The sequence below is a fragment of the Solanum verrucosum genome, unplaced genomic scaffold, assembly GCF_900185275.1.
Source record: "Solanum verrucosum unplaced genomic scaffold, falcon-dt-bn FXZP01000186.1, whole genome shotgun sequence".
NCBI lineage: Eukaryota > Viridiplantae > Streptophyta > Magnoliopsida > Solanales > Solanaceae > Solanum > Solanum verrucosum.
In genome coordinates this window covers 705,990-778,078 of record NW_026020262.1, presented here as the reverse complement: position 1 = coordinate 778,078, position 72,089 = coordinate 705,990, and the positions used below count along the sequence as shown (strand labels likewise).

At 35.1% G+C, this 72,089-nt stretch overlaps 3 protein-coding genes across 5 annotated transcripts; 1 reads left to right on the top strand and 2 right to left on the bottom strand.

Annotated features, from left to right (window-relative positions):
* Positions 1-25,258: 25,258 nt before the first annotated feature.
* On the bottom strand, positions 25,259-40,938 carry LOC125833503 (double-stranded RNA-binding protein 4-like). Of its 3 annotated transcripts, none has more exons than XM_049512661.1 (5): positions 40,773-40,938; positions 32,424-32,659; positions 31,817-32,033; positions 26,474-26,602; positions 25,259-25,725 (listed from the first exon to the last, which is right to left on the bottom strand). In XM_049512661.1, the coding sequence occupies exons 1-5, from the start codon at positions 40,864-40,866 to the stop codon at positions 25,439-25,441; spliced, it is 963 nt and encodes a 320-aa protein (XP_049368618.1). In that variant the 5' UTR covers positions 40,867-40,938; the 3' UTR covers positions 25,259-25,438. The 3 variants fall into 3 exon arrangements, with proteins under 3 accessions (XP_049368618.1, XP_049368620.1, XP_049368621.1); XM_049512663.1 differs by having other exon boundaries at positions 25,259-25,719; XM_049512664.1 differs by having other exon boundaries at positions 25,259-25,571.
* Positions 40,939-58,233: 17,295 nt separating this feature from the next.
* On the bottom strand, positions 58,234-59,220 carry LOC125833501 (uncharacterized). Its single transcript, XM_049512660.1, has 4 exons — positions 59,131-59,220; positions 58,894-59,054; positions 58,648-58,771; positions 58,234-58,389 (listed from the first exon to the last, which is right to left on the bottom strand). The coding sequence occupies exons 1-4, from the start codon at positions 59,218-59,220 to the stop codon at positions 58,234-58,236; spliced, it is 531 nt and encodes a 176-aa protein (XP_049368617.1).
* Positions 59,221-71,116: 11,896 nt separating this feature from the next.
* LOC125833500 (receptor-like protein kinase ANXUR1) lies at positions 71,117-71,694 on the top strand. The gene is made up of 2 exons (XM_049512659.1): positions 71,117-71,295; positions 71,364-71,694. The coding sequence occupies exons 1-2, from the start codon at positions 71,117-71,119 to the stop codon at positions 71,692-71,694; spliced, it is 510 nt and encodes a 169-aa protein (XP_049368616.1).
* Positions 71,695-72,089: the final 395 nt, after the last annotated feature.

Here is a 72,089-nt window from a genome sequence, read left to right as displayed (position 1 = left end):
GGAACATATCTATCCTTCTCCCTCTCTCTTTCCTTCCAAGTAGCATTACAATCACGCCAATCTCTGCCATGGTCTCTCCATCCCTCATCTCTATTCCAACCTTGGTTTCCACCCAGCCTCTAGTAGTTAGCACGATAACCTCCTCCTTGGTTGGTTAGGAAGTTCACTTCCTCATTGTACAACACTTCAAATTTGGCCTCTTCATGGTTTACACTACTAACAGCGACATCATTCACACTCCTTGTACCAGCACACATGACATTCTTGGCCAAGATGTCCAGTTGGGTTATCATCTTTGCCATGTTTCGGTCTCTCTCTTGATCTTTCTCAATCTGCTCTTTTGCCAATTTATAAGTAAGAGGAGAGACTTGGTCTTCGCGAGTGTACCATGCCCGATTAATTTTGGTCATACAATCAAGGAGGTGGGATGTTATTGCATAGGGTTGTTGCATTAAGCCACCTGGAGAAAGTTGATCATCCACCCCTTTGTTCACCGAATCGAGGCTTCTATAGAAGTATTGCAGTAGTACATTATCGAGCAATCCACGAGTTGGGCATTGCAGCACCATCTTCTTAAACCTTAGCCAACTATGATGGATTGGCTCACCCTCCAAACATTTGAAGCTTTGAATATTGTCCCTAAGTGTCACCATCTTCGAAGGAGGGAAAATCGCACTTGGAATGTGGTAATAAGCTCGTCCCACGAAGTGATAGAATCTCTTGGAAACTCAACCAACCACTTGCATGCTTCACCCACTAGAGAAAATGGGAACAACCTCAGCCGAACCAATTCTTGAGATATGCTCATGGGGATCCTCAACAAAATTTCTGATATGCTCATGGGGATCCTCATGAGCCAGACCTCCGAACAAACCCTTCTGTTGGAGGATCTGAAGCATAGTGCTTGTGATGAGGAAAACATTGTTTCCTTCAGCTGGAGGAAAACGAATGGCCCCAACACCACCCATTTGAGTTGGGTCATTGAGGTTTCCGACATCATCTTGGTGGCCCACTTAGCTACCATTTCTTCTGTTGATGCTCATTTCCTCCTCTATTTTAACAAGCAACACAAAAACCAAAAATAAAAGTAAGCAAATTCAATTATAGCTAAGAAGAACACAAACCAACTTCACCAAAAGACTTTCAAACAACACCACTCCCCAGTAAGAGCACCATTTTGATATAACATTTCAAGCACACCTCATCCAATTCTAGGTGTCAACGATCGTAAATCAGTATAAAACCCAACTAAATGAGTTGGGGTCGAATCCCACAAGGAGCGGTATGTGTTTAGAATTCAATTAAGAAGTATGAATGCGTTCTAATCAGCCGTAGGAATAAACATTATTGGAAAAATACATTACACAAATTAAAGGGGTGACACGAATGTCAAATGGAGGATTTTGGTTGTGATTATCAACTACAAACAATCACAAACTATTTGAAATAACAATAGGGAGATAGATTCTTGGGATGTGATCGATTATATGCAAATATAGGCATATGGGTAATTGCAACTACTAGTAAATAGTTAAATATCAGTGAGTAGGCTAGACTATAAGGGAGGTAGTTTTCTCTCGAACAACTACCCCGAATCAAGTGATTTCTTTCAAATATCAACACGCATGACAATGAAGAACAACTCACACCTTAATCCATTTACTCTCTCAAGCTAAATGTGTGGGATTGGGTTTAGGATTCACTCTCTCGAGATAAACCCAAATCAACACAATACCCACAAATCATCAATCAATAACCTTAGTTCTAAAACCTCTCTCTCGAGCAAGCCAAGAACACAAATATAGAACTGCATTTGAAACTGCAATTCTTAAATTAAACAATAATTAATGATTAAGCTCACTTTTAAATAGAATTTAAACTAGCAATTAGCAATACCCATAAACTAATTCAGCTCATAATCACATGATCACACCCCCAGAATTGGGGTTTTAGCCAAGCATCATAAAAAGGTTAAAACTATTACCGGATCGATTATCCATCAACTGGGTAAGAGAGATTTAGTTTTTACAATGATCAATTTGAAGAAAATCTGAAAACCCACTTCCAACTTCTCCAAATCAAAATTTTCAAATCTTCAAAAGCTAAGGAAAACTATGAAGAAAAGTCTTCTAAAACTCAGTTCCAATGTCTAAAAAAATTATCCAAGATGAAAAATTGATAAAAAGATTAAAGATACCTAACTAAAATGTTCAAAATCTAGTTTATAGTCGCCGAATATAAGCTACGAAAGCCCATTTAGTGAAGTAAGGCGGGCAACCACTCGGTGAGCCACCCTTTGACCTCTTATATCGCCTTTTCACCATGGCATTCAGCATCTTCAAGGCTTTTAATTTTGGGCGATCTACTTTGACTTCGCGAAACTACTCGACGATCTACCGACTGCTCCTTTTCTTTGCCGAGTTGGTTCTTTCCTTCAAGGCTTGGCACACTAGAAATTTAAGTGGTCAGATAGCCACTCGGCGATTCACCAAGTGACCTTGGCGATCAGCAGGCTATCCTTTCTTCATTCTTTCAGTTAGTTTTGTTTCTTTTTGCCCGTTAGTGTCCTTGATTTGTTCCCCCATATATGTACATGAAAATCAAGGATTTAACATCAATTTATGGCATAAATTAAGCATTTTAGAACACTAAATCTATATAAACAAAGCTCTAAATGAGTCCAAATCTCAAACTCATCAGGCACCTTAGACTACATGAGCACAACTACCCCACCCATGACTGGGAGTTGGCGGTGGTAGTTTTTACGCTTAAGATCTAATGGCATTACCTATATGGAGTTTGTTGTGATATATGTAATGATCTAGTTGACTCACCTTGATGTGCCTTTTGAGTGGTCTGAGGAGTGTAAGTTGAGCTTTTGAAAGCTCAAAGAGTTGATGACTACTTCTCCAACATTGACTCTTCCATTTGAGGGAAAGGGCATCACGATCTATTGTGATGCATCCAGGATTGGTTGGGGTTTTGTTTTGATGCAACGTGGTCAAATTATTGCTTATTCATTGAGGCACCTTAGACTACATGAGCACAACTACCCCACCCATGACTAGGAGTTGACGGTGGTTGTTTTTGTGCTTAAGATCTAGTGGCACTACATGTATGTAGTTTGTTTTAATATCTACATTTATCACTAGAGTCATAACTATACTATGACCTAGAGGGACCTTAATTAGAGGCAAGTCATTGGATTGAGTTTTTGAAGGACTATGACCTCTCTATTCTCTACCATCCAGGTAAGCTGAATGTAGTAGTGGAATACTTGAGTCGGAAGGCACTAAGTATGGGTAGTCTAGCCCTCCTACCTACTGTGGAGCAACCTTTAGCTTTGGAATTTTAATCCTTAGATAATCATATGGTTCGATTGGATGTCTTAGATTCAAGGTGTGTTTTAAGCTATCTGGGAGTTCAGTCTTCTCTTCTTAATCAGATCTAAAGCCAACAGTTTGAGGATTAGACCTTGATGGCACTTTGAGATTCGGTTTTAATGAGTGATTTCGGTTAGGTCACCTTAGATTCATATGAGGTTTTGTGGTTTGCAAACCATATCTGTGTTCTGAGAGTTGGTGGTTTGATACAGATGATACTTTGTGAGGCCCATGATTCTAGATATTCTATTCTTCTAGGCATCCCAAAGATGTATCTTGACTTGAGCTAACATTACTGGTGGGGCAGCATGAGGAGAGATAATACAGACTATATGTTCATATTCCTTAGTTGTTAGGAGGTGAAGGTCCAACATTTGAGACCTAGTGGTGAGTTTCAAAGATAACCCATCGCAGAGTGGAACTGGGATCGCATCACCATCAACTTTGTGGAAGGTTTGCCTCGAACTTCTAGAAGTGTTCATAGCATTTGGGTCATCATTGATTGATTGACCAAGTTAGCACACTTCCTCTCTGTATGGTATTTTTTCAACGCCAAGAGGTTAGCCCGTATCTATATTCATGAGGTGGTCGGTCTTCATGATGTTTTAGTCTTTATTATATCAGATCGAGTTTATCAGTTTACTTTTAGCCATTTAAGGGGATTCTAAGATGAGATGGACAATTACGTTGACCTTAGCACAACCTTCCACCTATAGACTGTTTTAGTGTACTTTTCAGTTTCTTGAGAACATGTTGTGTTCTTATGTATTAGAGTATGGATGTCATTGGGACAAGTTCTTTCCTTTTCGGAGTTTGCATACAACAACATCTACCATTCTAGCATTCAGATGGCCCCATTTCAGGCCTTATATGATAGGTGTTTCCACTCTCCAGTTTGTTGGTTTGAGAATACATTGCCTAGACCGTTTGGCAATGACTTTATTTAGGAGGCTTTGGAGCATGTAAGGGTGATTAAGGATAGGCTTTGGAAAGCTTTAAAAAGACACCGAAGTTATGTCGATCGTATGCGCCGACCTTTAAGGTGTTGAGTTAATGATAGAGTTTTTCTCCACTTGTAGCCCATGAAGGGGGTGATGAGATATGGGAATCGGGGCAAGCTTAGCTCTAGGTATATTAGGCTTTCTGAGATCCTCCATATGGTTAGAGAGGTAAGAAATAAGTTAGAATTTCCTATGATATTCTTAGATATCCACCTAGTCTTTCATGTCTCGATGTTGTGCCGATATGTTCCAGATGAGCCTCATGTGCTCCAGTATGATGCAGTAGAGTTGAATGATCGCTTGACCTTTGTGGAGGAGACAGTTGTTATTCTTCCTATAGATGTGTGGCGGTTGCGCTCGAGTGCCAGTCTTATTGTAAAAGTCCCTTGGAGGAATCCTGTAGTTGATAAGGCTACCTAGGAGACCGAGCATGATATGCGGGAGTAGTTTCCTGGCTTGTTTGTGCCTTTAGGTACTACTTGATCTTTACTTTCGCGTATGAAAGTCTTTTTAGTAGAGGATGTTGTAATGACCTCCAGATCATATATGCAGATCATATCTACAGATCATATATGTGTTATGTCTCCTATTCATCATTTAGACCTGTCATGTAGCAACCCCAAGTCATTTAGGACTTGCTATCATTCGTTTAGTTTTTGTGTGAGTTTTAGTGTTTTGGAAGCTTTTGAACCTTGAACGAATATTTTTTATAGGAAGTTCAGCGGTATGACTTCAGAATCCAAATATAGTTATTCCATCAACTCAAGAAGGATCATTTTGGCTAGTAACATAGTCAACAGGCCCAAGGTTTTCAGTGTGAATTTGTGCGATTAGGCATTTTTATCTTTCAAGTTGAAGCCTAAGTTTGACTTTAGTAAACATTCTGGATAAACGAGCTTGGATGAGAATTCCTTATGCACGGTTAAAACTAGAATGTTGAGGTTGGTCTAGAACGAACATTTACTTAGATATCAAGGCCTCTAGGTTAATTTTGAGCCCCCTTGAAGATTTTTGCTTATAATGAAGTTTAGGAATAGGACCAACTTTTTGTTGAGATGACCTTATATGGGACTTTCGACTGCTCCATTGAGTCTGGAATATCAAATTTTTTAGAGTTGCATAGCTCTTTAGCGTAAACATGGTGAATTCAGAGCACCCCATCAAAGATTTGGAACTTGGACAAATAGTTTATAATTGTCACCTGGTTAAGGCAAATTAGTTCTTCACAATCTCGTGCCCCTTCATTGTGTTCGGGAAGATCTAGGCCTTAGTGATTCACAACCATGTGGCCCTATTTCAATGAAGAGATGACCTACCTTGGTCATTGCGACCATGAGTCATGTCTCTGCAATCATGATGGTCAACCTCTAGGTGAGTCGCGATCGTGACCCTCTTCCTCACGACCTCGATGAAGTTATTCACTTGTTTATTGAAATATGACCAGACGTGAAGGCAACTACCATTTCAAGTTTGAAAGTGAGCTTTCTATCTTTTTTTCCTATCAGAAATTGGTTATTCAGAATTCCGCACGTCTATATTTAATAGGGCTGCACGGTATAGAGATCGAATTGAATTAGTGGACCTCCGTTTGAGGTGAATCCTTGTTTTTAGCTGCTTCCCCTCTCTTTGTTTTTGAGTAAATTGCATGTGTTGTTGTGTTGCTATTTCGGGCCTCATATTGCGTTTAATTTTGAAACACAAGTTCAAGGCACAATTTAGGACCTCTTGATAGAGTTAATTTTGGATTTCACGGCATGAATTCTACTATTCCTATTTGAATCTAAAATTGGTCCTTTTACGTTTTATGTGTTTTTTGTGTCCTACCGACCGTACTTAAGTTGTGATCTTATTATTGATAGTGTGGAACCATTCAGAAGCTGTTACGAAAGGAAAAGCTCGTCCTTGTGATTTGGAGTGTGCGTTGTTGGTCTACATGTAAGCTGCAATTTCCTTTTTATTTAGATTGAGCATGAATATGTAAATTCATGATGATAAGTGTGAATAGGGGCGGGTACCTAGTTATTTCTGATTTTCCTCTTAGGAACCATTATTTAGGGTTAATTACTATTGTATCAAGGGTAGCACCATGCCACTAGGGTTGGTTGTGTAACTTGTATGCTATGTGAAAATTACTTGTGTTTTATTTGTTTGTTGATGCATGTTTGACCTTAGCCCAGGGCAGGCAAGTGTTGCCTTATACTCTTGAACCTTGTAGTTTGCTTTGTCCCCTACGTCAATTCGGACTGACTAGGTCCTTATAGGTTGGAATAGTAGACTTTAGTCTGATAGTCTATGCCTTCGCATAGGCGTTATCGTTGCATGTGGACCTTCTATATTCTCTCTCTCACTCCATATTTTTGCGGCTTAGAGGCGTTACTAGAGGTCTGTGCTATCGCAATGTTTGGAGATTGATTTGTGCTTGGCTGGGAGATTTTTGTTGGTACCTGTGGGAGTGGACATCAATCAAGTGTGGCTTGGAGCCTATTTGAGATCCTCTTCAGAGTTGATATGCTCTCAGATCACTCTTGCTAGCTAGGCGGTCTGTTCCTGGGAGTGGACTGGCTGGTTGGGCGGCCTTCTTATCTGAGATATACTATCGAGTCAACACGCCCCTGGGTCACTCTTGCTAACTGGGTAGTTCTTCCTTGATATTGAACTGTTTGGCTGGGTAGCTTGGATTGGTTGTCACTCTTGCTAGTGGGGTTGGGAGTTTATTTATTGGTTGATTGTCACTCTTGCTAGCAGGGCTGGGAGTTTACTGGTTCTTGGATTCTTATTTCTCATAGATATAGCTATTTTGTGTACCTGTCGGGCTTTTAGTGGTCCGTCTGAGTTTTTATTTAACTAGGGCTTGAGTGTACCTTTTAGGCTTATGGGTCCAGTAGGTTAAGTTTATCTATACTTAGATTTACTTCCTATTTACTTTTTTGCCTTCATTCTTTCCTGCTCTAAGTACCTTATTTTGGTACTTATGCAGCATGTTGCATCTTTTTCGGATGCATGTCCTAGTACCACCTACCATCGGTGATCGTTCTTTCAATATTTTGCAACTTGTGGATAGTGGAGACGAGGGTGAGCACTTGGTGTGGTGGACCAACCTGTCTCCTTCTGTCCATATGTTACGTTGTATTTTTCCTTTGAGATGACTTTTTTTTTCACTTTTGGGACTAGCATTTGCTCTTGTTAAATAGCTCTGTACTCGTAACTTCAAGATTCTAGGAGGGTTTCCATTATATGTAGGTTTTGGTTTGCTTTTCATTCCTATCTTTTCTTGTTGTTAGTATTATCTCATGTGTAGTTCTGCCCTTATAACTACTACTCTTCAATGCTATTAACTTCGGTGAAACATATAAATGGATTGGGGATGAATCACCTATGAAAATTTTAAATGATCTCAACTTGTCACATAAAATAGATCCCCAAGAATTTATAAGGAGTGAATGGTTGTGATTTATGACTGAGGAAGCATGAAGGTTGAAATTGTTGTGACTATTCATAGAAAATTAGTCCTTTTTTAATAAATAAAATATGTATGTTAATTAAAATGGTATTAATGTTCAAAAATTATACAAATATTATTGAAATGTGTATGTGATGAAAATCGTAAGAGGAGAATACGAGTGTGAATTGATGAATGATTTGCTTCAATTTGTTCACTAACTCTTTCTTATGTGGTACTTCGAATTTCATTGAATTTCAAACTTAAAAAATTGTTTAACTAACATTTGAGATATTTTAAGAAGAAGAAGAGTAGAATACCTAAAAAATTGTATTTTAAAGTGAGAGGAAACTCCTTTATTAATAGCTAACAAATAGTAGTGTGAATAAGTGTTAATTAATTGTGGCTTATCAAAAAAAAAGTCAGAATTCTTCAAAAAAGGCACTACTTATCAAAAAAGTCATAACTCTTTGAAAAAATCACAATCCTTCAGAAAAGTCACAACTCATCAGAAATGTCACTACCCGTCAAAAAAGCCACGACCCTTTAGAAAAGTCACATCCCTTTGATGTGAAAAGGTATCTACTTTTAATTTAATACAGTAAATTAAATAAAAAATAAAATAAATTGAATATTTTTATTGGGGGTATTATAGTAATTCAATATTTAAGTTTGGGAGTTCATGCTTTTAAGGCAGTACTAGTTTTTTGACACATGTGTTGCACAAGATTACATATTCAGAAAATATATGTTATATTAAACAGTATTTGCTTATTTAAGCGAAAATTTGAATAATAATCTTAGCACAATATAATATTGCAGATTCTTTTGTGAATGTTTAATGTGGATCGTCATATATATCTCTTATTCACGCGAACCGATGAAGATGATCAATGAAAATTGTATTAGTTAAATGCAATAATGTATATATTTATTTCAATTTGATGAGGTTCAATCATTTAATTAGTTGTATATCACTAATATTACCTTATATACGACATTTATTGTGTATTTTTCTTATCATCTAACCAGATGTGCTTTGTACGTGTGTTCCACGTTAAACTGTTTAGATGTCACATGAACATGTGAAGAGAACAACTACATTTTATCTTTTATAACTATTTTTTGTATATTAATTTTTATTTTATAAGTTATCACATAATAGATGATGTTCTTGTTGTTGGCTCTCATATTTGACTTCTTGATTGACTGTGTACATAAATCAAAGATAGTTATTTGACTGTCCATAGTTAACTGAGAAAAGTTTCCTTTTATTTTTACCGGAAAAACTAAAAAGTAAAATTAAAGAATATATTCTATCTGTGAAATCATATATATATAATCACTTATTTTATCTTACACCCAACAAAGATATAGTTCATATACTTGTAAATAATTTTCAATTTATTCTACCAAGCATGATTCCTCAAAGGAAAAATAACAATATTGTGTTATCACATATATAGGGGTGGTATAATAATATGAAAAATGATTGGTCACAAGTTAATATAAGGAAAGATAAAAGATAAAAATAATTAATGTAATAACTATGAAATTCATAATAGTATAACTTAGAATGTAACAAAGACACACTAAGAGTATTTATAATGTTATAACTAAAGAATTAATGTGCAATAACTGAATTTCTAATAAATTTTATACTTACATAAATAAATAGGACATTTAATAAATGTTACTATTTTTTATAAATATTAGATTTTAATTTAGTGTAGGGACAAAATGTAAATGTTTATTCCACATTACTGAATATAGAATTTATATTGTAAATGATAAATTTTAAGTGAATCATATATATTCACATATTTTCACATTCGTTGTGTGTTTTTTTTTAAAAAAAAAACTTGGAATATTTTAAAATAATATATTTTAAAGTTAGAAGATCTTGTTTACTTGACAATAAATTAGTGACATATATAATACTTTAATTTAAATATAAATACTTACCCAAATATAAATATATATTTGCATTAATGAAAATATTTATCTCATAAAAATTAGTTATTAAGTAAATAATAAAAATTAAACTAATAGGAACTTCAACTACCATTATTATAAGTCATATGATCTTTTCTTCGTCTAAAATATAGAAATAGTAAGAAATAGTAAATAAGTAAAATAAAAGGGCAATATTTATATAGTAATAACTATTTTGAAGTAAACTTTATGATAATCTAATCACATAAGTAGCATTGATAAATAAAGTCATTCTTTTATCTTGAGCATCAAAAATACAAATCCTGACAATTCTCTAAATTATGGAAAAAAATATATAGAAGCACATGTTCACTTCATATATTGGAAAATTACATACTAATGTATATATTAAGCAAAAAATCATTATTATATCATTAAAATTATTTTCCTCAAGTACTTGAGGTTATGAAATATACCCTCTTAGGATAGAATGATATACTTCATCAGAATAGTAGTACCTCATATTACGCTAAACTTCAAACTCACTCGACGACAATAAATCACACAAAAAAAAATTAAATGCAAGAAGAAGAAGAGTAGAAGATTAAAAAAATTGTGGTTGAAAAATGAGATGAAGACCCACTATTTGTAGTCAACAAAAAGGGTAGTATGAACAAGTATTTTTTGTGTCTTATCTAAAAAGTCATGACCTTTCCGAGAAGTCACAACCCTTTGGAAAAGTCACAACTAATTGAAAAGTCACAACTTTTTGGAAAAGTCACAACTCATCGAAAAATCACGACCATTTGAAAAAAGACACAACTTATCGGAAAAGTCACAACTTATCGAAAAAGTCACAACCTAAGGTAGGGATATTATAGTAATTTAACATTCAAGCTAGGACTTCATGCTTTTAAGGTAACTAGTTTTTCGACCCGTGTGTTGCACGTGATTATCAATTTAGAAAATTAAGCGAAGATTTGAATAATAAGATTTGCACAAAATAATATTGCAGATTCTTTGTGAATTTCAATGTGGATCATCATATATATCTCTTATTCACACGAAACTACGAAGAGGGTCAATGAAAAATTTTATTAGTTAGATGCAATAATGTATATTTTTATTTCTATTTGATGAGGTTCAATCATGTAATTAGTCGTATCTCACTAATATTACCCTATAGACGATATTTATTGTGTATATTTCTTGTCATCTAACCAGATGTGTCTTGCACGTGTATTCCACTTAATTTATTTAGATATCATATGAACATGTGGAGAACAACTACATTTTATTTTTTAGAACTATTTTTATATATTAATTTTTATTTTATAAGTTATAACATAATAGATGACGTTCTTTTTGTTGGCTCTCATATTTGACTTTTCGATTGACTGTGTAAATCAAAGATAGTTATCTGACTATCCATAGTTAACTGAGAAAGGTTTCCTCTTTTTTTTAACGAAAACTAAAAATTTAAATTAATTAATATATTCTATTCGTAAAATAATTTATATAATCACATGTTTATCTTACACCCAACAAAAATACAGTTCATACACTTGTAAACAATTTTTCATTTATTCAACCAAGCATGATTCGTCCAAGGAAAAATAACAACTCCGTGTTATCATATATATAGGGGTGGTATAATAATATGAAAAATTATTGATCAAAAGTTAATATAAGGAAAGATGAAAGATAAAAATAATTAATGTAATAACTATTAGAATTCATAATATTATCACTAAAGAGTGTAAAAGAGTGTGAATAACATTTGCAATAATTAGTAATAACTAAGAGAATTTATATGTTACAACTAAAGAATTACTATGCTATAGAAGAATTTATGTAATGACCCGAACTGTTGTTAATTAGGAGGAACAAAAATCTGGGAAAATCTGGGCCATTGTCCCACCAGAGCGGGCCAGGTGCCGCTAGGGCGACAGCACCATAGCAGGATAAGTTGGCACTAGGGCGGGATAGGCGAGGCAGAATGTAAATTACGAGAAATCATATTTCCTCCATCTTTCTAAAATATCTAAATAAGTCGTAAAACACCCTAAAAACCTCAGAAAAGCTGCTCTAAGCTTGGGAAGGGAGGAGAATGAGAATTCTAGCGCGACGATGGTGAAATATTGCGGATTCTTGGCCAAATCTACCATCACGAAGCCCAGAAAAACTGGAATCAAAGTCCAAACTCCGTGCAACTGCTTGGCGCCCAGGTAGGCTAGGTTTCATAAATTGAGTAGTCAAAATTTGTGCTCACCGTGTAATATTTGTAAATCAATGGTAGGATCTATGCGTAGACCTTCCTGCACCGAATGATTTATGATTCAAAACCCTAGAAAAAAGCCTTAGACGATGAATTAGGGTTGAGTCTGGTTGAATTAAGGTTTGCATGAGGTGGGTGGATGAATAATCCGTAGGTGATTGGTTGTGATTCTATGATTGTGTGATGTATGATGTTTTTGCTTGATTGTGATACCTATATGTACATGAATAATGCAATATTGATCACACTTGTTTTATATGAGATAGATGAAATATGATTGCCATGAAATCATGACTTTAATGTATGATCTTGAGGATATACTTGTGGTTGTGATTGTGGTGTGATGGATCGGTTGCCACGTTCCAGCATAACTAACTTGGATCGGTTGCCATGTTCCGACATAACTATGGGATCGATTTCCACGTTCCGGCATAATTATGGGATCGGTTTCCACATTTCGGCATAATTTATTGGATCGGATACCACGTTCCGGTATGCTAACTATTTGCATTTGGGTTCCATCAGAGGACCATGGCAAAATTGTATTATGTGATATAAAATGTGAACAATCGTTGTTTGTAAATGTTGATAATGTGGTACATGTTCGATATATGCCTGTGATTATAATGTTGTTTGACTTGCTTATGTTGCACTTAGTGGAATATATTATGACGGTTATATTTGATAGTCCTTGTGTTAAGAGAACTTTTTAGACATGGTGAAAGAGTAAAGTGTTCAAGGGGCGAGTAATGGATAGTGAGGGTGGTTCGTGTGTTGTAATTGCGAGAAGTAGGGATAGCAAGTGTGTTGAAACATGCTTAGGTGGATTTCACTTGGGGGGAAAGAGATTGGGTTTAGTGGGAAGAATGCTTGATTTAATGTACTATGTGACCATGATTGGTTAGTGTGACGAGGAAGTAAGGGTATGACGTGAACGGTTAGTGGGAATGTTGGTGGTTGTGTTGAATTTCTCTATGTGTTAGAATGGTTAGGCTATGATCAAGTACCTGTTAGTAGGTTGATTGAGAACGATGTTAGTGGTCCAAATACTAGTGTATAATAGAAGTATTTCAACGGAGGGTAAAGGTGGAGGAGCGAGTGGTCTATTGTATATTTCTACTAGTTGGCTTCTTATGTTATGTGGTGGGCGTCGGGTTGACCGATGATGTCTACCAGTACGTGTGTTTTGTACTGATACTACTCTTGCTATGTCTTTGACATAGTCTGGATGCAGGATTGGTGACGTTTCACTAAGTGAAAACGAAGAAAATTTCCAGCAGCTTCTATTCTTTCTTCTGCATGGTGGGAGCTGTGTCTTTTATTTATTGTCCAGTTGTACTCTTAGTAGCTCTTGTACCTATTTAGACTAGATCCATGGGAGTTGTTTAAATTACTTTACAAGCTGAACAAAAAATGTGTCTAAAAGTATTATTTATAAAATGATAAGTATTATAATTATTTCTGTTTTATTTAAATTTTTGCATGTTTTTACTATTGGGATATGAGGGTTCTCCTACTTATGTGTTAGAGTGGGTGCCAGCACGATCTGGTGGGTTGGGTCGTGATAATTGGTATCAGAGTCTAGGTTACTGGTCTCCCCGTACAAGAGCAAAATGTGGACTAGACTCATGTGGATTGGTGTGTTGACGTCCATATCTAATCTTCAGGAAGCTAGGAATCATTCTAGGAAATTGTTCCACTCATTCTCTCATTTCGTGCAAAGTGTCGCTTATGGTATGAGTTGAGTCCAATTGGTATCTTAACAAAGTGAACCGAAAGTCGCGGTCACGACTTAAGGAGCACAAGCAACGTAATTGGAATTAGGAAGGTTCCAATTGGTATCTAACCTTAGGGGCTATGAGGAGCATGGATGACCAGTAATGGTCTTCTATGGAACGAACTAACTAAAAATTGAAATTGCATGTGCATTGTATTTTGGAAACTGTGAATGTGTGCTTCTTGTTGCTTGAAATAACTGTGTGTGTGATTCTTGTTGTTTGAATTAACTGCGGATATAAAGTTGTAATTGCTTGAATGTTATGAGGTGAATATGTGTGCTATAAATGTGTGTTTTAAACCTTGATATGGAGTTGTGGAAATTATTAAGTGCAACTACTCGTGTAATGTAAAAATCGTTGAGAAAAAGAAAGTCAGAACTTAGCTGGTGCGAGGGTCTAGTTAATTTACGAGGTGATTCGTAAAATGGAATCTGGACGTGCGTCGCAACCAATTAATAATCGTGTGAATGTCTGGGTGTATCCTGGGGATGTGTGGGTGTAACATTGAATTAATGAGAACTAGTGGGATGTCGTGTCATTAAGTTTGATTTGGATTAGTTAATGGTTTTCCTAGCTTGGAGACTTATACTAGATTGTTTGGTTACGCTAGAAACTTTGGGGAAATTTTAGAAAAGCGAAAAGAACACAAAAATTATTTGCCTGGGTTCTTGTCCCGTCTGAGCCACTGGGGCGGGATTATTCCTGCCATAGCGACACCGCCAGCGATTGATTTTTCCCGCCATAGCGGGATAGGGGGAGGCAGAACCTCAACCCAGCTTCCCCTGTTTGCCCTAACTTTGAAATTTCAACCCAAATGGGATCCGAACAAATCCCTGCAACTCCAAACAGTGTTCAGCAACAACAGAAGTAGAGAGATTATAAAACCTTCAGACTTAATATAAGGCTACATCAGACAGCAAAAACTAGCATCCTCATGCTTACAAAAACTTAGGAAATCATAACATAAATCAAAGTGTCTTAAAAATTTGCAAGCCCAAGAAAGGCGAAGAAAGCAACTCAGGAACCCTGCGACCGAGAGGTGTCGGTGTGGGTGTCAGAATCTAACTCCTCCGGGGGCACCAGGCCAGTCACGGCCTCCTTCAGCTCCGAAAACTAAACGTAATCATCCTTCTCCACTATGGGCATCTCTTGCCCGGGAGCGATACAAGTAAACATGATTTTTACAGCCTTCCAGAGCCAAATCATCAGATGGTCCCTTGCTAAGTTCTTCTTCCTCTCCTGGCGCACCTAGCGACGGAGCATCTCGACTTCTAAGGAAGTGCTGGGTGGAACAGAAGTGAAGTTGGCATAGGCACTCCCCATCTTCTTCCGGACATCCTCCAGATCCTCTTCAACTCGTGCACCTGAAAGCGGGTCCTCGTCATCCGAATCTACAGCCTCATTACTGCTGCTAGCCCTGCCCGTCCTCCTCCTCTTGCTCCTAGAAGTAGAACTTGTCCAAACCAAAAGAGGGTGAAGAGGGGGATCCATGGGAAGTACCTCGTCAGCATCAAATAGAGGCACTCCTGCCCGCTTGCACAGGGCAGTGATAAGGCCAGGGAAAAAGAATGCCTTATTGTTACCCCGATAGAACACCTTCCATTATGAGATGATCTGCGCCCCCACGTTCAGCTGTATACCCTGTATGGCGCAGGCCACCACCAAAGCCAGGGGAAAGGTCACGTCGGTGAGGTTGTCCGACGGGCGGATCCTCCTAGTCACCAAGTGCAGCCACCTCTTAGCATCAGGTGACCAGTCTATGCTAGTAATACCCTCAGCGGTAGCCCAGTGAACCTGATCCCAGCGTGTAGGCTCTACAAGAGTGTCCCTCAGCCACTCCAGATTCATCTCCCTCAGCCTGGTCTCATACTCATGGTTCGGGACCTCTGATACCTCTAGGGCCTCATTGATAGCAGTGGCGTTCAAAGAAATGTCAACTCCCCTGATGCGAATGACGGGGTGAGGTTTGTCCCATCACACAGTATGTAGGATGGCGTAGAACTCCCTCACCCAAGTAGAGCGTGCATCTGTGGGAGCCTCAGTCAGTGAAATCCACCCGAACTCTACCAGACGAGCATAGAAGGCAGGCTCATTCTCCTATAACTTGTGCAACACAAACCCCCTCTTGTAACAGAACCCCGTGTTGCAGTTATCGTGATGTCTCTCCCGACTCGCGGTATCAGAAACCGGATGAAAGGTAAGTGTTCTTCATTATTTCCTGCCATTTAGAAAGCCTGCAATAAGTAGAATATAAGTTAGAATGCAAAATTATAATCGGTGAAAGGCTAAAAACTGAGAATTAAGAAAAGAGAATTTTTGGTATTAAGGGTAAGGCCACTGCCTAGCGCATCCCGCCACAGCGACCATAATCCCGCCTTGGCAGGATTATGAAGGTTTTCATAGCAGGATGAAGGCCACCAGAGCAGCCTTCATCTGGAAAGAACACAGGTGCATCAATGACGCCTTTTCATCCCAAAACCCCCATTTTCGACAGAATTCCAACAGATCAGGGTATATAAACTATCCTAGAACATAAATAAGCAATCATTTGGCAAAATAACTCCTAAAAGAGGCCTAAATTAGAGTTTTACACCAAGAGACCCTTCAACTTCCCCCACCCATTTTTGTACCGATTTACCCATATTTTTTAGACATCCTTACGCCCAGGAGGTTGTGGGAACATTGGGGACGTAAGGGAAGTACCCATGCTACGTTTATTATATCAATTTAACAACCTAGTTAAAATTTAAAATAACTACCCGGAAAACCATCTTTGATTCGATCAGTTAGCAGTATGCAATCGTATTTAAATAATCTACAAAAGTAAAGAGTGTAAGAATGAGAAGCTTACCTTAAAACTCGACGTTCGGAGCGAGGGGTTTGAAAGGTTTTGGGAGAGTTGAGTAAGGGAGAAATAGAGAAATGAGGAAATTCTTTCCTCATTCCCCCTTTACTGTTTACGATCTCCCGCCTCAGTGGGAGATCTCTCACCACAGCGGCCCCTCCTTAGCGAGAGGGATGCTTCCCTAGCGGGCCAGGCTGCGTGAATTTAATACATTCAGTTCTTTTTGTGGGTTTCATTTTTCCCTCTAGTCGATGGGGTATAGTACCCCCTTCCGTGCGTTAATTAAGTGAAAAGTCGACTTTCGTCGTGATCCCGTAGTGGACCAATCCTTTAATTTATTAATGAATCGAAATAGGGCACATGATGTTCGTGCACTAGTCATTCGGGGATGAACGAGGGGTAAATTGGTATCTATTGTAACGACCCGAACCATCGTTAATTAGGTGGGATAAAAATCCAGGAAAAATGTGGGCCATTGTCTCGCCAGAGAAAGCCAGGTGCCGCTAGGGCGGCGGCGCCATAGCAGGGTAAGTTGGCCCCAAGGCAGGACAGGCGAGGCAGAACATAACTTACGAGAAATCCTATTTCCTTCATCTTCCTAAAATACCCAAATAAGTCGTAAAACACCCGAAAAACCTCAAAAAAGTTATTTTAAGCTTGGGAAGAGGGGAGAAGGAGAATTTTAACATGAGCATGGTGAAATCTTGTGGATTATTGGCCAAATCTACAGTCGCGAAGCCCGGAAAAATCGGAATCGAAGTGCAAACTCCGTGCAACTGCTTGGCGCCCAGGTAGGCTAGGTTTCATGAATTGAGTAGTTTAAATCTATGCTCACCGTGTAATATTTGTAAATCAATGGTAGGATCTATGCGTAGACCTTCCTGCACTGAATGATTTATGATTCAAAACCCTAGAATGAAGCCATAGATGATGAATTAGGGTTGAGTCTGGTTGAATTAGGGTTTGCATGAGGTGTATGGATGAATAATTTGTAGGTGATTGGTTGTGATTCTATGATTGTGTGATATATGTTGTTCTTGCTTGATTGTGATACTTATATGTATATGAATGACGCATTATTGATCACACTTGTTGTATATGAGATAGATGAAATATGATTGCCATGAAATCATGACTTAAATGTATGATCTTGAGGATATACTTGTGGTTGTGATTGTGGTGTGATGGATCGGTTGCCACGTTCCAGCATAACTAACTTGGATCGGTTGCCACGTTCCGGCCGGCATAACTATAGGATCGGTTGTCACGTTTCGACATAATTTAATGGATCGGATACCACGTTCTAGTATGCTAACTATTTGGGTTTGGGTTCCATGAGAGGACCAATGATGTGGAAAAATTGTATGATGTGATATAAAATGAGAACAATCGTTGTTCGTAAATGTTGATAATGTGGTACATGTTCGATATATACTTGTGATTATAATGTTGTTTGACTTGCTTATGTTGCACTTTGTGGACATATATTATGGCGGTTATATTTGATAGTCCTCGTGTTAAGTGAACTTGTGATACATGGTGGAAGAGTAAAGTGTTCAAGGGGCGAGTAATGGATAGTAAGGGTGGTTTGTGTTTTGTAATTGTGCGAAGTAGGGGTAGCAGGTGTGATGAAACATGCTTAGGTGGATTTCACTTGGGGGGGAAGAGATTGGGTTTAGTGGGAAGAATGCTTGATTTAATGTACTATGTGACTATGGTTGGTTAGTGTGACGAGGAAGTAAGGGTATGACATGAATGGTTAGTGGGAATGTCAGTGGTTGTGTTTGGGAATTGCTCTATGTGTTAGAATGGTTAGGCTATGATCAAGTACCTTGTAGTAGGTTGATTGAGAAGGATGTTAGTGGTCCAAATACTAGTGTATAATGGAAGTATTTCAAGGGAGGGTAAAGGTGGAGGAGCGAGTGGTCTATTGTATATTTCTACTAGTTGGCTTCTTATGTTATGTGGTGGGCGTCAGGTTGACCGATGATGTCTACCAATACGTGTGTTTTGTACTGATACTACTCTTGCTATGTCTTTGACATAGTCTGGATGCAGGATTGGTGACGTTTCATTAAGTGAAAACGAAGAAAATTTCCAGCAGCTTCTATTCTTTCTTCCGCATGGTGGGAGCTATGTCTTTTATTTATTGTCCAGTTGTACTCTTAGTAGATCGTGTACCTGTTTAGACTAGATTCATGGGAGTTGTTTAAATTACTTTACAAGTTGAACCAAAAGTGTGTCTAAAAGTATTATTTATAAAATGATAAGTATTATAATTATTTCTATTTTCTTTAAATTTCTGCATGTTTTTACTATTGGGATATGAGGATTCTCCTACTTAAGTGTTAGAGTGGGTGCCCGCACGATCCGGTGGGTTGGGTCGTGACAATTTCTAATAACTTTTATACTTACACAAATAAATAGGATTTTTAATTAACGTTACTATTTTTTTTTATAGTTATTAGATTTTAATTTAGTGTAGGACAAAATGAAAATGTTTATTCCATATTATTGAATATAAAATTTATTTTGTTAATGATATATTTTAAATTATTCATATATATTCACATATTTTCACATTTGTTGTGAGGTATTTTGTTTTTTTTTTAAAAAGAACTCTGAAAATTTTAAAATAATATATTTGAAGTTACAAGATCTTGTTAACTTGATAATACATTCGTGACACACACACACTCTTTTGTCTTGAGCATAAAAAAAAGGCAATGTTTAAATAGTAACAACTATTTTGAAGAAAACTTCCTAACAATCTAAATCACATAAGTAGCATTGATAAATAAAGTCATTCTTTTATCTTGAGCATCAAAAACCAAATTGTGACAATTCTCTAACTCTTGAGAAGTTTAATATTTTGTAAAAAGATATTCAGAAACATATATATCTACATCACAAGAGAAATTTTTAATAAAAACAAATGAATTTATACAACAATAATAATTAAACTAATACAAACTTCAACTAGCATTATTACAAGTCATATGAACTTTTATTCGTTGAAAATACTGAAAATGTTAAGAAATAATAAATCAGTAAAACAAAAGAGCAATGTTTACATAATAATAACTATTTTGAAGCAAACTTCATATCAATTTAAATCACATAAGTAGCATTGATAAATAAAGTCATTCTCTTGTCTTGGGCATTAGAAAAATAAATCGTGATAATTATCTAACTTTTGAGAAGTTAAATAATTTTGGAAAAAGATATTCAAAAGCATATATCTACATTACAAGAGAAATTGTTAATAAAAGAAAATAAATTTAGAATATAATAAAAATTAAACTAATACAAACTTCAACTGGCGTTATTACAAATCATATAAACTTTTCTTTATCGAAAATACTTAAATACTAGGAAATAGTAAATCAATAAAACAAAAGGGCAATGTTTATATAGTAATAATTATTTCGAAGCAAACAACCTGACAATCTAAATCACATAAGTAACATTTATAAATAAAGGCATTCTTTTGTCTTGAGCATCAAAAAATAAATCGTGACAATTCTCTAACTCTTGAGAAGTTTAATAATTTTTAAAAAAGATATTCAGAAGCATATATCTACATAACAAGAGAAATTGTTATAAAAATAAATGAATTTAGACTACATCATGTTAACTTCATATATTGGAACATTACATACTATTGTATATATTAAGCAAAAAAATAATTATTATATCATCAAAATTATTTTCCTCAAGTACTCGAGGTTAAGGAATATACCCTCTTACAATAGAACAATTTACTTCATCAGAATAGTGGTACCTCATATTCCGCTTAACTTTGAACTAACTCAACGACAATAAATCACACAAAAAATTTTATAATGCAAGACGAAGAAGAAGAGTAGAAGATTAAAAAAATTGTGGTTGAAAATGAGAGGAAATCCCTCTATTTATAGTCAACAAAGGATAGTATGAGCAAGTGTTTTTTGTGTCTTATATGAAAAGTCATGACCTTTCCAAGAAGTCACAACCCTTTGAAAAAGTCACAACTATTTGGAAAAGTCATAACTCTTTGGAAAAGCCACAACTTATCGAAAAATCACAACCCTTTGAAAAAAGTCATAACTTATCAGAAAAGTCACAACTCATCGAAAAAGTCACAACCTAAGTTAGGGATATATGAATTTATACTACAATAAAAATTAAACTAATAAAAACTTCAACTGGCGTTATTATAAGTCTTATGAACTTTTATTCATTGGAAATACTGAAATATTAAGAAATAGTAAATCAGTAAAATAAAAAAGCAATGTTTATCTAGTAAGAGCTATTTTGAAACAAACTTCTTGACAATATAAATCTCATAAGTAGCATTGATAAATAAAGTCATTCTCTAGTCTTGGGCATCAGAAAAACAAATCGTGGCAATTCTCTAACTCTTGAGAAGTTGAATAATTTTGGAAAAGGATATTCAGAAGCATATATTTACATCACAAGAGAAATTGTAAGCAAAAGCAAATGAATTTAGACTACAATAAAAATTAAACTAATACAAACTTCAACTGGTATTATTACAACTCATATAAACTTTTCTTTGTCGAAAATACTTAAATATTAAGAAATAGTAAATCAATAAAATAAAAAGGGCAATGATTATATAGTAATAATTGTTTTGAAGCAAACAACCTGACAATCTAAATCACATAAGTAGCATTGATAAATAAAGACATTATTTTGTCTTGAGCATCAAAAAAAATCGTGACAATTCTCTTAATCTTGAGAAGTTTAATAATTTTTAAAAAAGATCTTCAGAAGCATATATCTACAGCACAAGAGAAATTGTTAACAAAAACAAATGAATTTAGGCTACATCATGTTAACTTCATATTTTGGAACATTACATACTAAGAAAAAATATTACATCATCAGAATTATTTTCCTCAAGTACCCGAGGTTAAGGAATATACCCTCTTACGATAGAACAATTTACTTTATCAAAATAGTGGTACCTCATATTCCGCTAAACTTCGAACTCACTCAACAACAATAAATCACACTAAATTTTTTAAAATGCAAGAAGAAGAGTAGAAGATTAAAAAAAATTGTGGTTGAAAAATGAGAGGAAACTCCTCTATTTATAGTCAACAAAGGGTAGTATGAGCAAGTGTTTTTTGTGTCTTATCTGAAAATTCATGGCCTTTTCAAGAAGTCACAACTCTTTGGAAAAGTCACAGCTTATTAAAAAAGGTCACAACTTTTTGAAAAAGTCACAACTCTTTGGAAAAGTCACAACTCATCGAAAAATCACAACCCTTTGAAAAAAGTCACAAATTATCATAAAAGTCACAACTCATCGAAAAAGTCACAACCTAAGTTAGGAATATTATAGTAATTTAACATTCAAGTTAAGAGTTCATACTTTTAAGGTAATATAGATAGAATAGAAGATATAGATAGATAGATATAAAAGATTAGCTATTTTCACCATATTGTTTCTTGTCATTAGCTTCACCAATTGATGCTTTCAAATAATCAAAAAAATTAAGGGAAGATTTGCACTCTATTATTTCAATTAAGATAACACGTATTTTATAAATTATTCCAAACTTATTGATCTTAAGTAGTTCTCTTTAGATAATATGTTAGGTATATGTCAATTAAATTTCAGGCTTTTGAAACTGAAATTTTGTTTGATTTGTCAAATGATTTATCTTGCTAGTGTGCAAGGGGCATAGGTTGTTTAGGTGAAGAATTAATTGAAGAAAAAAATATAAATATATATAGACGGTGAGTTCCTCCATCTTTTCTCTTTATCACTCATTTTCTTGTAACTCTCTTCCTTACTTTTGTTGAATAAATATTTGTAATAATTATAAATGCATAGAAACAAGTTAATTTTGAGCAAGTTTGATTTGTATTCATTTTTGCTTCCTCTCACCATGCATAATATTCTCATCACAATATTATATTTTTATTTTTCTTTATTTCCTCCGCTCATTATATTTGTGTGTTTGTGAGTTGTTTGTGGGCGTACGTATACAATAAATAGATTAAACTCCTATTTATTTCAAGCTTGTATTTTTAAAAAATTGTGTTATTCATCACACATTTTGTTATTAGTTGTGTTATTTTTAAAAGTTAATATTGAATAATATGGGAGTCACACGTGCCCATATATATATATATATATATACTAGTTTTTTGACACGTACGTTGTCTGTGATTATCAATTCAGAAAATATATATTATAGTAAATAGTATTGCTTATTTAGGGGAAGATTTGAATACTAAGCTTTGTACAAAATCATATTGCAGATTCTTTTATGAATAATCAATGTGGATCATCATTTATATCTCTTATTCACGCGAACCTATGAAGATCGTCAATGAAAAATTTTATTAGTTAAATGCAATAATGTATATATTTATTTCAATTTGATGAAGTTCAATCATTTAATTAGTCGTATCTCACTAATATTACCTTATAGACTATATTTGTTGTGTATTTTTCTTGTCATCTAACAAGATATACTTTGCACGTGTATTCCACGTTAAACTGTTTAGATGTCATATGAACATGTGAAGAGAACAACTACATTTTATCTTTTAGACTATTTTTTATATTAATTTTTATTTTATAAGTTATAACATAATAAATGACGTTCTTGTTGTTGGCTTTCATACTTGACTTCTCGATTGACTGTGTACATAAATGAAAGATAGTTATCTGACTGTCCATAGTTAACTGAGAAAGGTTTTCTTTTTTATTTCCGGAGAAAACTTAAAATTAAATTAAAGAATATATGTTATGTGTGAAATCATATATATAATCACTTGTTCATCTTACACCCAACAATGATATAATTCATATACTTTGAAATTATTTCAATTTATTCAACCAAGTATGATTCATCAAATTAAAAATAACAACACCATGTTAACATATATATATGGGCGATTTAATAATATGAACAATTATTGGTCAAAAGTTAATATAAGGAAAGATGAAAGATAGAATTATAATTAATGTAATAACTATTAAATTCTTAATATTATACCTAAGAATGTAAAAGAGTATGAATAACGTTTACAATAATTAGTAATAACTAAGAGAATTTATAATGTTATAGCTGAAGAATTAATGTGCAATAGCTGAATTTCTAATAAATTTTATATGTACATAAATAAATAGGACTTTTAATTAATGTTACTATTTTTTTTAGTTATTAGATTTTAATTTAGTGTAGGGACTAAAGGTAAATGTTTATTTCATATTAGTGAATATAAAATTTATTTTGTAAATGATAAGTTTTAAATGATTCATATATATTCACATATTTTCACATTTGTTGTGAGTGTTTTTTTTTTAAAGAAAATAACTCGAAATATTTTAAAATAATATATTTTGAAGTTAGAAGATCATGTTAACTTGATAATACATTTATGAAATATATAATACTTTAATTTAAATAAAAAAATACCTACCAAAATATAAATATATATATTTGCATTAATGAAAATATTTATCTCATAAAAATTAGCTATTAAATAAATAATAAAAATTAAATTAATACAAACTTCAACTTGCGTTATTACAAGTCATATGAACTTCTCTTCGTCTAAAATACTTAAATATCAAGAAATAGTAAATAAGTAAAACAAAAGGGCAATGTTTATATAGTAATAACTATTTTGAAGCAAACTTCCTAACAATCTAAATCACATAAGTAGCATTGATATATAAAGTCGTTCTTTTGTCTTGAGCATTAAAAAAAACACATCATGACAATTCTCTTAATTTGGAAAAAGATATTAAGCATATATCTACATCACAAGATAAATTGTTAACAAAAACAAATGAAATTAGACTACATCATGTTAACTTCATATATTGGAACACAACATACTAATGTACATATTAAGCAAAAAAAATATATATTTTATAATTAAAATTATTTTCCTCAAGTACTCGAAGTTATGGATTATACCCTCTTAGGATAGAACGATTAACTTCATCAGATTAGTGCCCCATATTTCGCTAAACTTCGAACTCACTCAACGACAATAAATCACACACAAAAAATTTAAAATGCAAGAAGAAGAGTAGAAGATTTTTAAAAAAATTGTGATCGAAAAATGAGAGGAATCTGAATCCCCTCTATTTATAGTCAACAAAGGGTAATATGAACACGTGTTTTTTTGTGTCTTATCTAAAATGTCATGTCCTTTCCAAGAAGTCACAACCATTTGGAAATGTCACAACTTATTGAAAAAGTCACAACTCATCGAAAAATTACAACTTATCGGAAAAGTCACAACTCATCGAAAAAGTCACAACCTTAATTAAGAATATTACAGTAAATTAACATTCAAGTTAGGAGTTTATGCTTTTAAAGTAATATATATATATATATATATATATGTGTGTGTGTGTGTGTGTCAATTATGTGCATGATACCCAAAATTGATCTAGCACATGATAGATTCAAAAGCAACAATTTGAACCCGTAGCAAATGATACATTGGGCATTAGGGCTAAAGAGATTTAACAAAAGATATTCCAGTTGTGTCCTTGTTTTTCCTGCTTTGTACACCAACAGTAGACTTCCTTTTCATAATTACCACGGAAGGTTAATTTTCTTAATAAGCATAACCTAGTACTTACTCAAAAAATATAGCATAGATTAATTTTTTGTATCTATAGGTCACATATGTCTTTTACACATATTGTAGTACCAGTACAAAATTATCAGAATTGAACTTTATCATCAAGATAAGATTCATCAAACAGCATTACAAAGTTGGGTTTCAGCAGTTAGTGATTTCGATTCAACTCTAAGCTAGCAGCAACCCATTTTTCGTTGCTGCAAGGCAAAACAGAAGCACCACTTGGAAGGTCCATGTTTGCTTTCCGGGGGAAAATGAAAATCTTCTCACTTGGCAAAATACTGGTTCCAGCATACGTACCAGAATCAACAGACTCAACAACTGCATCAGTTGAATCTGAAGCAACAAATGGGGCATCAGGACGATGATCCCTGATAAGGGAATATGTGTTGGGTGCATTCGAACATCTGTGTCTTTTTGCATTTGTGTTTGCCTCTGAAAATAAGTGGTCAAATAATGAGTAACACATTATATAATACCAATAGACAACTGATGCTAGTGTAAATTGGAAGAAACACAAAGTCGATAATATGCTTATATGACCATGTTGTTTAAGTTGTAAAGACTAAAGCCGGAACCAATCTGCATCACTTTAAGACAAGAGGAGATTTGAGTTGGAAGAAACGCAACTCTTTAGTTCTAAAGGATTAATGTTATTTCAACTTGATGAAACTAACTAAACTGGTTGGTCCATACATAGAAATTCCACTATCTTGACCTCAATGATATGAAACCTACTAAAGAACGCCTCATGCAACCACACTAAGTTATTGTGCAAAAGAGATTTTGGTCCAAAAGATGTAGAGTCACATTGCAATTCCCAACTTGATAGTGTGACACATCATTTATCAAACCTATTAGCTATTACTTTAGAAAACAGTGTTTGGCTTTGTCCACTGAACTGTTCTGAAAACTGTTCTCTGTGACTACTTTTGCGGTAATGCATTAATAAATTATATTGTTCCTTAAAGAAGTACTTAAACATCAGCGATACTCAATTTAGTTCTATCAGCAATCTCAACAATGTCTTCTCCTTTTTAATACATGACAGTGGCACAGCTGAACCTGTGACACCTATATATTTAGTTCAATTAAGAGCCTCCACATAAAGAAAGATATCACAAAAAAAGCAGAAAACAAGTAAAAAAAATGATATCAAGGGGTTGCAGACTTCAGAAAGCACCTTCATTTTGCAAACTTAGTTCTTCAATTATCAATTTGGTCTTCTGCTGAACAACTAGTTGTGAAACATCAGCAACAACACATTCTGAACTGACTGGAAGGACATGAAGAGGTTCATCTAGTTGACCACCTGTAACACAAAAGTATGAAATTGTACACGTGACTTGGAACTTGCCAATGAACCCAACCCTTCAAGGTTAATAATGTTGGTTTCGAACAGAAACATAAGATATTTTCTTTAGGTTGAAGTGGTTTCATCAAAAAAACTTAAAAGACTGAATAATTCATCTGATATTTGAGCATAAATATTTGAAAAATGTCGTATAACTGAATTGTGAAGTGGGAAAATATACCTTTTATGTGATAAGCCAAAGATGTTCCAATGAAATGATAAGTTGATTAGAAGGAAATCACCTCAGAAACATCGGTTTCTATACTTATGGATTACTTCTAAAATAAAATTGATTCACCAACTCTCTAATGCTCCTACTTGTATGGAAAAAAAAAAAGATGGATAGTAGCCATATTTCTCCCGATACAAATGGCCAGCACTGAGGTTGTTTATACTTTCATAGTCAACTTAGTATCTTTTTGCTGTTGTTCTCTTTTCCCGAACTTCCTAGTAATGCTTTTACTTGAGCCCAGGGTTAATCCGAAATAGCCTCCTTTTCTCCCAAGATAGGGGTAAGGTCTGCATTTACATAACACACCCTTCCCAGACCACTTGTGGAATTACACAGGGTATGTTGCTGTAGACAACTAGTAATTTTTTGAGAAGTACTATAAACATAGCATTCTACAACTTTAGTCTCTCCAGAACCACAAAATATAAATAACAATGGTATTTCAATATTTGCTGATTAAACTAGGACAATGTGTGGTCATTCTCAACAAAAAATTCTTGGATTTGAAGAGAGAAAATATTTTGCTTATTGAAAAAATGAGCTTTAACTAATACAACAACATTCCCAGTGAAATCCCACAAAGTGGGGTTTGGATAAGCTTTAAGTAATAATTAAAGAAATATCTCTTAATAGTTATCAATCATCTAGGTAAGTGTTTTTCTTTTCTTTTATCGTATCTCAAAGCTACTCCGAGTAAGAGTTACGTGATGCAACTACTCCCTCCGTCCAACAATCGTTGTTCACTATACTATTTTGGAATGTCCAACAATACTTGTCCACTTTATGAAATCAATGGATAATTTTACACTTAGTTCCTAATTTACCCTTATGATTAATTATAGTTATTTCCCTATTATATTCTTCAAGACATTATATTTATTATACTCAAAGGGTGATACAGTGAAATTACCTTCTATTTATAGTTTCTTAAGAAGTGTGCAAAGTCAATAGTGGACAAGTATTGTTGGACAAAGGGAGTATCATTTTTCTTGAAGCTCAACAATCTTATTGTACACCTGGAAATGGTTGATGATGCAAGTACTGACCCCACTTTGTAAGAGTTAAAAATGATGCAACTATCATTTTTCTTGAAGTTCAACAATCTTATTGTACAATATTGCAAAAGTAAACAAAGGGATTGAAAAAAAATACTAATCTCATATAATGATGTAAAAGCAATTAGTATCTTGTTCACATAATTTCCAAACAAAACGACATTATCACATATTTATTCATGCAGATGTAGCCAAGTTCAACAAGTGGCAGCTCATGGGCACAGACTAGATCAAACTAATAATGAAGAGGCAGTGATGGAACTTTTGGTGTATTTAACTGATCAGAAAGGAAACAGTCAATAAATTCAATTAATTATTCACGGATCTGCAATACGATGAAGTACATAACGGAATAGTAAGGCTATAGCCAACACATCTCAGGTCAGAAATGATTTAGAGATTGAAAGTGTGAATGCTCTGATGGATAGGAGAAGATAGAGAAACTGTCCGACAGTGGAAACTATGGAATAGTGCATGGGAATCAAGAGAACATGTAACTCAAAAAAACAATCTTATTGATCCTACAGAAGGAAACAAAAGGAACACGCAACATCCCTATATGTGTGTGTGTGTATATATGTGTGTGTGTGTTGGTCCTATGCAACTTTTTGAGATCTTAGCTATATCCATTTAATTCCAACTGGTGGAGCTATTGCAAGTTATGCATTAAGTGAGACATGCAACCACCCCATTTATAGGTTTTCTTCTTACCAACAATCAATATCTCTATAAATGTCCACAAAGTTTCAACTGGAAAAGGCTTCTGTGTAATTCTCTACAGAAAATAGCAGAATCCATAGTCTCCTGAATGTATAGGGTGAGTCGGTTGAATTCTGTTGATTCTCCTTGCCTTCATATTAAACTTTTCCTTGGGGGGGAGGGGCAATCCATAAATTTATGCTAATTGTTAGAATCTTTGCGAATATTTAGAAAATAAGTAAATATAGTAGGTAACTTAATTTACTCCTATTGTAATTTGTAACTAGGTATTGATTTCTTTTCTTTTTTACAACATGGTATGGTTATTTAAACCCCAATAGCTACAACAACAACATACCCAGTGTAGTCCCACACAGTGGGTCTTGAGGAGGGTAGAGTGTACGCAAGTCTTACCTCTACCTTAGAAGTAAGGTAGAGAGGTTGTTTCCGATAGACCCCCGGCTCAAGACAATAATAGTCTAGAAAAAGATAGAACAGAAGTAAAAGAGAAAATAGATAGTAACAAAGCAGTTTTACAACAAAATAATACGAAAAACCCCAACAATTGAGTAATGACTCAAACTCTTTTGTTTCTCACACGGTGTCAGAGCAATTAGTGAGACAGTAATTAGAAGACAAAGAATTTCTGGTAACTAACATCGTTGTTTCGAGGTACCTCTCTACAAGGGTATTGTGCATATACATGTACCACTAAGAGGACCGGAAACCTCATGCGACCCTACCCAAGAAATTTGTTTCCTTCTTTTCGCCTTGAGGACAAGGCAACTTTTGAAGAGGGATGCACTGATATGAATGCTCCTTTACGGACTTACTCTAGAATAAAATCTAGACGAGCATGAGGAGATAATCTATCTTAGTTTCTTTGTTTTAAAAAGGATAAAATATATAAGCAGTAATTATCTATAGTAGTTATTGTTTCTATCTCTATCTATTAGGAGTTATCTTTATGTTTAGTATAAATATATATATTTAGGAGAATTCTGACTAAGAAAAATATTAATATTGCCTTTGTATCTTGAGATTTGTCCACTCAATTCGGACATAGTTATTGGTTAATGCAGTGTATAAGATTCTTCAACTTTATTTAACGAGTAAAGTATCATTTTCATCTTAGTTTCTACCACAATGCCTTGAAATATATATCCTCCAGTTTCAGCCGTTTATGACTCACCCAAGGATTCATCCGCCATTTTGTTTGTACATCCTCAGCAAAATGGGGTAGTATTGAGAAAGAATAGACACCTCTTTGAGACTGCTCCCACTTTTCTCATCTGATTCTATGTTCTGTTCCGTTTTTGGGGCAATGCAGTTCTCACATCTTGCTACTTGATTTATCAAATGCCCTCATCTTCCATTTAGAATCAGGTTCCTTATTCAGTAATGTTTCCTTAGTCAACTTTATACTCTCTTCCCTCTTGTGTTTTTGGGAGCACGTATTTTGTTAATAATTTAGCCCTTGGAAAAGATAAATTACCCCATCATGCTCTCAAATGTGTATTTCTTGGTTCGTAGTTCAGAAAGGGTATCAGTTGATGTCACATTTCTAAGTCTCGACCTTACATTACATCTTCATGATATCTCACATGTCTTACCTATACCAACTTTTGAGGAATCTATTATCACTTTACATCTCCAGCCACAATATCACCACTCTTGATTGACCATCATTGCTTACGTCCAACATTAAGCTTAGATGATTCACGTCCTGCATGAGACCATGCATCTACTAAGGATTTGTCTCCCCCTAGTCAACTGATTGCCCTTTGAAAAGGTATACGATCCCCTCATAATACTAACCCCCATTATACCTTTTTAAGTTGTCATAGTTCCATCATGCCTTTTTATCATCTTTGTCATGTGTTTCCATCCCCCCAAGTCTACAAGTGAAATAATTCCTCATCTAGAACAGTGACAAGCTATGATTGATGAGATATCTGCTTTAGATGCCAGTGGTACTTGGGAGCGTGTTTCTCATCCTTAAGGTAAATCTATTGCTGGTTGTCATTGGATTTATGTGGTAAAAATTGGTGTGGATGGCGCAAGTTGATCAGCTTAAGGCTCACCTTGTTGCAAAGGGGTATACTCAAATATTTGGGCTTAGTTACAGTGATACTTCCTCTGGTGGCTAATATATCATGTCCGTCTTTTTCTATCCACGGTTGTTGTCTGCCATTGGCCTTATCATCTTTTGGACATTAAGATTGACTAGTTTTACCTGAAAGGAGATGGCAATGTAATTCCACCAGATACTAAACTTTTATGTTCACAACATAAAAGCTACACAGGAAGCAGCAAATTTTTATATGTGAACCAATAAGATACTGGAAATACTGTTAGGTCTACACAACATTTCAGTTACACTTAGATTTTAATGTATTCCGTAGAAAATTAGAAAGTCATGAAAGCACCTAGGTGCCCTAGGTGTAGATATAGCTTCTTGAACTATTTATTGTAATTTGATTTTTGTTTAACCTGTGGGGTATTTGCCCTGAGTTTTTTTTACCATAAATAGATTTTTCTTTTCCTAAAAGGAAATCAAAAAATCACCATATTTGGCTAGTCATTTTCTTGTAGGAAAAGGTTTAGGACTCCACAAATTTCTAACTTAATCAGCATTCACAATGTTGTCCTAGGGGCTTTGAGAGTTTTGGTTAGAGGGGAGAATTTGTGGGAAACAAGTGATACATTATCACTTGTGTGAACCTCCTTATATTTTGAGTGAATTGGTTGATGTTATTTCTCTCTATATTTTGTGCTCTCATATTTATATAGTGGATTGCCCATCTCTTTTGTGGGCGTAGGTCAATTGACCGAACCACGTAAAATCTGTGTCTTTTGGTATATTTCTCATTTGTCTTCTTACTCGTGGTCTTTCGAAGTTTGCTTTGTTAGCTTCCGCATGACACCAAATTATTTCGGTCCTAACATAACCGGCTGTAATGAAACTCCAACAGCATTGATGTGCAAAGTTTTCCTTGTTCTTTAGTTTATTAATTTCATTAGTTGGAAACACCATGTCCTCCTGCTTAGTTTTATATTGTCTTTTAAAAATATCATTTTTCTTATCTAAATAAAATTCCATGTAATTTGCCCTTGTACCCCGATCAAAGTAATTTTAATTCAGAAAACTTGCAAATTATGATACTAAGTGTATATCCTCCTTACGTTTCACAAGGGCATTGTAAGCAACCTTTGCAGCATTCATCTCTGCTTGTTTCTTGGTTTTAGCTTCTTGTCCTTGAAAAGTCCCATCTCCAACTTCCACCATTGAGCGGAATACTGGTGCATGAGGTGGGCCAGTTCTGGCTGTATCATAAACTGGAAAAAGTAAAGCCTCTTTTTGAGCCAGTTCTTGCAGAAGTGTCTTGTACAAACCTTCATCCTGATGTTATTCAAAAATAATTAAATAAATACATAGAAGAACAATGAAATGTACTCACATGAATGATCTCTCAGCACCGAAGTAAAACTAAAATTATTTAAATATTCCCTCCTTCCCGTTTTACTTGATGGTGTTTGAACGAGACATGATGTTTAATGTGCTAAATTGACTTGCACATTATATTAGTGAATAGAAGAAGAAAGTCTTAAAACAGTGGATGAAAAGTCAATTTGATAGAGAAAATACCACATGGAAGTTCAAAGATTTGGGCAGTTGACAAAATTTGAGTTTTTGAAGTACGGAAGTTGTATAGAAATAGAATGGATCAAACATTCGGAAAGTCCAAAAAGGAAAGACTGTTACATTAACAGGAACAAAGGGAGTACTAACCTCCTGAGTGTCATTAAGTGCTAAGGACTCAAAAGCAACCTTTGCAGCTGCATGTTCAGCTTCCTTCAATGTAGAGAAGAACTCCTGAGTTTCATAAGTTACCCCGTCAACGGTCACTTTTGACCTAAAACAACGGGCATGAGGAGGGCCATCAAGTTCAGAAGAATACACGGGTAAAGTGAGATTTTGCTTCTGGGCATAGTGTTGTAATCGACTCTTGTACAAATGAAGCATGCCTGCAACATGGACAAAATTGTAAAGAATCAGAAACTTGTCTTGAAAGGATTAGCTGATTAGAAATATCAAGAAGTCTGTAATCTGAATTATTCACACTCTAGAAATGAAGTCTCCAAGAAATATGAAATACTTCAACAATTTCGCACACTGCGTCCAAGCATATCAATTACTGTTTATCTGCGATAAGGTCAAAGCATCTTTCTTATAATTCTATCCTTGTACGGAACTGCTTCAGTAGTAATTTTCTTTCATGAATTTGAAGCTCTGTAAACATTCACAGAATATAATCACCTGCTAGATTCCCCCCACAGTTAAGATTCTTTTCAAAGTGCTTGCTTTACTTCGTTGGTAGCTAGATAAGATTGTTTAACCCGGAAAATGGGCTTTCAGATGAGTTGTGTTACCTTTGTTATACTGAAGCAGAATATAACAGCCACTTATTTTTTCACTGTGGACTCACTGTTCTGCTATGGCAACTATTCCTGAACATGGTTGGACTAAGATGGGATATGCCTAGTTCTACAACTGATATTTTTAGGTGCCGGATTGAAATGGTGGAAGATGATCCTAGCTTGTATATGGTGGACCTAATGGAGAGAAAGGAATGGCAGGTATTTTGAAGGAAGATACAGCTCAATTCAGAAGAACAAGATGAGCTGCTAACTGTTATTTCATTATTGGTGTAAAGGAAGTTATGTGCAGGATGCTAACTCACTTGTGGGATTACACTGGGTATGTTGTTGTGTAGGATGCTAACTCTTTTCTTTTTTTTGAGAAAGTTAACATTTTATAGACAACATACACCAATAGTGTATTTTAGTAGTAGTTACATCAGGAGTTTACAGTAAGCAAAACCAAAGAAATCTATCACGTATATCCCTCCTAAACTATCTAGAAACTGAGTAATATCCTCCACCTTTTTGGGGAGTACATAGTTACACAAAAAATAAAAGGTTATAAGACAATTCAACTTCAGACTTTGGAAAGGGATGCTCTTGATTTCAAAACATCTTTGGTTCCTTTCCCTCCATATTGTCCACCAGATGCAAACAAGGACAATCTTCCATCTCTCTTTGTGGCCGGACATATTTCCTTCTCTATTCCAGCATGTTGGACCAAAGGATGCTAACTCTTCAGACATCATAGAATCCTTGTAAGACGAACAAGGATATATCTAACTTTTTGGAATCCGTAAATTGTACCAGCACAACCTTTGTACTGTTGATTAGTACAACGTTACCTTTCTCAAAATATAGATTCCCCCAACATGCCAACTCTCATTTTTATAAGAAGATGAACTATAACAAGTGTGGAGTGAGTAGTTAAGTTCACCAAGAAGAACAAAATATCCTATAAAGCACAACAGAAGGAAGGAACATCTGAAGGGAACTGCCAAGAGGCCTCATCTAAGATCAACTAAAGCTAATGGTTACAAATAATGGACTCTCACAGAGAGAAACTCAGAACACTATTGTACTGGATAGGAAGGTCCAACGATCAACCATGTACTGATATACATTTAAAAACTTATACTGGTCTAGTTGGCAGATGGGTTGAACCTTCTACTAATCTGAACTAGAAGTAAGCGACATTTCCACAATTCATTTCCTAGTTTAGGCTGTATATCTCAAATCTCAACTGCTTACAGGTGCTTTATCCAAGGTACCGATGAAGTAACCTCATCAAATCCAGAAGGAAAAAGATCCATTTACCACCTGTTCTAAAGAATTAATGCTTTCACTCCCAATTATAGGTATATGCTTTTCTTCTCAGAGAGATTTACGTCAGTTTTGAAGGGACATGTAGTCAGCTTGAAGATTTTTAAGAATGAGGTGAAATGATATACAACTGCTACACTAATAATAAACAAAAGCAATATGAAATAGAGACAAAAGAAGAGAAAATAGATAGAAAGATACAACACAGCAATGCAAATAATCAACAACTTTTATGCCATGAGACAAAAGCTTAGAACCAATACTACTATAACACCCGGTATCTCCATGCCAAAGAACTACTAATTGACGCAGATGAATTTGTTCAACCTCGGGAGAATAAGATGGAAAGTGGCTAAATATATCAAGGAACCAATATATGAGGTATTTGAAGGGTTAAAATAAGATAAGAGGTCAAGGGGAAGCTTAGCACAAAAGTCCAAGTTGAAGGTTACATTGCGGTCAATTGTTTCAAATCATCTCATACGTGGTCTGACTTCAAACGGGTGTGTCTCCCAATCTACAAGGAATTAGAGGGAGGTCTACTTATCAAATTAAAGCTCTAAGTCTTCTTTCCAGCACATCAAACCATTTTTCAATCCAAGTTGGAGCAAAAAATTAAAGATCTTTCAACTGAAGGACTGCAGAGCAGTACGCTGAGTAGATATGCAACCGCATTAGCCCATATGTGAAGGCATATGCGACCGCAAGTTGGTCGCATCTGGCCCAAAATTTACAGTCCTGTTTTTATGTGCAGTATAGATGCGACCAAAAGTTCCCATATGCAGCCAGCATTTAGCTCTGCATCAAGGCTCGTCCAGATGTTTTAAAACTCGATCTTCACTTCATTTCCCTTCATTTTTGGGCGACCCAAAGCTATTCTTCACTCTTATTCTCTCTTCCAAGTTCTACAACACCAGGGTAATTTCTTCCCATAGTATCTTAGCCATTCTTCACCTAATACGTGATTTTAACATCAATTTTTCTTCGGATTCTAGAGATTCATAGGGGTTTCTTCACTTGGGGCTCAAGGGATGATTTTTGGGGTTTCTCTTCATCTTTCAAGGTACGCCTCCTTTTCAGAGTTTATGCATGGATGGTTCCTGATGTTATAAGAATGTTTTAGCAATGGGACTCATGGGGTGGTGATCGGAAGCCATGACTTAAATTGTTGCTAGCTTTATGAGAATGGGGATTTGTTTTGAGGTGTTCTTGTGGTGTTACTGCCTGGATGGTTATGGGTCACCTCAGACTCGGAGGGAAGTTTTTATGTTGTCACTACCAAGGAGTAGGTTGGCTGTTGGTACACCATTGATGAAGGGCTTTTACTCACATGTGTTTGATAATTGAAAAAGTAACGTAGTTATGAATGTCTTCGCTAATTCTAGCTCCCTATCATTATTAGTCTTGTAGATTAAGGTCGTAATGGAGTAGTTGGTCGTTTTACTAAGGTCGGGCTGAGGTATGTAATGGCTCCTCTCAATGTGGGAATTTCCTTTGTTCTTCTCGATGTTATATCTCTTAAATCGATACATCCTTTTAGTAAATGACATGCTCCATGTATGCTTCAACCATGAAATGCTATATCACCCTAAAGCTCTAAATGAACATTTCTCTACATGTTTAGTGTCCTCAAATGATATGTACTCTCCTCGAATGTAGTCCTCATGTATGTGTACCCGTAAGTGTGAAGTGCTAGTTATCCTTTATGTCATGCACCCCTCATGTATACAGTTTACTTTGATATGTACCCCGATGTCATGTATTCCTAACAAACTAAGGTCTTGAAGCTTAGGGAATCCTAATAGGACCCCACGTACTCTATGTATTGATAATATGATAGGTAACATTGACAACCCTTGATGCCTTATGAACTCAAAGATAAGTACTCCTTGTTAGAGTTTAAATAGGAACAAGAATAGTATATAGAATCCTACTTGAAAAAGGATTGTAATATTGTCTATAAATAAGTCAATGTAATAATGTAGAGATACAATTCAATAATATTTTTCTCCTATAATTTCTTACATGGTATCAGTCTATCAGAGCAATTGAGAGAAAAGTATCGATATGAATCGTTTCAATGAATCCAGCTATCCCTCTGTAGCTTCCTGGTGATCTAAGCGGCTGTCTAAGTAAATAGCATTTTCTTTTAGTGATTTTCGAAAACTAACGCCACCACTAGGTTTGGAATTCCCCGACAACCAAACTCTAGTTAGACTAGCCAGAAACTAGTGTCACATATACGCCCTTACACGCCGCCAGAAGCAATACACCGACGAGCTCATCATATCCATGGCAGGCGTGTGCATCATTTTTCAGCAGCTTTCTTTTTCCAGTGGAGTCGCCACTTCATTCTGAAGCTGTCCATATAATTATTTCCTGGTTCCGACCAATTCTTGGCGATCAGATCTAATTTTCCAGCAACAACCCTATTTCTTTCTGATTTCCGACAATCTTTTTTTTTCAAATTGCAGGGACTTTTTTTTACCGATTCCGGCACGTATTTCCAGATTATTGGCTACAAAAATCTGATTTCACAAGATGTTTTTCCCGAATAGATATTTTTGGCTCCAAAAATACAGGAATTGGAAGTTCAAGCCCTATGATCACTTTAGAACCATTAATGGGAAGCTCAAAATATTTACCTTGGGCTTCCACAATTGAGTTGTGGTGCAAGGGTTGAGAAGTCCAAAACCACTTAACAAACAATGCTTGTGTGATAGATGAAAAGGCTAAGGTTAGTGAGGAAGATGCAAAAATCAAAGTAGAATAGGAGAAGGTTGATGCTCAATTGTGTAGCCTCCTATGGCGATCTATTGATTCCAAGTTGATGGCCTTGTTTCGCCTATTCCAGACATGTTAATCAGTCACTACGAACGTGGAAAAACAACATGAACATAGGCAGACATTGTTTTTAGTTCTTACACTTGTTGGACTTTCTACTGACCATGATTCAGTGCATGATCAGATTTCAGCTAGTCCTATAGTAGTTTTTTTTAAAACCAAATGGGCCATGGCAAACTTTTATTAATAAAACAATAATATATACAAAAGAATAGGCCAAAAGAAATGGCCCAGAATGACTAAGAAAACCAACAAAATATAGAACACATAAATTGTAGCCAACACAAATTGGAAAGATCTCGAGAAGGGAAGTGGAAATGTCTATAGAGATTCCTCCAATATTCATCTTCAGCCATCATCAAGCTTAGAGATCAGGTAATTTCAGCATTGTTACCAAATTATTCTTTTTCATTGTATGATTTTCAGTGCGCTGAACCTTAAATAGGTTGAAAACACCTCTAATCGAAACTTTGAAACTAGATAACTGGATGTTCGAGCTGTAACCCTTCTCCACAGTTACTTCTACTAGGCTTCTAGATCCCCACTTCAACATGATAATTCGTCACTTGCTACTAGAAACAATGGCTCTTGAACTTGAACTGAAATTTTGCGGAGCAATTTCAGAAGTCACCTAAAGGAGCTGAGCTAAGGTATAATTTATTATACTTTCTCAGATCTGAACTCTAATGGGTTGGTTGAATCCAATTAAGGAATTAATGAATTAATACCACCATTATTATTTATCCCTTAATAAATCACTAATTTACACCTTTTCTGCTGTTTAGAACCATGCAGTGTTGAATACTATACTCAACAACAACGCCAAAGAAAAAGCTCCAATTCAACACAAGGTACCACTGACCTACTGAATGTCAACCCTGCTTACTTTCATTTCTATTATCTCTTCATTGATGGTGAATAAAATAGTTAATACCACCATCAAAGTTAAGATTAAAGGAAAGTACCACTGAATGCCATCATTGTTAACCTTAATATCTATTTTCTCTTCCTTGATGGAATGAATCCAATTAGATTAATACCACCATCCAAGTTATGATTACAGAAATTAGTGTAAATAATGATGAGCTTGATATTCTAACTAAATATAAAGCAACAGAAGAAAGAAAATTCTACTTATACCATGTGAGTCCTGGATTCATACCATATGTAACATCTTAAATATCTCACCAGATGCATGGTATAGAAACCAACAGAAACTACTTCAGACATCACTTGATAGATGAGCAGATTAAATTCTCTTTCTATGCTTCATTATTAAAACCATAACATTGTATCAGAAAAAATTGAGCTATGTTGAACTTGTAGAACCTGCCAATCTAGTATTTCTATCTTCATAAAATAGAGTATTTAAGTCATGCATATGTTTTGAAATCAGCTCAATTTGTCTTAAATATGGTTTCACATCTTTGTTATTATCAAAGGAGATCTTATGTTTTTGAATGAGAAGAAGACTTTAAATTACCTTTGCACTCCTTGACAGAGAGTTGTTCTTATGTGACTCATGCCTACTATTCCGCTTTTTGACGTGATATCATATAAATGTTGTATCTTCATGTTCATATAAAAGGGTTCTCTAAGTTAGGTTAAGGAATCGAGCGTCAGTCCGCCCAGGCCTAGGTTTGAGGGGTGACAACTAGATCCAAAACCTTCAAGGTCACAAGCCAAGCAATTGTCATTGTCCTACTAGTATGATGGAGAAGCAGGAATGTAGTCTTCTTTTTAAAATTTTCATCTTGTTCCTTCTTTAAGTTCCTGGTAGCTCAATTTTTAAGACATTGAAAATATATATGCTCCATTCGCAAAATATATACAGAATGCATCATGGACAACCAACACAATCACACAAATAAAATAAATTGCTTAGCCAGTAAAGTTACTGTGTAGAATCTCGGAATCGGAATTAAGTTTATTACTTTGAGTATACAAGTATATAACTCTTAAGCTATAAAGGGTTACGTGGTGCACTATATACCAAATTAAGGATTTTTGAGTGTGCCATAATTATTTGGTATTTAAGAATTTCTCGCGAAGAGTTACAAATAATATTCGGAAAGGGAAACGACGCGCTACTCGCTACCAAGTTAAATGGAGCACTTGATGTATTGGTATAATAATTATATGCTTTAGATAGAGTGTGCATATCTTAGGGAAAATTGTAGCATATATATATATATATATATATATATATGTATAGCTGCTGTCAGCTAAGTAAAAGAAAGAAAAAAGAAGGGTTAAGGGTTCATTTCTTACGCTTGTCATTAATTGGTATTTGGGTTAAGTGGGGTCACCCTCTAATTCTTTCTTTAGAAGGCTTAGTTGAAGAAACACCAAGAATTTTTCTTGGAATTTTCCAGGGATATCAAAGTGCCAACTGCCTTCGCACATCAGTGGCTGCAGCGAGGTGGTATTAACCAGGAAACAAGAATTATTTTTCGGAGTAGCACATAATGATCCTAAATTGTTAGACAACTATCAATTTTTGTTCAAGAATTGTGGAGATTCTTCAAGAACTCAAGTTGGGTTGACTTCAAATAGGTAGATTCTCTACCCCGCACTTGAATATAATTATAGAATACCTATTTGGGATGTAGTGTAAAATGGAAATCACCATTTAATTGGAATTTTTGCACTAGCTTTCGAATTAGGTTTTGGTGATGAACTAGGGTTCTTGAAAAGGGAACAAGATGAATAGTGAATTATTGATAAAGGTGGAATTTTTGAGTGTTTCTACTTATGGGCAGAATTAATATTGTACCTTATAAGTTGGAAAAATAAACTAGGAATTCACTCCAAATGATTGTAAAAGAATTGGATTAGTTTGGGTATAAGTGGAAAATATTGGAATGAATCTATTGATGAACCTACGGGTTATTGATGAACATGTATATATATTATTTTGTAGTGCATTGCATTGGATTGATTGGCTGCAATTAAGTGGTGGAAGCGAGTGGTTGGCTATGTGAGGCTGCATCTATGTGAGTTTAGTTATTGGTGATCCGCGATAGCTAGGAAGGTACTAAAGGTATGTGAAACTAAAACTCCCATCGCATTTAAGGCACCACCTATGTCATGTGTTTCTCATACAAAGGTCAAGTTAGTTCACTTGAAGTACGAACGTAAAACTTTCATATTTTATGTGTGCCACCTACTTGATTAATTGTTTAAGCTTAAAGGTATTCATGTCACTCCAAGTTGAGTTCCATAACATTTTGTGTTATCACAAGTATTTTTACTTGATTTCTTATGAGCTAAATGGTATATATAATTGTGTTAAACGAGAATAAAAGATAGCGACGGGAGGGTATTCATAGGTTTTACTTGACACACACAACGTGATTCCGTGCACAAGATTGAGATCAAACCACTATAGTGAGCCCGAATGGTGTGGCGTACCCGCCCTTGTGGCATCATTTGTATTTGCATTTGGAGTTAGTTGAGATGTCATATTAGCACATTCTTGGTGCTTAGAAATAAAATCCACATTCTATCCAAGAAAAAATTGAAAAGAAGATGAATGTGTCATTCTAACCTTTAGAGGTATTAGTGTCCACAATAGCCAATGCAGTTCCATTGACATGAGAAAGTTGTCCAATGTTATTTTGTCTTTGCTGAAAAACATCCATATTTGGAGGTCTATCCCCCACCTTACTCTTTGATGTCGAAGCACCTGCACAACTAAGTGAAATGTAACAATATCAAGGCAATTTTCCATATGCCCCAATAAGTATTCCCATTAAATCAAATAATTATTTCATTGTTCATTTCTTTTTTTCTGTTTTGCGTGTAAACTTGATCATTGAGGATAGAGACGCAGCATATCATTTGACTTCAAACGATTAGACAAGCAGAAAAAATGAACAAACAACAATAGTAAAATTATAAGAAATTGTGTTCACATTTAGTTAATTCAATTTATTCTTTGGTATAGGAAAAGTTGTTATGAACATATCAAAAGGAAATTGAAAATGTGTCCCCCTTTTCTAACAAAATAATGTGACTAGGAGGTCAAGGGTTCAAGCAGTGGAAATAACCTCTTCAAAAAATGCAAGGTAGCGATAGAGACGATATCATCTAACCCTTCCCTAGCCCTTTTACTGCAGAGGTCTGCGTGATTTTCTTTTATGATGTATCAAACCCGTTAGGTAAACAACTTATCCCTCCATTATCCCTATTTTCTTTCGGCGATCAACTTGACCATATTCCCAACTAAAATTATGATAACAATAACTACACCTCAATTCCAAACAAGCCGAGGTTGTCTATATGAAACTTCAAATCAGCATTTAAGCTAAATTCATGTCATCACCATACCATATGTTATATCCATAATAATATTAAGGGTTTGTTTGGAAAGCCACTTGGTAATTGGAATTGGTGTAATTACTAGGGTAGTAATTACTAGCCTAGTAATTACACTGACATGTTTGGTTGTCACAGTGTAATTACACTGTAATTACACATGTCCTGTTTGGATGCCACAGTGTAACATGTTCTGTTTGGATGCACAATTGCAATTATAAAATTATAATAAATTTTAAAAATAAAAATTAATTATTTAAAATTTATACTAGACAAATAAGAAACTTTATAAATGACATTAAATTAAATATTTAAGATATATATATTCTTTTTTGAAAATATATTAATTAATAAACATATTTTCTGTAACTAATATTATGAAAAAATAATTGATTTATATTTTTTAAAATTAATATATTTCAATTGAATTGATCATAACAACTAAAAGTATAAAGTTTCTACGAATATCGTGAAATGCATGTTTGATAAAAAGAATAATATATAAATAAAATGTCATAAATTATTAAATGTTCAAGTCTAATTAAAAAATGACGTGCAATGTAAATTCAATATTACTAAAACAAATGAAACTGAAAATATAACATAAGTTATAAATTCAAAACAAAAAATTTAACATAATACTCTTATAACAAATTTCAACATAGCAATAAATATGATTTATTTTTATTTTTTCTTAATAAAGAAAACGCAAGTCTATAACCTTACTTAACAATAAATTCTATTTTAATTTAAAAATTAGAATTCTAATAAAATTATGCTAATGAGAAAATAAGCATGGCATAAAGAAATAGATAATACGAGAAAATTACATAGAATCACGTAAAGTAAGGTAGAGAAACAAGAAGAAAATGAAATATAATAATATAAAATAAAAATAAACTTTTACAAATTTTTTGAATAATAAAAATAAAAAAAGAACTTAACATAATAGAAGTAAAAAAAATTAAAACAAAAAAATAAAAGTAGAAAAAAAAAAGAAATTAAAAAGTAATCAGGTGGCAATTACACCATGTAATTACCAGCAATTCACAGGCAGAGCCTGTGAATTGTAGAGTGTAATTACCCCCTGCCAATTACACCAATTACCTGCTGACCAAGTAATTAATTGTCTTTCCAAACAGGACAAGACAGTGTAATTACACCAATTACACCAAATCCAATTACCCGGGTGTCCTTCCAAACAGGCCCTAAAAGTACTCTAACAAGACTAAGAGCCCGTTTGAGTTAGCTGAATTTAAGTAATTATTAAGTAATAAGAGCTTAAAAGCAATTTTTAAGTGTTGGAGCTGAAAAGAAGCAATTGATGTGTTTGGTAAAGAAGGGCTGAAAAGCTCTTTTCTACTTAATTGACTGAAATACCCTTAAATTTGTTTAAAGTAAAAATAAGCTTGTCATTTCAACTCTTTTAACTTTAAATTAACTCAAAAATAAATTAATTTTTGTCTCAATTCACTTTTAAGTTATAAATTGCTTTGATGAGATTACTATGAATAAATATAAGTTATTTTATTTAAATAACTATTATGTTGTAATTTGACTCAAGTTTGTATATAAAAAAATATATTCCAATACTACAAAAAAAAATCATATATAAATTAAAGAAAGTTATTTTCTCTTGAGAAAATCTCTTAAAGAAAGACTCCTGGAGAAAGATGACTCAAGAACTCTGAATTAAAAGAGTCCTACATAGGGCTTCTATAAGGGGAGGGTATTTGGAGTTGATAAAATATACAAGGAACAAGTAAGTCTTTTGGTCAAACTAGAAAAGTTGTTAAGTAAAAAAGTACTAATAAGTTGAGGGTGACCAACTTACAACTTTTAGCTTATTTTGGCTTAGGAACACCTAACTTAAAAAACATTTTACATGTAAAGCAAACACCAAATTAAGTTAAGAAGTGCTTAAAGCAGGTTTTACCAGCTTTTAATCCCTCCCAAACAACCTCTAAATCCTATTCACTTCTAAATCCTGTATGGATTCTTTCATTGTTTCCTATTTTTAGCTAAGTCTACATTGAACTCCAGAAACTGTAGGTCTTTCGAAACAACGTTCTTCATGTGATTTTAGGTCTGCCTCATCCCCTTTAACTTTTTCACTCACCATAGTATCATGCTTCTGGATCGGCGCATCTGTAGGTCAATACAAGATGTGACCAAGCCATCTCAAGCGACCTTTAGGAGAATGTGGTCATTTTAATCAACTCTAATTTTATATGATCGTACCTCCATCTTAGCATCCCCATCTCTATAACACTCTATCTTCTGGATTTGTTGGATATAAGTGACCCAACCTTCACTACCGCATAATATTGCAGGTCTTGTAATTGTTTGATGAAACCGTGCTATCTTTACATACATCATCATTTAGATATCCTCCCTACAAAGATATGTTGGAATCCTAGAATCCCTTGAATCAAGTGTCCATATCCTGCCAAAACATGGCTTTAGCTTCTGCATCTTATCCTATTTGCAGAGTACATGCACTAATAACTTCGATTATCTCCTTTCTCATACAAGTCTTGATGCAATAATCATATCCCAAACCCATTTTACTTCTACAACCATATCTTTAGGTCTTGGTTCTACAATAATCTCACACCATTCCTACTTTTATCTATCCCAAAATACCATGACCGTTTCTTACCAGGTAATTACTATTAATGTAAAAACCACCAGCTCTAAGGTGCTGTAATCCAAAAAGAAAGAAGGATAAAAGAAAAGGAGAACCCGAATTGTCGATACAAAAGCTTATATGAGCTACAATAGGGATTCAGCATCACAAACCAGCTCCAATTGACACCAAAATGACAACATCATGATGCAATCAGATCTAACTTTTAAAACAGAATTTTCTTGTCCTTCAAAACGTCTTATATTTCTCTCGTTCCAGATACACCACCATATACTGTACAGACAGGTATGGTGTCCCAAGTCTTTCAGGTTCTTAGACAATCCTTTCCTCTTCCAGTATGACAGAAATTAAGCAGCTGTTTTTGGCATGCTCCATCTCATACCCAAAAAATTAAGGGATATCTATTAGATCAAAGAAGTTGTAGGGCAATGTAGAAAAAGGTGGTTGACTGATTTAGGCGTCTGGTCGGAACTGGTTGGAATGGATGGATGACTTCAACAGACAAAAAATTTCTCAAAAAAATTGATCGGAACAGCCCTCACGCGCCGGCGCGTGAGCTAGATCTCGCTGGAAACTGCCACCTTCTATCGGCGCGTGGGGTGAGATTTTCCGGTGATTCTGGCTGCGGTTTGGTTGCGGGAGCTTTCCGAGCCTCGTGGTGGGGTTGGTTTTCGCGCAACAGCCATAGAAAGAAAAATTAAAAATAATTGACACAAATCAGACCCAACAGCCACCGGAAATTGACCAACAGGGACTTGTTTGTTCTCACCAATGCTCTCATACCACGTGAAGATATGGCACCTGGGCCTAACTCAACCTCAAAAGCTAGCTCAAGAGGGGAGAATTGCCCAAGTCCATATAAAGAGATCACCAGTCCATTCCCCAACCAATGTGGGGCTTTTACCCACTCTAACACAACACATGTAGCATCTATTTGTTACATGTATTCCTCTTCTTTGCAGATTATCTCGAGTCAAGCATGCTTCTTTCGTAATCAAACACATAACTTTTGTTAGTGCTTTTTTTTTTTGAGAATGGTAACTTTTTCTTCTATTTATCCACAGGTATACTACATCAAAGTAGCCCCCCTCCAAAAGTATTACAAACTAGACTGACTCCATCTGTGCTTTATTCACAAATAGTCTAAAACATCAAAAAGTTCTTCTGCCTGTACTAAGACTTTCTGTTTACACCAAAAATAATAAAGAGCTATACAATTCATCTTGAAATTCTGCAAATTGTTCTTCTTGCCCTCAAAACATCTTTGATTCCTTTCTTTCCACACTGTCCACCATATACAAGCTGGGACAATCCTCCATCTCTCCTCCTTAATTGTAGTGTTGCCAATATTGATCCAACAATTTAGGAGTGTACTATGTTTCTTGGTTTCACCCAAGTGATCTTTCTAAGGCTGCTGAAAATTCTCCATAATTGATCTGTCCATTTGCAATGCAAGAAGAGATGGTTGACTGTCTCTGCCTGTTCCTCACACAAATAGCATCTTTTAGTTGGAACTTCCTCTTCTTTATATTCTCTTGTGTCAGCACTGCTTCCTTTGCTAGTAACCATGTGAAACAGTTTACCTTGTATGGGATTTTAGGTCTCCATATCATCTGTCATGGCCAGAGCTCCATCCTATCATTTGAATTTGATTGATTAAGATCTTTGTAAGCTGACTTGACACTGAAAACCCCTTTGCTACCAATCTTCCACACAACCTTGTCTTCTTCCCTAGTCAGATTGCTAAATTGTGCTATTGTATCATGGAAGGCCACTATGTTCCCCATCTCCCAATCATTTAGATTCCTCCTAAGATGTAAGTTCCACCCCTGTCCTGTCCACATTTCAGCCACAGTTGCATTTTGTTGAAGGCTTCGTGTAAATAAGTCTGGGAATAATTGTTTCAGGGTTCTTAGGGCTATCCATCTGTCCTCCCAAAATGACACCTTCATTCCATTACCCACCTGGAATCTGATTCTAGAAAGAAACAGAGGCCAAAGATTTCTTATTGATCACCAGATACCACATCCATATGGTGTAGTTACCATCTTTGTCATCCACTTATACTCCATTTCATATTTTGCCCTGATCACCTCTCTCCATAGCATATTCTCTCCTGTCATAAACTTCCAAAGCCATTTTGACATTAGGCTTTTGTTTTGTTTCTTCATGTTCCTGATCCCCGGTTATTTTTCCTTATTTTCTTAGATGGACCATAAAAAATCCGATTAGAACCTGTGACTTGTGAGCAACATATCATGAATGGACTATGAATGAAACATTACCATGTTCCCTCCACAACACTTGACCATTATTGTAGTTCAAACAAGAAAAAGCGGAAAGAACTAAGAAGTCGGAAAAATTTTGCAAGTCTTCTTTCTTGAGATAAAGGTAATTTTGTATTCACAAAAATACATCATCCAAAAACTAATGAGATGTTCACTTACAACCCACACTGGGCAAGACAAAAACCATCTAGACTAGTCTATAGACTTTACAGTTTCCCTAGGAAATCAACTAACATGTCTATATCCCCACCATATCTTGTTTACACTTTACACAAAAAAACAAAGAAGGATGATGCAGTTCATTTTGATTTTCCTGGTGTTTTTACTTTTTGCCTCCAAAACATCTTGCATTTCTTACTTTCCATATAGTCCACCAAATATAGGCTGGGGTCAACTTCCACCAGTCTTCCTCTATGTCTCTTCTTCCAATTGTTTCCGAGTTGTTCAGCATTTCCAAAGTAGCTTGGGCACTATCCAGCTCAATACTAGCATACACGAGCACATGATCCACATAATTGCAGTTGTTTTACAGTGTAAGAAAGGATAATCATTAAATCCTACTTCCTTGTCACACAAAAAACACCAATCTGTAAACCTCTTTGCTGTAAAACTTCATGGGTTAGACAAGCTTTTCTGATCACCCACCAAGCTAAACAGGAAACTTTTAGGGGAATTTTGATCTTCCAGATGTTTCCAGGGCCAAGTTATTGTGAAAAACAGACTAATGTTTTTGTTCCAGTAACAAGATTTAGCTGTAAATACACCCTAACAATGCAGCTTCCAAGGAAGTTTGACATGACCCAAGGAAACACCTGGAAAAGAGTTCAGAGTCCGTAGAATATTTGCTATTACATCCACCTCCCAGTCATTGAAAGTTCTTTAAAAAATGAGATTCCAACCTGTGGACTCCATCACTCCATATCTGGACTCTGTAACTTTTCAGTAGATTGAGATTGTAAAGGTCTGGGAAAGTGGCCTTTAGACAGTCTTCACCTATCCAATGCTCATTCCAGAACTGTGTTTTCACACCATTCCCTACTTTGAAGGATATGTTGGTGCTGAACTGGGGCCATAGCCTTCTGATGATTTTCCACATACTACAGCCAAAAGTTCCATCAATTTCCTCAAATGTCCAGTGGTTAAGGAGCCCAAACTTCTCTATCATGAACCTTTTCCATATAGTCATTTCTTCTATGCAAATTTCCAGAGCCACTTTTGTAATAGACAATTGTTGTACAAGCAAAACAGGAAACTTTTAGGGGAATTTTGATCTTTCAGATTAGTTTCCACGGCAAAGCTTTTGTGAAAGACAGACTAATGTTTCAGTAGTCTTCAGGAAGATTACTTACAAAATGTCTCTTTCAAAGCAGGGAATGGGCTTAAGATTAGATTCTGGCTAGAGTATAGACAGATGGCTTGGGGACACTTTACTGAAAGATTCTTTTCCCACATTGTCTCGGATAGCGTCGAACAAGGAAGTCACAATTGCTCAGTACAGAGACAACAACTAATGGCGTCCAACTTTCAGAAGAAACTTGCAAAACTGGGAAATTAATGACTTCCTCAAACTACTAGAAACATTGGGAGAAAGCTCTATGGTGGGGGAAGTCCCAGACAGAATCCTTTGGGGCAAATCGAAGGATGGGATTTACACTTGAAGGAGAGTTACAACTACTGGAGCTCTCAAAATGGCATCCTTAAGGACTAGCCTTGGAAACATAATTGGAGAACTAGGCAGCCTCTTGAAGTCTCCTGCTTCACTTGAACTGCCCTCGGAGAAGTGTTTTGGATGGCAAAAGGCGACAAAAGGCGACAAGGGTCTGCCTCGCCTCGCAGCGAGGTGCTCGCCTTTTTGAATTGAGGGGCCAATTAAAACCAAAAACTTAAAATATTTAATTGCACATATAAATATCTAAAATCTCAATAGCAATAACATATATTTAAAATATAGGTAGATTGCAGTCAGTAGCTCCAGAAATAAAAAACAGAGCATAAAGAAACAGAGAATGCACACTGCACACTGTTGTGCTGAATGCATATGAAAGAAGAAGAGAAGAACAGAAAAAGAAAAAAAAAGGAGCTGAAAACGTACCTAAGCAGGTAAGGTCTCAAACTGAAGAACTGAAGAAGAAAGAACCCTAATAGAGAGTCACGAAGGAGAAGCGAAGAGAGTCGCAGCCTCGCAGGTTTGCCAAAACACCAAATAAAACCCTAATATTGCCTTTTAATTATTAAATCAGGCCTTCTAAAAAAAAAGGGGGGGGCGACACCTTGTTGCCATTCACCTTTTTGACCTCGCCTTGCCTCGCCAGTAATAAGCGATGAGGCCTCGCCTTGCCTCGCCTCTCGCCAAAGGCGATAAGGTGCTCGCCTTTCAAAACACTACTCTTAGAGAGGCTTGCCTAACGCAAGACAGTCTCAGGAGGAAAGGAATAATTCTCATCAACAGATGTTTCATGTGTAAGCAAGATAATGAAACTGCAAACCATCTCTTTTTGCACTACCCTGCAGCAGCCGACTTATGGCACTTATTCTACTCTATATGTGGGCTCCAATGAGTAATACCCTTAACCCTTCTCCATGAAAGATGCCTATGCGAGTTGGTCATTGTGGAGAGGTGTCAAAACCGTCAAAAGAATCTGAAGAATGATTCCAGCAGTTATATTTTGGTGTCTCTGGAAGGAGAGAAATAGCAGATGTTTTGATGGAATCTCGACTCCTATTAGCACCCTCAAGGCAAGATGTTTGGAATGCTTATTCAGTTGGCACTTCCTTTCCCCCGTAAATAGTGTGGATAACTTTTTGGATTTTGTTAGCTCCTTGACTTTAGCTTAGTAGAATATTCAGGGAATTTTTTGGCTGTTTTACAGGTAAGGTAGCTTCATGTTTTGTTTGAAGCAGTTTCTTTTGCTCTCTTGTAACCTTGCATCTTCTAGATGCTTTTCTAACATGATTTGATTACTTTAGCAAAAAAAAAAAAAAAGATTTAACTGTAAAGACACACTTACAATGTAGCTTCCAAAGAGGTTTGTCATGGGCGAAGGAGACACCTGGGAAAGAGTTCAGAGTCCATAGCAGATTTGCTATTCTACCCACCTCCCAGTCATTTAAAGCTCTTCTACAAGTGAGATTCCAACATGTGGACTCCATAGCTGGAAGACACTGTCACTTTTCTGCAGGGTCTAGGAAAGTGGTATTTAGATAGTCTTCACATATCCAGTGCTCAAACCAGCACTGTGTTTTCATACCATTCTCCATTTTGAATGATATGTTGGTGTTGAACTGGAGCCATAGCCTTCTGATGATTTTCCACACACTATAGCCAAAAGTTCTATAAACTTCCTCAGTTGTCCAGAGGTTAAAGAGCCCAAACATCTCTATGATGAACCTTATCCATAAAGTCATATCTTCTATGCAAAATATTCACAGCCACTTTTGTAACAGATAATTGTTGTGCAAGCTGAGTTTCTTCATGCCGAAACCCCCTTGCTTTCGGTTAAGAGTTATGGCATCCCATTTCACAAGGTTGAAGCCTCCACTCTCTTATTTCCTTGCCACAAGAAGGTCCTTCTCAATTGGTTGATCTTCTTTTCAATGATCTATAGTATCCGGAACAGGATCACCATATATGTGGGTAGTGCATCCATCACAGATTTGATAAGTGTCAATCTGCCTCCTAAGGTAAATATTGACTCTTCCATCTTGCTAGCTTCTTGTCACATCTCTCCAACACTGAATTCCAGACTTCTAGCTCCTCATTCTTTGCTCCCAAGTAGCTTGTGGGTAGGGAGGCAACTTGGCATCCTAGATTCGTTGCCAACATCTGCATTGTGTGGAAATCATTTGTCCATACTTTGTTGTGATGGCATTTCTCCATAAAGGAATTTCTTCACCATTGAATCTCAATAGCCATTTCATTGAGAGGCCCCTATTTTGCTTTTTTTGTGTGTGTGACAATGGTAACATGGCTCCTATTTTGCATTTTTAGATTCTTGATACCCAAACCTCATCCATTCTTTGTGATGAAAGAGTTCCATTTGACTAAGTTAAATGTTCTACATTCTTTGTCCCCTTGCCATAGAACCACGCATCCCTGCCATATAGGACCTGCCTTATGTTTTGCTCCTGATGGCAATCCCAGATTAACTGTGGGAAGACTCTCTATTACACTTTGTTTGACAACAAAGACTAGCTTCTAGGTTCTGTCTTTTTTGCAGTTCATTGACCAGAAGTTTATAACCCATGTTACCTATTTCTCTAGCCTTTTTCCCTGTCCATTTAACTTCCTGTAGGAATGCAATATCAACTCTCCTCCTTTGTAGGGTATCCACTAATTCCATGGCTTCCCTGTCAAAGTATCTATGTTTTAGCTACCTACCCAGATCCAACTCTCATGGACTAGTTTTTTTTACCCTCATCCGTCCATGATGCGAGAAACCTTTTATATTTTGCACCACATCGGACATGAATAAATCCCCCAATAAATAACAATAATTAGAGATGTAGAAACTACATGATGTTATAACTCAAAAGATTTCATCATTTCAAAATATCAGCAAGCTACCAAATTCATTATGGTCAAAGTTCATTCGGTTAATATGCGAAACAAAAAAATGAAAAGAAAACAACTTGGTACCAGGAGTAATCACTATCACAAAAAATAAACCCCAATTAACATATTCAACTCTTGTCAAATATTAATAACATAATAAAATAAATAAAGATACTCCCATCTCACCCCCAACCTACTATATGTCCCTTGAATTTGGTTACTATTTGTTGTTTATTATACTTTGATTATCGTATTATCTTGTTGTGATTACTGTTCAAGATGATTTGTCATGTTGTCCATAGTATTTTTCCATGACTTCTTCACTTCTGTAATTTCTTTTTTCCATACTGCTTTGGACTATTTCTTTTTCTTGAGTTGTAGATCTATCAAAAACAGCCTCTTTACCTTCAAGGTATGTTCTGCATACTCCTACCCTCCCCATACCCCACTTTGTGGAATTACACCGGATATATTGTTGTTGTTGTTGTTGTCATCTCACCCAACTTAATATCCTATTTCTATATCTGGGATTGTCCAAAAATTCCACATTTCTCTCTACTCGAGCTCCTCCACTCCCTAGATTCATGGAAAATGGAGGTCCGACTTTTTACCATGTAGATATTTCCTACAAAATTCAAATTATTTTTCAATATTGGTTTACTTATGAAACCCACCTTCTGACTAAAAGATTCATTTTTTCAAATGTTAATTTACTTGGACTATTGAACTCAACCAGTTTAAACAGAGCAAGTAAATTGTTGAAATAAAATGAGTGGTCTATATTGGGAAATAAAAGTTCGATGTTCAATAAGTTGAGTAAAAAGTACAATAACTTATGCATGAAGTACAACAGCAAACAACACCCAAAAGTTCATCAGAGCAATTCAAAAACAAAGAAATTAGTAGCAAATCAGTGATAAACATAACAAAGGGTATTTAAAATAGAATGATTAAGGAACTAACCAAGAGAAGTGGGTAATAGAGCAGGTGAAGGAAGGTTGTGCGGTGAGAAGAGAATGGGTTGAGGAAGAATGAAATGGTCATAGGCGAAATGGGCAGCATGATTTTGGGCTTCTTTGGAAGAACGGCATTGGTCCTTGGGCGACTCAAAGGAGACTCCATTCACTATAACAGTGGCTGTGAAACGAGGGTTGTGATCAGGGCCGTCTTTCTCCGTCGCGTACTCCGGCAAATTCCATTCGAACTGATGGCAAAGCTCTTGTAGCTTCGTTTTGTACATTCTTTCTGAGTTTACAGTAAAGGCGAAAAAATTGAGGGAACGTATCAACTTCTCTTCTTACAATGTGCCTGCTTCAGGCTATTTATTTTTTTTGGGAGACAAAATATTTTTAATTTGATATAAATTGGCTATTACTAGTAAAAAAAAATATTATTATTATTTTGCTGAAGTACTAGTAAATATTTATTTGTGCTTTGTGGGGACATAAAAAGGTATAAATGAAACTAGATGAGTGTTGCCTGTGCTAAGCAGAGGCCCAACGTTTAAAATTTTATCATAATTTTACTTCTGTTTAATTTACTATGAAATATATTTGAGATCCAACGTAGTAAAAAATATTTTTAAATAATCGTAATTTTAAAAAAACACAATGTCCATCATTTTAGTAACGAATCATATTTCTTCATTTGCACAATAAAAGAATCCACATGGAATAAGATACCAGCGAGAGGCACTATTATTTTTCTTTCAAGTTTCAACAATTAGTTCAATATTAAGTTGGGCAAACATTCACAATTTAGTATCCTTATTCAAAGTTTACCAATATATACATTATAAGAAGGCAATCGATTATTATTACATAGATATTGAATGCACTATAGAAAATCTACATGTAAAGCACAGTTCGTTGTTATTCTTTAAAAATTAAATGAATAAAAAAAATACTACATAAAACAACTTGCTATAATTAACTTTGATTCTCATGCCAAAGGTATAACAGTTTGGTGTAACAATATATATAGTTTGCTAATGAACAGGTAGTCTAGCTTCCTAATGTTGTGAGTTCTATTTCACCTATAATTAACATCTATCGTAAAGAGCTTCTTTTAATGATAAGAAAAAATAGTTCAATTCCAGAAAATGTGAACTCAAATCAGTCAGTAATCTGTTATTTTTTTATATAAATGGCGGAACTCATAAACAGGTCCCTAAACTTGTAGGGTTTTTCCCCTCAGGTACCTCAACTACGCCATTTTCCTATCGAACCCTAGAACCACCCATAATTTGTTCCTTTTGAACACTGTGGGCTGTTGTGGCACAAAATATGATCTCAAGTTACTTGAGCGCGTGAAGACGTTTTGAAGGCGCTGATGTGGATTCCTGAACCACCCACCAACGCTCCTCTTCCCCTTTTAACCCTAATTTCTCCCATTTTTCTCTTATTTATCCTCTTTTATTTCTCTTCATCATTAAGTTGGAGTTGCTCATCAGAATATATCTCTTCTTCATTGATTTCTTCTTAATCATCAAGTTCCAATGTCGAAGTTATCTTGTTCATCGATTTCTTATTATTCTTCAAGTCAAAAGTGTTTTGGGGGGAAATGAAGGGGCTTTAGGTTTTTAGGTTTGGGAAATGATTATGTGGCGCTGACGTGTAAATGGATTGAAGTTTGATTGGTTGCAATTTCCATGTGGGAAAGGTAGATCTCACGCGCACAATCAACAAAAAAAATTTGCGGAAGTTTTGTGCCACATAGCCCACAGTGTTTAAAAGGAACAAATTATGGGTGGTTCAAGGGTTCAATAGGAAAATGGCGTAGTTGAGGTACCTAAGGGGAAAACCTCAACAAGTTTAGGGATCTGTTTATGTGTTTGGCCTATATAAATCTTCATATCACCCATGAATTTCAGCCATAAAATTGAAAAACACATTAGATAGAATAATAAAGACATCAGCTTGGGAATTGAGACATAAAATTCAAATAAATGGTTGATGTAGTTAAATGACATAATAAGAGTATATAGTGTAAAAGTTAACAGATCATTGCATCAGTTATCCTGCTTTACAGCCACATGTATCTTTTACAAATGGCAGATCTAATAGATTTAAAACACATGAACTTTAAAGTGCAATAATATAACTAATTTCTCCCACTCCACAAACAACTTTAGTGCAGACATGTATCTTCTAAATACTCTTCAATTGTTCTTCAATTGTTAATACCAGTCATACATACAAATACATGTTAGCCAGAAATCCTTGTGGCTACTTTCCCTGCACATTTCGATTTAAAACAATAGGATATCAAATCTAGAAAAGTAGTGACAGTAATGGATGGAGTAACAACACGGTCCCAACGTATAATTTATAATGAACCTAAAATATATTTCAATGAGAAAAATTACTAATTTAAACACATTATAGCTGCCAAATTTGTTCATTATATATTCATGTGAATGTCATACTACTGAATGTTGAAGTGAGATACTTACATAGTTTAACATTTCCATATGTGGGAGTGTTAATTACATACATTTACATACTATTTTAAATTAGACAAAAACAGACGCATCTTTCATGCTTGGATCTTCTGGACCATATTTGATCAAAATCACCTGTTACATTAAAATTGAGGGATTAAATGTCAGCACAGAATCACTTAACTTATACAACACATGATATATCTGTTAGCAAGTCTAGGATCTATAAATAATACAATCTAACACTTATAATATAGGCACTAAAAATAACAGGAAACAATGTATCGCTAATAACAGAATCACTATAAATCACATGGCCAAGACATTTAACTCTCAACAAACTCACATAATATTTCCTTCCCAACAATAACATATCCAGTGCAATCCCACAGGTGAAGATTGGGAGGGTAGGATGTACGCAGACCTTACCCAACCTTCAATATTCTTTCCTTCCCATTGAACAAAAGTGAATTTTATAACAAAAGGTTACAGCAAGATTTTCTGACCCCAAAGATGGGGGCAGGCGGTACCTCTATCGCTTAAAATTTTCAATTATAGAATGAGTTGGGGACCAAGATCTTCGACTTGCAACATTTTATTTCTGATTAAGCAGGCCTCTAGCAGACTCATTGACAGGTTTATAGTCCAAGGCTCCAAGCTAACAAGAAAGATGATGTAGGAATGTGAGGAAGCGACTGTGAAACGACCCCAAAAATGCCCGAAAATGTGCTTCGGAAACACCTATAATTGTAATTTCCATATATCTCAAAATCTGTGCATGATTTCGGAAATTCGACTTCATATTCTTATTCATGGGGTCAAATTGAGTGGGAAATGGGTCTAACCCGAATTTTAGAGCAACCGTATCAAAATTCGAAAATCGCAAAAAATGCGATTTGGAGGGTCAACTTTAAAGGGGCATATCTCTTAGCACACAAGGAACTGGAAGAGCCACAACCTATTAAATTAAAGCTCTTTGAGTTAGCTTTCCAACGCACTTGGTTTCACCTCATTCCGAGTTAGGATGAGGGAGTTATGACCATTTTCGTAAAACTTGTCTGTGCAGATTTGCAATTTCCAGTGAGCTATTTTTTTGAGGCGGGTTGGGGACGTTTTTTTTTATAAAAAGGGGATATGTCCCATACTTAGTCTTTTTTTTTTTACTTCAAAGCCCTCTCCAAAATTCCACCAAGATCCTCAACCAAATTCAAACATCTCAAGCTCTAATTCCGGATTCAAGACTCAATCTCAAGCTTCAATTCTCCATTCCAATCTTCATCAAGGATTCTCCAAAGTTGAGGTATGTGGGTTTGATTGTGGAAACCTTCCTTTCCACAAGTCCAACCATTTATCCTCTATTACTACTTCAAGTTTATGGGTCCTTATGGTTATTTTTGAACTCTTGAAGTATGGAATTACTACTACACACCCTATTATGGTCTATTTTGCATATTATCATGAAATGAAATTATTATGTGATGTTTATGGTTTTCATGCTTCCATGATCAAATTATGAAGGTTGATTTATATATATGTATGTTGTTGGTGGGCTGATTTATATGGATTTTGGAATTGGTTGGACTTAGTACTCTTGAAATACATGATTTTATTTACATGAACAGTAGCCCACCATGTGTTTGATAAAATGCCCATTTATAGAATTCTTAGGAAATGGAAGGTCCAATGTACGTCCTATGAGTCGGATGGTTATATAATTACTGAAATGATGATGAAATGGACACATGTATATGATTTTCTCTATATAAGTGTTGTGAGTCGACCAAGCTTAGCTCGGGAGGTTGTAGGCCCGGGTAACTGTATCGAGGGGTTGGTACCTTGTTTTCCTACTACGGGGGGTAGTAGGCTCGTATAACCATATCGAGGGGTTTGTACCTTTGTCCCTAGCTCGGGGGGTGGTAGGCCCGGGTAACCACATTGAGGGGTTTGTACCTCTTTCGCCTCTCCAAGGGGGTGGTAGGCCTTGGAAATACTATATTGATGGTCACTCGCCATACATGTACGACGCCCCACTAAATATGATTTTTATGTAAGCATCATTATACATATCATCTCATTAATATGCTATCTATCGGGTATGATTATGCATTTTGCCTATGATGTCCATCTATTGTTGCATTGCATTGCATCCTATATACTTAGTAGATTCAAACGTACTAATGCATACTCTATGCCTACATGATGTCACTATGTAGGGACCGGAGCACCGCTTGACCATCCTCCTCCGCGTGGCTAATATGATTTTCTATCGAGGTTATTGGTGAGTCCTCCATTCCGGGGACGTTGCTTATGATCTCTTGCTATGTATAAGATTTTTCCTTTTTTGTTATGTATTGACTATGAGGGTGAGCCCGGTAGTTTGTCTTGGCCCCTGCTAAGTACCCATGGTTAGAGGTGGTGTTGGACAAGTTGTGTATTATGCTTGAGCTTGACTCATCTATGGTATTTATGTATCATTCCCTTTTTTTTCTCTTGCTCCCTTAGTCCCGATTTCCCCTTGATTATGCTTATCGCTTATGGTCATTTTAATTGCTTCCGCGACCAAGGATGTGTAATGATACGCTATGAGGCTTGTTTGGGGTTCCTTCGGGTTCCCCATTCGCCGGTCACGTCTAGGCCCTAGGCTTGGGTCGTGACAGACTGCTAAGAACTGATGGGGTTGGGAAGTGTATTTAGATTCTCTTTTTTGATCTTCTCTATCATAGATCTGAAAATCATTATAATCATATCAATGCAAAAATTTTGAGGTAAAGGAAGTTCATAGATATGATGGTATTTCTCCTCAATGATTGGGAGCAGGGTTATCTACATGACATATTGTTACAAGGGTGGAGATACAACAAAAACTGATTGTCTGAGGCTGAGAAAGGTGCAGTTCTGAGCTAGCCTTTGATTTTGACTCTTTAAAGCAAGAATCAAAAAGCCTTCCCCTATGATCAATGTAAGCCATCAGGAAAACTCAAACAAATAACCAAGGAGAAATCACTGAAGTGACTGGTCTAATAGTCATATAAATCAAAATAGGCAAACATTCTACCAAACAGGTTTGATTTCACAAGTTTTTAATTACTAACTGCTATTTCATTATTGTAGTTTTTGATTCTATCAGTTTAAGGTGGTTATTCCAACAAGATCAATAGAGGAAAGTTACATAATCTTTTAGGAACTAAAAATGAACACAATAGTCTTCAGCGATAACAATAACTATAACACCACAAAGAATATATTTTCATTTAAGTTGATAAATGGAGTTTCTATAAAAAGATAACTTTTAACTAACCTTCTATCACAGGAGAAAATATTTTCAATTTCCAGAAAAGAACAAGAACATAAAGAATCCACATAGCAACATCAAAAGCTTGCAAAACACGACATTCAGTGGCAGCAACAAAAGAGTGCAAAAAATGATTGCTTTGAGAACCACAGAAAAAATATTCCAACTGCAATTCAAAACAATAAAAGATAATGTGTCTAGGGACTGAATCGAATTCAAAGAAAATAAATACAAAGATAAGTAAATCATATTTATATTAGTCAATTTCAAAGATGAAGTTTTAAACAATGTACAAAATAATTCAAATACCTTTTAATTCTTTTTCATGGGAGGATTTTTCATTTCCATGCTATGTTTGTGAGTGGAAGAATTATATTTGTTTGCCATGCTTGGATATTCTTTTTCCCCTGAACTAAGATGTTCAATTGTGCGCTTTTTCGCATCTGTAACATTGACTGTCGTAGATGCTATTGGTTTATAATCACATCTTGTTTCTCCAGGTAAGACAAAATGGGTAATTTTTGCATTGCATCCATTTTTTTTGTAAATAGCCTTTTCATTTGAATGTTGAATATCTTGTCGTTCAATTGATCTTCCACATTTTGGAGTAATAATGTTTCTTTCTGAAAAAATGAAAAAAATTGACTAATAATAAAAAATTATTAATATTTTATATATATAATAATAAGAAAATAAAGCGAACAGACAAATCGAAAGAGATCGGATATTTTTACCATAAAAGAAGATGTTCAACAACAATAGCATATGTAAGGATCATGAATTTTCAAATCAAAATTCAAGAGAAGAAATAAGTAACAATGAAAATACAAAATCACAACAAGTTCTTTGTGATTATTTGGTGACAAAAAAGTAATATGTACCTTGACGAAGCAAATTTCATAAATTTCTTCTGAAGTGAGGTGCAACATTTTCTCTGCAATTTCATCCGAAACAATAGTTGTTGCAAAACCGTTGTTGTCCTTAATAGTAACTTCGAATTGACATCTGTTTTGATAATTAATGAAAATTAAAAAAAATAATGGTTAGTTAAGACATTTATTTCTTTGAAAAAACAAAATAAATAATCTTAATTAGTTATTATTAATTTTGTAGAAGAGCAAATATACCTAGGAATAAGATGTGTGGAACGATGACAACTTGTGCAGTAGATTTCCCTTCGCACGTTATATCTCGTGAACAATTGCTTACAATTTGAGCATGCTAACACACTAAAGCGTTGATCCTTACTTGCAAGGGACAATTCAACCTCAACATTAAATACTTGTCCCTTCAAATTCAATATACCAAATATTATTTTTTACTGTAAAATTAAAAATATAGAATAATATACTTGTTGTTCTTACCGGAGGTTGTGCCTGGATGTTAGCCACAAATATAACCTCATCCTCAAATGAAATCAACATAATAGAGCCTACTGGAGTTGTACTTTTCATCTTATAAGCAACAAACTTTGTTTCAATTCTTTTGATCCTATAAACAAGTAAAATTATGAAAATTTATTAATATTGGCTCATCCAAAAAACTTGTATCATTTTGAAAATTGTAAAAAGGATTGTAAAGAAGTCTACGGTCCATACATTTATCAAAAACAAATAAGAATACTACTATCTTCATTTTATTATATATGTCTTGTAGAAAGATTATGAAAAAAGAAATAAAAGTGAAATTTTAAAACTTTGTGATTGTAAGATTAAATATGTGTTTTATATCTCAAAATATTCTGGAATTTCGATGCATTAAATAAAAATGTATATTACCACGTCCTTAACTCGACAGCCTATGGATATGGAGGATTGATTTCAATTGTTGTATTGAATTTACTCGTCAAACCAACGAATCTATTCGATGTTCCTACGTGCATTTGAATATGTGATTTTAGTTTCATCATGTCATATATTTTCCCAAAAGAAAAAATATAAATTTATTTGCACTTTTACCCGATGATGATTTCCCAATTCTCCTAGCAAGAATGATCGGGTAATCATGAAGTTGGTTGAAAAGTTTATCTCCCTCATGATCAATAAAATCCTCCCAAAGTGTCAGTTTTGTTGGTTTTTTCCTATGATTCGAAGGGTATTTTCAAACATTAAAATAAAGTTATAGAAGATATGTGATATTGTAAAAACATTATAAATAATAAAATTCAAGTCAGATTATTATCAACAATTTGTGCTATAAAAGTAAAAATATAAGATCCACGAACACAGAAATGAATTCAGTTGGACTGCGAAATTGATGAACTTTTTAATCTATCAAAGTACTACAGGTATTCAAAGTGATGGAAAACACATCCTACTAGTTAATCTAATATGAACTTTTCCTGATAAAATTAACTAAATTAAGATAAGTGTACCTATTTACATTCCTACTTTATTTAAATAAGGAGAAACGTCGCGGTGACTCGAAAAATAAATAATTAAGTCAATTTTAAAAGAATTTTAAGGAAAAATGAGTTTTAAAGGAGTCGCCACCTAATTTAGGAAAAACTAGGAAACCAATTATAAATGTCTACGAAACCATTAGATTCTAAATAAGGGGTTCAAGTTATTTCTAAGGGAAGGTATTAAGCATCCTTCGAAATCCACAAGTATGGGTCCCAACTGAATTCATTTTTTCAAATTGAGGAAGAGATAAAAATAATATACACAAGTAATAAAATAAAACAATAATATAAGAGACGACCTAAGGTTTGCCTAACATCGATATATATACAAGACAATGCATAAGTAATATAATTCGAACTTCATTCGAATGGCTTCAATGGGAAGCAACTCTGGATACTTGTAAAGACACTTAGTAAAAGTGTTAGTAATAAATAAATATGAATAAAAATAAATGAATCAAATAATAACTTAAAAATAAAAACTCGTCTTATTAACATGGAAGGCCTTGGAAATCGACGGTAATTTCTTCATTGGCCAATTTAACAAACAAAATATATAAACTTGAACTAATTTTCGTCTTTTACAATGTGGAGGCCTCCAAAATCGACGGAGAGATTTTATCATTCGCTAATAAAGAATGAACAAACAAAATGAATATTAATAACAAACAAAACAAGTTCTCTGAGAAAATGTAAGTCAACAAAATTATACTACAATCCTAATGAATAATATAGACAATAAGATGATAACATTAAGAGTAACCATAACAAATGAATCAAAATAAACTAAACAGTGGTTCAAATAATCTAATGATGGCTTTGCAAACATTCTTTTCAAGTTACAGAAAAATAACACTAAGCAAGTCAAACGAAAATTCACTACTACACCAACAAAATAACATCTTTTAAAAAATCAATAAACCACATTAAATAGCAATATCTGGACAAAACCAAAATAATTAAAGCTCTACCACCAAAATAATAAAATAATAATGATAGTAAACAACTATAACGAGTAAATCAACCAAAAAGTCACAAAAATCTGAATCTAAGATTAATATCAACTCAATATTTTGCACAAGAGATAAAGGAACAGAACAAATACTTTACCCATTGAAGGAACGAAGTGAGTTGCTACCAGCTCCAGTCCATTGGAGCACAAAGATGCAGCGAGGGAAAGCTTTGGCTTGCCGAAATATCGTATTTCGCTTCTGGTCGGAGTTTGAGTTTGGGGGTGATGGGGCTGTTTCAGTCGAAAAAAAAGAGTAAAGAAAGAGGGGTTGTTGGTTGTTTCGGTGGAGCTCATGGTGGTTGAGCGGTGGTTTGTTTTTGGTTTGGGGTTTTGGTTTGTGGTGGAGCTGTTGTTGGTGATTTTGGTTGCTGGAAACGGAAGAGGGGTGAGCACTGGTGGTATGGTGATGTTCGGTGGTTGCTCGAGCTTCTAGCTCCGAGCTCTGCCGGATTTTGTTGCTGTTTTCAGGAGGTGGTTGGTCTGGTTGCTATGGGAAAAGGGTTCTGGAGGTAGTGAACAGGGGGTTTGGGTGGTGGCGACAGCTCTAGGAAGATAAATTAGGGTTTTTTACACATTTTGAATTCTTCCTTCCAATCTAAAAAAATTCACCCACGTATTCTTTAGACCTAGTAAAACTTAAATAGAAAATTGTTATACAATGGGCTCAAATTATGGGGTTGAGACTGTGGCCCAAAATTGTTGGTTGATAAAATATCTATGTATGAAATCTTATCCATATTTGAATAAATTTTTAGAGTGTGCAAAATATCAAAATGAATACTAATGACGAATAAACGTGAATACTAAAAATATGTGTTCAACGTAACTAATGACATGTAAAAAATGCAATTTAACAAAAATAACAATTTAATTAGAATGAACAAAAAATTTCTCCAAGTGTTTTCTACTCAAATGAACTACATACAATGGCTTATACCATCTGTAAATAAAGTTTTAATGAAATAGGACAAGGTCCCATGAGAAAAGACTAAAAAAGATGTCTTTTACAAAAGTCTAAAAGTAGATGGGAAAAGGTGATGCTTTAACAAAAGTCTAAAAGTAGGTGGGGAAAAGGTGATGTTTTATTTCCATAAAAAAGGCAAAATGTCCCTTTGACAAATCAACCTTGTCTCCTCTCTTGGAATCCGTTTTGACTGCTAGTAAAGGTCAATAATTGCTCAACAAGGGTCGATAAACTTATTTAAAATTATATATAAAAAAAAATTATTTTGAACTATTAAATAAATAAAACTAAAAAGTTACGAATTTTGAAAATGTTAGGCCAAAATTGGGTGTCAACAGTTGTCCCTTTCGTTGGATATGATTCATGAAAGAAATCATGGACAACGAAAATTGACAAACCCGATTTTGGCTGAACATATGACCTTTATATAAAAGTGCGGTTGGAATGTGGTGGAAGTTGATCTTGGACTTGCCTCCAAAAGGTTCCACGTTGTGTTGCGTCCTTGTTGACGTAGTCCCCACCTATGGCATAATTGAGAATGCATTCTGTTGGATGTTCTCAAAAAGACAAAGATAAAACTCATTATTAGAGACAAAATTTAAAGAAAAAGGTAGCATCTCTTACAATATGACGAATAAAGATGATCCATCGGTAGGATATGAATGTATGTCCTTCGGTAGGACGAATAAAAATGATCCATCGGTAGGATATGAATGTATGTCCATCGGTAGGACGAATGAAAATGATCCATCGGTAGGATCTAAATGTATATCCTTTAACGACGGCCTCCTCCGACTTCAACGTGAATAGACAAAGGTGCACATCTTTCACCTCCGAATAGCTGTGGCTTAAATGCAAATATCTTTCAACGCAAGTCTCCTCCGACTTGAACATGGAATAGATAGGGTGCACATCCTTCACCTCCGAATAGATGCAACTTAAATGCAAATATCTTTCGATGAAAGTTTCCTCCTACTTGAACGTGGAATAGATAGGGTGCACATTCTTCACCTCCGAATAGATGCGACTTAACAATATCTCTCGACACAATTAGTTTCCTCCGACTTGAACGTGGAATAGATAGGGTGCACATCATTCACCTCCAAATAGATGTGACTTAATAATATCTTTCGATGCAAGTTTCGTCTGACTTGAACGTGGAATAAATAGGATGCACATCTTTCATCTCCGAATAGATGCGATTTAAATGCAAATATCTTTCAACGCAAGTCTCCTTCGAATTAAACGTGGAATAGATATGGTGCACATCCTTCACCTCCAAATAGATGCGACTTAACAATATCTTTCGACGCAAGTTTTCTCCGACTTGAACATGGAATAGATAGGGTGCACATCCTTCACCTCCGAATATATACGATTTAAATGCAAATATCTTTCAACATAAGTCTTCTCTGAATTGAACGTGGAATAGATATGGTGCACATCCTTCACCTCCGAATATATGTGACTTAAATGCAAATACCTTTAAACGCAAGTCTCCACCGACTTGAACGTGGAGTAGATATGGTGCACATCCTTGGCCTCCGAATTGATGCGATTTAACTGCAAATATCTTTCAACACAAGTTTCCTCTGATTTGAACATGGAATAGATATGTTGCACATCCTTTACCTCCGAATAGATGCGACTTAAATGCAAATATCTTTCAACGCAAGTTTCCTCCTACTTGAACGTGGAATAAATATGGTGCACATCTTTCACCTCCGAATAGATGAGACTTAAATGCAAATATCTTTAAACGCAAGTTTCCTCTGACTTGAACGTGGAATAGATATGGTGCACATCCTTCACCTCCGAATAGATGCAACTTAAATGCAAATATCTTTCAACACAAGTTTCCTCTGACTTGAACGTGGAATAGATAGGATGCACATTCTTCATCTCCGAATATATGCGACTTAAATGCAAATATCTTTTAACGCAAGTTTCCTCCGACTTGAACGCGGAATAGATATGGTGCACATCCTTCACCTCCGAATAGATGCGACTTAAATGCAAATATCTTTCAACACAAGTTTCCTCCGACTTGAACATGGAATAGATATGGTGCACATCCTTCACCTCCGAATAGATGCGACTTAAATGCAAATATCTTTCAATGCAAGTTTCCTCCGACTTGAACATGGAATAGATAGGATGCAGATCATTCACCTCCGAATAGATGCGACTTAAATGGAAATATCTTTCAATGCAAGTTTCCTCTGACTTGAACGCGGAATAGATAGGGTGCACATCCTTTACCTCTGAATAGATGCGATTTAAAATTAAATATATTTCAACGCAAGTCTCCTCCGACTTGAATATGGAATAGATAGGGTGCACATCCTTCACCTATTAATAGATGTGACTTAAATGTAAATATCTTTCAACGCAGGCTTCCTCCGACTTGAAAGTGGAATAAATATGGTGCATATTCTTCACCTCCGAATATATGTGACTTAAATGCAATGGCCTTCTCGGCGAATGAAAATGCAATGGCGCTCTCGCAAAATGAAAACTGTAATGACCTTTTCGGGATATGAAAAATGCAATGATGAATGATTCGACGATTGTCCACTGTAACGAGGTTGATGGCTCGATGGTTGTCCAGCTGTAACGAGGTGGATGACTCGATGATTGTCCATTGTAATGAGGTGGATGACTCGATAATTGTTAACTGTAACGAGATGGATGGCTCGATAATATTCTTGGAAGTGTCATCGCCTCAATGTTTTCACATGTTCATGTACTTGAAAAGGAACAATTAATAGGCACAATGTTGCCTTATCTAGCGACTTAATTAAGAAACCTTGAGAAAAGATTCTTTAATAGAGAATGTGTACAAAATGCCTGATCACTTTGACACATTTGAGCAACTAACATTTTACTCTTGACCATTTTGTGTTTATTGTGACTTATGTCTTATTGGGGATTTGTACGAGGAGCTGCTGGCTCGCCATGACAATGCTGGAGATTTGCAAGTTGACTTTGAACTTCAAGTGATGATGGATAATTTGAAGTTGACTATCAAGCTTTTGACAATACTTTTTAGAATTTTTGAGGTCTTCCTTAAAAATTCTGTCCCAGTTAGAACTTTTGGCAAATCTCAAAATGATCTCCAATCTTGACTTGCTGGAGATAGAACCTTTATTATGAATTTTTGAGATATTATCAAAAAATTTGTCCCAGTTTTTATTACAAGGAGAAAAGAAAATCACACTGGGTATATGACTGAGCCTTCGTGGCGCCTACATATCCTGTTGAACTAGGAATCAGGTCAAATGTAGTTCCAATCCCGTAGATGATGAACACTTTAATGAATCTGAAACAAGATCATTAGTAGAAAATGTACAATATGAACATGATGAAATAGGAAAATAATATTCCTACGAAATTCAAAGCATAGACAAAAGATATGTCACATTTTGGGGATGGACAACCCAATGAAGTAAAATAGGCGTCTCAAACTGACGATATTAGTCTAATGTCATTTTTACAATGAACAAACCAAAAAATAATGCAAATTCTTTTTTTCAAATGAAAGAATCTAAATAAATAAAAATATGTTTTGAAAAATATTAAAGGGTGGGTGCTTGTTCACCTTTTTTTTTTTTCATAGAATAAACAATGTGAAGAGATAGTTAAGTCTTGACTACAATTGATACCAGGAGTTGGGATCGCATGTAAATCTCTCTTTTCTTTTTTTTTCTTTTTTCTTTCATTTCTAACTAAGTTTGAATTCAAGTAACTCCTACAACTACAAATGGTACCTCAAACATACTTAAGGATTAACAAGATTTGTTCACTTTGCTTCAAACAAAGGTTTTGAATTGTACCAATCATCATGTTTCAAGTGCCCTCACAACAAAGAAAAATCCTATTTCACACATATTTGAAGCGTTTGATTTGAGGACATTTTTCAAAGTGCACTCACACTCGCAAGAATGTTCAACACATGCAACTGTGATACCATATGTTTTGCCCTTATGTAAATCTCCACTAATGTTAGAACATTTGGAATGAGATCATGCATGGATTTTCATTGTCTTGTAACGTAGGCTTAGAGACGTGTAAGATATATATTTGGGATGAGAGTGACTTAATTCCTTCTTGAGCGTCATAGTGAATTCGTGCTTTTGACGATTAATACACATTTGACGTCTGATCCTCTTCGTGGTCCCCCCTTTTCAACTTCTTTTGAGTCCTTGTTCGTTGGAGCTTTTCCATTTTTCCATTCCTTTATTTTGTTTCGACTTCTTTTGAGTCCTTATTTATCAAGACTTTCTTTTTCCCACCCCTTTCTTTTGAGGTTTTCTCCCCTTTTTTTGGAATATTTTCATTCTCTTCTTTCATTGACTCAGTAGGGGTGTTTTTGTCTTTCTTTATTTCTTCCAAACTATTTTTTTTCTTTCTGTGGAAGTCATTTTAGCTTTCTTGACTTTAAGAGACTTCATATATTTGCCTTTGATCACTTCAAACTTGGATCTTCTCTTGTAATTTGCACATCTTTGGTGCGCTCAAGAAGGTTGGGCCAAAAGAGGGATAGTTCATGTAAGCACTCAGAAGGGTAATGGTTAAGATGTGGTTGTCCAAAGAAAAGGTTTTAGACTCAAAATGGGGAAAACTAGGGATTAATGTCACTTGGTAGGCTTTGAAAGGCACAATCAAGTCAAAAAAGGTCTACAATCCTTTCCCAAACCAAACATTACTCAGGATTTCACCTCGATAGACATTCAGGCCAAGTTCTAGATCAACAGTGCGATGGAATTGAATTTTGATCTAAAAGCTCACCACACAATGCACATAAAATCATGAAGTTGACTTTATTCTTATCTTGAATGCATGCAAGAGAATTTTCAAGTATCACAAAAGTACAAATGAAAGGTACCAAAAGAATCTATGGTTTACCACTAAGTCAGTCCTTTCCATCATATCAAATATTTTTACATGCTCCTAACTTCATTGGTCCCAACTGAGTTGAAGACATGACTCTTACGATATATACACAATAATTTTTTTGAAAGAATGAATACCGAATCCAAGAAGGTCTGCCTACGTATCTCATCGAGATGAGAATCATGTGTGCGTAGTTCATGCAGATATGACTTTGAAAATATGCACAAACTATTCTACTTTTTATTTTTGAAAATTGAAAAAATGGATACCGAACCTAAGAAGGGTTGCCTACGTATCTCACCGAGATGAGAATCAGGTTCGCGTAGTTCGTTCAGATATGGAATAAAATAGCTTCAAAATTTAGACAAACCTGGAGCGATTCATTGTATCCTCTTAACTGTCGATCTTTGTACTATCTGTTGAATGTGTTCTCTCAATTTTTACAGTAACAACTTGTTGTATTCTTTTGTGGATGTCTCTTCAAACTGTGTATACTCCTAATGATTCCCAAGAACTATAGATTATAATCACCATCCCCCGACTGTTGTCGGGGATGGTTTCCCTGCAAAACTATGAGAAATGTGTGAAAGTATGGCCAATATGCAAAGTATAAAAAATAGATGAATGGGACCTCATAGTCAAAGATTCCCCTGATTTGTCTTTTCGATGGGTTATTATTGTCTTGTGAAATCCAAAGACTCATTTTTCGTGAGTTCTCTTGTCCCTCGTCACTCCGGACGAACAATTACTTCTAGATTCGAACATAAATCAAATTCTCGCATAAAAAGAAGAAAAATTCAAAAGGTAAAAGTGTTAGTTCGTATTCATAATGGATAATGCAAAATATCACATGAGAAATTAATCAAACACATAAACACTATTTTGATTGAAGATAAACTCAATTATATCACATAACATACAAACAATTATTAAGTGTCCTATACAAATATATGACCCTTTTGTGCCAAGGGTACACATAAGTATGATTGTCTTTTTATTGATTATGGGTCAAACAAACACAAAGTGGGCTTCTAATGGGCCCAACACACCTTGGGTGTTGGGTCAACTTAGTTCAAAATGCGCTAAATTTGGGAATTGGTTTCGCTCTACGCTAGTTGACTAAGAGTAGCTTTTGAAAGACCGGAAACCCAAGCGGACAACTTAGGTTGGAACTCACGACAACCATTGGATGCATGACGAACCAATAAATTGCCGATCATTTCGAAAAATGGTTGAGTATAGAAAAGTTTGGCCGCGGTTTCGCAAAACCATTCTTTAATATACTATACATACATGTTGGAAGATGTCATGAATGCAATGACAGTTTATAGCAATTTAACAAGTAATGAATAAACCACAAGTACAACATACAAACAATCAACAAAATACACAACATGTAAGATATAACACAATAAAAGAAAAACCTCTTAGATTTGAAAAAATGAATTCATAATGGTTAAAATCTCTATTTACATCCCTACATTATTTAAATAAGGAGAAACGTCGCGGTGACTCGAAAAATAAACAATTAAGTCAAGTTTAAAAGAATTTTAAGGAAAAATAAGTTTTAAAGGAGTCGCTATCTAATTTTAGGAAAAACTAGGAAACCAATTAAAAATGTCTACGAAACCATTAGATTCTAAGTAAAGGGTTCAAGTTATTTCGAAGCGAAGGTGTTAAGCATCTTTCAAAATCCACAACTGTGGGTCCCGACTGAATTCATATTTTCAAATTGAGGATGAGATAAAAATAATATACAAGTATAACAAACATGCAATATACACAAGTAATAAAATAAAATAATAATATAAGAGACGGCCTAAGGTTTGCCTAACATCGATATATATACAAGCCAATGCATAAGTAATTTAATTCGAACTTCATTCGAATGGCTTCAATGGGAAGCAACTTTGGGTACCTGTAAAGACACTTAGTAAAAGTGTTAGTAATAAATAAATATGAATAAAAATAAATGAATCAAATAATAACTTAAAAATAAAAACTTGTCTTATTAACATGGAAGGCCTTGGAAATCGACGGTAATTTCTTCATTGGCTAATTTTAATTTTAATTTTTTTACCCCCCATCCCCTTCCAGCCGCCCACCCACCCCTCTACCACCCTCCCCATCCCCCACCCCCAAAAAAATTGAAGTTTGTTTTAAAAAATATTTTACATTTTTTCACTCCTACCTTCGACCCCGCCCCCTACCATCCCCCACCCCCCAAAAAAAATTTAAAGTTTTTTTTTAAAAAATATTTTCATCTTCAAATTTTTATTTTTTCACTCCTACCCTCAATCCCGCCCCACAACAAGCCCCCCACCCCGAAAAAAAAATTAAGTTTGTTTTTAAAAAATATTTTCAATTTCAAAAATTATTTTCTACTCTAGTAAAAATAAAAGATATTTCTCAAGAACATTTTTCATTCATAAACCAAACACTAAAATCTTTTTCGGAAAATATTTTCTACTCACCAACCAAACATGAGAAAGTTATGTAAAAAATCTACTTGTTTTCCAGGAAAACATTTTCTAGTAAAACATTTTTCATGGAAAACATTTTCCTTCATACCAAACACACCCTAAATCAACCAAAAAGTCACAAAAATCCGAAACTAAGATTAATATCAACTCTATATTTTGCACAAGAAATAAAGGAACAGAACAAATACTTTACCCATTGAAGGACGGACGGATGACTGGATCTGATGCGAAATTTACTCACCGGAGTTTATGTCGATATCGACGAAGTGAGTTGCTGCCATCCAATCCATCGGAGCACAAATATGTAGCTAGGCAAAGCTTTGGCTTGTCGAAGTACCGTATTTCGCTGTTGGTCGGAGTTTGAGTTTGGGGTTGATTGGGGGCTGTTTCAGTCGAAAAAAAATGAGTAAAGGAAGAGGGGTTGTTGGTTGTTTCGGTGGAGATCATGGTGGTTGAGCGGTGGTTTGTTTCTGGTTGGGGGTTTTGGTTTGTGGTGGAGCTGTTGTTGGTGATTTTGGTTGCTGGAAACGGAAAAGGGGGTAAGCACTGGTGGTATGGTGGTGTGCGGTGGTTGCTCGAGCTTCTAGCTCCGAGTTCCGCCAGTTTTTTCTGCTATTTTCAGGAGGTGGTTGGTCTGGTTGCTTTGCGAAAAAAAATGAACAATGGGAAAAGGGTTTTGGAGGCAGTGAACAGGGGGTTTGGGTGGTGGCGACAGCTCTAGGAAGATAAATTAGGGTTTTTATACATTTTGAATTCTTTCTTCCAATCCAAAAAAATTCACCCACTAATTCTTTTGACCCAGTAAAACTTAAATAGAAAATTGTTATACAATGGGCTCCAATCATGGGCTTGAGAGTTGAGACTCTGGCCCAAAATTGTTGGTTGATAAAATATTTGTGTATGATATCTTATCCATATTTGAATGAATTTTTAGATTGTGCAAAATATCAAAATGAATACTAACGACGAATAAACGTGAATACTAAAAATATGTGTTCAACGTAACTAATGACATGTAAAAAATGTAATTTAACAAAAATAACAATTTAATTAGAATGAAGAAAAACTTTCTCCAAGTGTTCTCTACACAAATGAACTACATACAATGGCTTATACCATCTGTAAATAAAGTCCTAAAAATGAAATAGGACAAGGCCCCAGGAGAAAAGACTAAAATTGATGTCTTTTACCAAAGTCTAAAAGTAGGTGGGAAAATATGATGCTTTAACAAGTGTCTAAAAGTAGGTGGGAAAAGGTGATGCTTTATTTTCATAAAAAAGGCAAAATGTCCCTTTGACAAATCAACCTTGTCTCCTCTCTTGGAATCCGTGCTGGCTACTAGTAAAGGTCAATAATTGCTCACCAAGGATCGATAAACTTATTTAAAATTATATAAAAATAATAATATTTTGAACTATTAAATAAATAAAACTAAAAAGTTACGAATTTTGAAAATGTTAGGCCAAAATTGGGTGTCAACAGTACCTTAGGGGAATTTAAAGTTATCAAAAACTGAGATTCATATTGACACTTAGTCTCACTGATTGGGGTTTGTGAAGAGAATGATGAGATGATATTAGTCTATGATTACATGGCTAATGGGACATTGAGAGAGCACATTTACAAGCATAACAAGCCACCCTTTTCATTGAAACAAAGGTTGGATATTTGCATTTGTGCAGCTAGAGGTCTTTACTATCTTCACACTGGTGCAATGTACACTATCATCCATAGGGATGTGAAAACTACAAACATTTTGGTGGATGACAAGTGAGTGGCAAAGGTTTCTGATTTCGGGCTATCGAAAACGGGACCTTTCTCTAACAAACTCATGTTAGTACAATGGTAAAGGGAAGTTTTGGATACTTGGATCCAGAGTATTTCAGAAGACAACAACTAACAGAAAAGTCTGATATCTACTCTTTTGGGGTTGTCCTATTTGAAGAAATGTTTGGAAGGTCAGCTCTAAATGCTAGTCTTCCAAAGGAACAAGTCAGTCTAGCAGAGTACTGCCTTAAGTTGAAAAGTGATCCTGAAGAACCAAAAATGGTGGCAGAACAGAAAGCTAATGATGCTTATGCTATGCATACAAAATCATTAACGGTTGCCGAAAACGGTAAGGAGTCAGAGGAGCACACAACGTCGAAATTTCTTACGGAAGGGTACTAAAGAGGGCAAATAATATCATCTTGTTAATTGAAAAACTGCTTAACTAAGCAAAGAGCATGATGGATTGTGTTTACTGACTTACTTATGAAATGGCTTTGGAGATACAATGGTGAAGATCAAACATATGGCCAAACAAACCACAAGTGGTGCACTATGCCATCATGGCTAGCTTTGTCTGAGAATATGCGTTAAAATAACTTGTTAAAGGATCAATAACAAATATACAGACAGTCTATTCGTCATAGACTCGTAATGCATAAAAAGTTTATTCATCACACAGCAACGTATTTTTTTAATCATGTAAGGTAGCATCTATATGAACAATATTAAGCATAGAAGATTGAGAAACTTATATCAATTAAATCAAGTACTCGGATGCTATTGAGGGGAGTACA

Coding starts and splice junctions, on each gene's coding strand:
- LOC125833503 (XM_049512661.1), bottom strand. CDS start 40,866: ATGGATGTTTTTCAGCAAAGACAAAATAACATTGGACAACTTTCTCAT. Junction 32,660..40,772: donor GGACACTAATACCTCTAAAG/GTTAGAATGACA, acceptor TCCATGTTGCAG/GCATGCTTCATTTGTACAAG. Junction 32,034..32,423: donor CACTTAATGACACTCAGGAG/GTTAGTACTCCC, acceptor GAATAACATCAG/GATGAAGGTTTGTACAAGAC.
- LOC125833501 (XM_049512660.1), bottom strand. CDS start 59,220: ATGAAAAGTACAACTCCAGTAGGCTCTATTATGTTGATTTCATTTGAG. Junction 58,772..58,893: donor TCCACACATCTTATTCCTAG/GTATATTTGCTC, acceptor TTATCAAAACAG/ATGTCAATTCGAAGTTACTA. Junction 58,390..58,647: donor ATGAAATTTGCTTCGTCAAG/GTACATATTACT, acceptor TCATTTTTTCAG/AAAGAAACATTATTACTCCA.
- LOC125833500 (XM_049512659.1), top strand. CDS start 71,117: ATGGCTAATGGGACATTGAGAGAGCACATTTACAAGCATAACAAGCCA. Junction 71,296..71,363: donor AACATTTTGGTGGATGACAA/GTGAGTGGCAAA, acceptor AACTCATGTTAG/TACAATGGTAAAGGGAAGTT.